Consider the following 72,089-nt stretch of genomic DNA (forward strand, 5'->3'; position numbering starts at 1 on the left):
GCTGCTCGGCGTTGGCGTCAGCTGGTCACGTGATGATCCCCCTGAGTCTCTTCCAACAGGGGGACACTCCAGAGGTGGTTCATTCGTTGCAGAAGCCTGCTGTTTTAACCTATTGGTTTATAAACTGCAGAACTCGCGGCATTCCTCTGTCCCAGATATGCCTCCTACACACAGTCATAATAACCACGAGCACCGTTATAACGCCTCATGTGGACAGCATGCACACACCTCTCATCCCCTGGGCGTGTACGCGCCTCATGAGGAGAGACGGAGTGAAAGGCAGCGTGTGGAAACTCCCTCGCAGCCCTTTTGCCTCACGGGCAGCGGCGGCGATGGCGTGGCTCGTCACCATGAAGACCATTACGGCACTTCACAGAGAAGCCTCTCTCCCCAGCAGTTACATGGGATACAAGAAACACTCCTGTCATCCCAGGAACAGTGTCTTGCGCGGTTTTTACCCCCGCTATTTTTCTAAATCTCCTCTGTCCGGTGCGCGCGCTGTCCTGCTATGTGGCGCGCACGGCGGCCTTGCGCCGTTCTCAGCGCCTGTTCGTGCACTATAGAGAGAGCTCGATCGGGCAACCTCTGTCTGCACAACGGCTGTGTGAGGCTGTGTCACAGGCATATGTCTCCTCTGGGGTGGAGCCCCCGGAGAACATCAAGGCGCACTCCACCAGAGGAATTTCCTCCTCCACGGCTTTGCACGGAGGAATGTCAGTGGAAGATATTTGCACGGCTGCATCTTGGTCTTCCCCCTGTTCATTTATTCATTTTTATTTGAGGGATGTCTCCCATTCCTCTCTGACACACCCTGTACTGGGTGTCCTGTCGGGGTGAGTGACGTCAGGGAGCCAGCTTTGCACCTCTCTCCTGCCTTTTGGCACGCGGAGAGCGGCCCATTTCCCCTCTTATAGTAGGGATGTTCCTTTTTCCTCTAACACACTTTGTACGGAGTGCCTGGTCAGATTGAGTGACGTCAGGGATCCAGCTGTGCGCTCTCCTGCCTGTCTGCACGCAGAGAGCTGCTGTTCCCCCACTACGATCGCAGGACGAGGTGGGACTTTCATCTCTACTTTCTCACAGCCGCCGGTATGTATTGTTCCCAGCCTTCACCCCGTCGGGAAGATAGGCATGTTTTGCTATGTTCCAGGTACGGTGATGAGCCATTACGCATGGCACATCAGGTAGGGGGGTGTTATTGAGCAGGTATGTCTGTGCTTCTAGTGCCGGGCGGACCCAGTGGGGCGCAGACTACATCATGCTTCGCCCTTAACCCAATAGCGATAGCCTTAGAGGGCGAAGCCATATACGAAATAGAACTGAGGTTACCTACTGTAACCCCAGCTTCTATGAGTAAATGGCGCAGCCCTCTAAGTGCGGGGCCCCACTGGCTCTACGAATAGCTGAAGAAAGGTTATGTTGTATGGGAGCAGATTGCCGGGCCACCTTCCTATTTATACCGGAAGGAGGCCCGAGGGTGGGGCCCACCTTGCGGGTGGGCGTGGACTACAAGTGTTTCAGTGCTGCGGGGGGGCGCAGGGGAATTACCCAATAGTGATAGCCTTAGAGGGCTGCGCCATTTACTCATAGAAGCTGGGGTTACAGTAGGTAACCTCAGTTCTTCTTGAAAGCAAGTACCTGCATATCTTTAGTATCTGTATATCTATATCTGACCATTAGAATCTGCATTTTTGAAATTGTCGTTTTTAACACCGTTGTTTTACAAATTATAGAATAATTAATTACCAGTATTTTCCAATTTTACTCTGCAGTTCGTTTCGTTAGCTAAAGCTAGCGCTACTAGTTCGCTACGCAATGGTTTGTTGCTTTGCTCCGGGTTGCAGCCACAGGTCTTCGCATGAAACGTGCTTGTTTTATCGTTTCCCGGCCAATGTTTTCCAAACGGGAGTCTGGATTCGTGTCATGAGGTAAGCTGACGTTACATTTTTGTCCATGTCACGGTGAAATGTAAATGATGGGTAGTGACTGTATCGCCGTTTTAGAGATGGCGCTGCTGAAAAGACCGCAACATAAGTAAAGAAAATGAATACATCCTATTAAAACCTGCGTGGCTTATATGCTAAGTCTAATTAGTACAAGCAGCATAACGTTTCACCATGTAACTAAAGATTGTAGTCAGGGAAATCAGTTTGACATATTGAACTAATAACCAATCACCTCTGGCTGGCAGAGAACTCTCGGCTCCATAGCTTCTCTTGGACGTGAAATCACATGTACATTTTACATTTATATTCAATTTAATATTCCATCCCTCACATACTTTTGTATATATAATAACTTATATTTTGTTTTTCTTGTTATGCTGCTGCAACACAAACATTTCCCAGATTGGGATCAATACAGTAATATCTTATCTTAATTAATTAAGAAATATAACTATTATAATTAGTGTAGCAGCTGACACCTATTTTCAATATGGATTAATCTACCATTTATTTCTTTAGTTCAATTTTCATCTATAAAAATGTCAAAATAGTGAAAATGTTCCCGAGACTTATCGAAGTGCAAGGTTATATCTTTAGATGTTTTGTTTTAGCCTATGTACTGTATGTCTTAATGCTCTTATATGTGACGGTGTGACTTCCATTAAACTATATTTTATATCTTCCAAACAGACGAGCTGACTGGAAACCTAACACTCTAACAACCACAACATTGCAAAGGCGAGTAAATGAAAATTTAAAAAAATTCACATTTTTTTTTTTCTTCTTCTTTCTTGCAGTGAGGTGAAGCTGACCTTGCACTTGGTGCCAGTAAGGATGTTCCTCACGCAGGCTGAATGTTTCTCCTTCCTTACTGACACAGAAGCCCTTGATTTGCAATGCGTCACTAATTGTCATTTCCCTGGCTCCGTTGGGACACTTTACCTCCAGCACAGCGGAAGACCCTACCAGACCATCTGGAGATGCCCCCAACAATCCTGATAGGGAGAGCCACAAATCTGACTCATGGACCTGCATCTGGGTTGCAGTGGTGAATGCCCTGACGCCCTCACATTCATTCATAGTCCCCCACTGTACAGACAAAACACCATCAAGGGCCTGTTGTTGCCCTAGCACCCTGGCAATAAAGGAAGCAGTCACACGCTTTGACCTCAGGACAGCTCCAAAGTTGCTGGCAGTCAACCTTCCTTTCCTGAACAAAGGCCAGTTTGGGTTGGTTCGCTGACCAGTGGTAGCCACCTGAATTGCCCTCTGTTGCTCCTCAGACAATGCCATGCTTGCCACAATTGCCTCAGGTCCCTGATGCCCAACAGATTTGATAATTTCAGGAACAGTAAGTGTTTCCAAGCTGCAGTGTTCCTCTTCTGGCTCTGGGGAGAGAAGCCAAGAAATTCCTGAAAACCTGCCCCCGAGTCTGTCCCTCAGCCAGTCACGATCTTCGGAGGTGGGCTCTCTTGTGAGCGGGTTAAATTAGTTATTGGTTTCAACAGTCACATTAAAACAGTTACTAAATCAGCCTATTATCACCTAAAGAACATATCTAGGATTAAAAGACTAATGTCACAGCAGGATTTGGAAAAACGTGTCCATGCTTTTATCTTCAGTAGACTGGACTACTGCAATGGTGTCTTCACAGGTCTCACTAAAAAATCTATTAGAAAGCTGCAGCTGATTCAGAACGCTGCTGCTCGAGTCCTCACTAACACTAAGAAAGAGGATCACATCACTCCTGTTCTGAAGTCTTTACACTGGCTTCCTGTGTGTCAAAGAATAGATTTCAAAATACTGCTGCTGTTTATAAAGCACTAAATGGTTTAGGCCCAAAATACATTTCTGACCTGCTAAATTATGAACAATCCAGATCTTTCAGGTCTTCAGGGACTGGTCAGCTTTCTGTCCCCAGAGTCAGAACTAAACATGGAGAAGCAGCATTCAGTTATTATGCTCCAAATATCTGGAACAAACTCCCAGAAACCTGCAGGTCCGCTGCAACTCTTACTACTTTTAAATCCAGGCTGAAGACTTTTCTTTTTGTCGCTGCTTTTAATTGAACTATTCATATCTTAGACTGCACTGTAACTTTTATCCATGTATTTTTTCTTTTAATGTTTATTTTATTAGCTTTTCTTTTTAATGACTGATTTGAAATACCATTTTCTTAATGTCTTTCATTTTTTGTAAAGCACTTTGAATTGCCTTGTGTTGAAAAGTGCTATATAAATAAACTTGCCTTGCCTTGCCTTGCCTAATAAAGATTTCATGTGACACATACAATTGATTTGTTGATGGGAATTAATATGAATAAATTAACTCTAGGTTAACGGTACTCTTGCTATCACTACTCACCGACACTATAAACCTTGTCCCTCATGCTAGCCCTGACAACACCGGTAAGCACACCTTCATCTAGGCTGCACTGTTACGTGTCCTGACTTGTAGTGGTTCTCTCCTCTGTCTACACTCTTTCTTGTCATCTTTGTAAAACGATATCTGGGGCCGTATTCACAAAGGATCTTAGGGCTAAAAGTAGCTCCTAACTGGCGAATTTAGGAGAAACTCCTAAACATAATGGGCGTGTCAGTCTTAAATTTAGGACTCCTAATTTTATTCACAAAGAGCAATTCACAAAGTATTTTAGGCCTAAAAGTAGCACCTAAGTTTAGGAGAGCTTAAAAGTCCTCGAGAGGACTCCTAACTCAGTAAGACCTATTCACAAAGAATCTGAAAATGGCTGCGAGACGAAATGTTTTGGAGACAATGGAAGACTATGAATTGATCAAGAGATATAGGCTAAATCGTGAGGGTATCACACTTGTTGTGGAATTAGTGCGGGATGCATTAACATCCCCGACTAACAGGAATAACCCGATTAGTCCGGAAATAAAATGTTTGGCAACACTACGATATTTAGCAACAGGGAAAATGCAACTTTGCAATGCCGCCGATTTAGGAATATCGCAACCATCAGTCAGCCGTGCCATAAACCAAACCATCAACGCGCTCTCTAGACCACATATCATCCAACAGTTTATCCGGTTTCCTTTGGACAATCAACAACTACACAGGATCAAAGCCAACTTCATGGCAATTGCAGGTATGCCCGGTGTGGTCGGTGCTATTGACGGGACGCACATAAAAATAATTGCGCCATCAAAAGATGAGGACGTGTTCGTCAATAGAAAGAAAGTACATTCCATCAACACGCAGATTGTTTTCATTCATCATGATAGGGGGACTTGAACGGCGGTATGGGCTGTTATTGAAAGTGTTTAAGTGCTAGAAATATGCTCATTGGATAATAGTTTGCAGGGTGCTTTTAATTGCCTCCTTGATTTAATGCAATTTACGTATTTTTATTGTTTGCTCTCTCTCTTTAACGTGCATATACAACGTCATTATCGTGGTCTGCACAAACTTGTCATCATGCGTGTATTCTGCTAACTGCACTGTCCATAACTATTTGATAGGAATACATTTCTAGCCTAGGCTATTTCCTTGTTTTTCGGTGATTTAGTGGGCTCGTTTGTGGGATGTTGCGGATGAGTTTCACCGAGACCGCCTGCTCTGAACAACCAATCACCGTACTGACCGCTTCTAAACTCATGCACGAGAATTGACGTAATCCATAGCAACAGCGCGTCACTCTTAGTTCACTCTTAGTGATTTATCCTTAGTATGAGTAGGTCTCAGCGGCTTTGTGAATAACTTTTAAGAAAAAACTCCTACGTAAAATGATTTAGCGCGAGTTAGGAGCACTCCTAGCAGTAAGATAAAATGCTTTGTAAAAACGGCCCCAGACTGGTAATTGTCACAGCCATGACTTCTAGTTAAATTCAGTGTGGCTAAAATGAAAAGCTTTGTTAAAATATGCAAGCATGCGAAAGTCAAATTCAGCTTTATTGTCAACAATTCTACATGTGTTATACATCCAGAAATATCGAAATATCGTTTCCCACAGTGTGACATGTATACATAAAACAAAACAAAAAGGGCCTAGATAAACGTGGTATACATTAAACAAAACCAAAAGGGCCTAGATAACCGGGGTATACAGTTTAAAATGTTAATATATTTAATTTAAAGTGTTCAAAGTGCAGTTTCAGTGCAAGTCAGTTGAAACGATCTTAAGTTGGCGTGACGTTGAAGTCGTGCGACCCTGCTGCTGTACTGGCTTGTAGTTCGTTTATAGCATAACGTTAGCATTTCACTTTTGGCGACTAGATTTATGATTCAGAAATTATAAAAGTAGGGTTGACATGTGGAGATTATCCGGCTGAACAAAACGTGATCCCTCTCTTAAATGTGTGTCAACCACAGACCTTATTTCGAGCTATTTTCAGAAATCCTATGGAGAATTTGCATTGGTTTTTCAAGAAGGAACCGGAAGAAGTTTACTTCCGGGTTTTACGACGCGTCACTGCGGTTCTCTATAGAAGGGTCAAATACATGCATTTCCCAGCCAACACGGGAGCCTTGACATCTACAGTGAAACTTCTTATGCAAGTTTATCCTCAAAAAGGAAGTAGCTGTGTTTTAACTGTGGTAAACTTGGGTTTATCAACGTTAGTTAGTAAGCAGTGCAATCTTGCTAACTAGCTAGAATTTGGATTTGTTAATGATGGTTAGCAAGCACTCTTGCTAGCCAACATTCAGTTTGCTAACTAACTAGCTAGTGTTTGCTAGCTTGCATTGCTAGCTAACTACTAATACATTTTCACATTACAGTAGGCTGTGACATTACTTCTATACTAGTTGACATGAATAGTCTAGTCTTGATACATTTTGTAACATTCATTCTTATATCTACTTTTAGCTATTTTGTGATTTTTCTTTTTTTTCTTAAAAAAGATTATACTAATAAGTAGGAACATTTGGGGTGAGAAATTTTTGAAAAACCATTGATCATGCCTAGACTGATTCTATACATCTATATTGTTAAGCTAAGCTTACTAGTGGGGTCGCTGTACTGAGGAACCACAGGGGAACCAGCCTTATGTTTTCCCTTTTAGGTTCATTAGTTTGATTTCCAAAAGATTTTACAGAGTAAGAGTAGGCATACCTACCTCTTCTACGTTTCATTGACTTTTCCTAAAACCGTGTTATTCACCACATTTAGGGGAGTTTGTTTTGAATTTGGATTCGTTAATGATGGTTAGCAAGCACATGCAGTGCAATCTTGCTAGCCAACATTCAGCTTGCTAACTAACTAGCTAGTGTTGGCTAGCTTGCATTGCGAGCTAACTACCAATACATTTTCACATTAGGCTGTGACATTACTTCTATACTAGTTGACATGAATAGTCTAGTATTGATCAATTTTTTAACATTCATTCTTATATCTACTTTTAGCTATTTTGTGATTTGGTGATACTACTAAATAGGAAAATTTGGGGTGAGACATTTTTTTAAAATCATTGATCATGCCAAGACTGATTCTATACATCTATACTGTTAAGCTAAGCTTACTAGTGGGGTTGCTGTACTGAGGAACCACAGGGGAACCAGCCTTATGTTTTCCCTTTTAGGTTCATTAGTTTGATTTACAAAAGCTTTTACAGAGTAAGAGTAGGCACACTACCCCTTCTACGTAAGACTCATAATCTCAAATGTGTGATGCATTACAGGAGTGAGTGACAATGACACGTGGTAGATTCAAGTCACATTGGAAAGATGACTCTCAATACAAGGACTGGATTGGAGAGATACCAGGAGATGTCCACAAGGCTTATTGCAAGTTTTGCCGCAAGTCATTTGACATCAGCAATATGGGGGTCGCTTCCCTCAAGAGCCATTCAAAAGGACAAACCCACACCAAGTTAGCTGGACAGCTAAATAATGAAAGAAGAATGACAGATTTCTTGACTACAAAAACAGGAGAGGAAAGAAGCGGCCCAACAAGCCAGGATATCGAAAGTGACAGTCAGGTGCCCAGTACCAGCAGTGAACAGCCTACGGAAAAAGGCTCTGGAGCTCAGGGGAAAACATTTTTTTCAAGCCAAGCTGTATTTGAAGCAGAGTTTCGCTGGGTCATGAAGATGGTCAGGTCACACTTCTCGTTCAACTCCAACTCTGACATTTCAAACACTTTTGCTCAGATGTTCCCAAACAGCGAAATTGCCAAACAATTTACATCTGGCTCAACAAAATCGGCTTACCTTATATGTTTTGGCTTGTATCCTCATTTTAAAGAGCAGCTGATCGAAGACGTAAGAAAAGCAAAGTGTCATGTAGTGTCTTTTGACGAATGCCTTAACAAAGTGACACAAACAGAACAGATGGATATCATTCTGCGCTACTGGAGTGAACGCGAAGGGAAAGTAGCTGTGCGTTACTTCACTTCAGAGTTCTTAGGACACACTCAGGCAGAGAAGCTCTTGGAGAGTATCAACATATCCCTGTCACCTCTGGACCCCAAGAAGCTCCTGCAAATATTGATGGACGTCCATACAGTGAATTGGAAGTTCTTAAGAATATTCCAAGAGGACAAGAGCAAAGAGGACCCATATGCACCAAAGCTCATCAACCTGGGAAGTTGTGGTCTGCATGTTGTGCATGGAAGTTTCCAGACCGGAGAGAGGGAAACAGGTTGGAAAATCGGAGATGCGCTGAGAGCGCTTTGGCAGGTGTTCCATGACTCGCCAGCAAGGCGAGAGGATTTCAGTGAGCCGAATAAAACGGCAAGATTTCCTCTGAAGTTCTGTGCCACTCAATGGGTTGAAGACTTGCAAGTTGCTGAGCGGGCAATCGAAGTGTGGCCAGCTGTGATGGCGTACATCCACAGCCACAAGAAACTTCCGAAGAGTAAAGTGCCAACATCTGCGTCCTACTTGACAGTCAAGAAACTTGAGTTTTTCGATTTTGTTGCAAGACAGCTGAAGCCTTTTTTGAGGTATTTCAGACAGATGCCCCAATGGTGCCATTCTTGGCAAAGGAGCTCCAAAGCACCCTGACAGGCCTGCTGTCATGCTTTATCAAGAGAGAAGAGCTGGCAAAGATCAAGACACCTCTCCAGCTCACTAAACTGGACCCCCAAGAGAAGCAAATCCATGTCCCACTCAAACACCTGGACATAGGATTTTCAACCAAGCAGGCTTTGCAGAAGGCATCTGAGAAGCTCCAGGAAAATCCAGTGAAAATCGTGGAGTTCAAAAAAGAATGTGTCTCCTTACTCGCAATGACCTGCAAGAAAATTATGGAGAGAAGTCCTCTCATGTATCCAGATGTGCGGCATATGAGGTCCCTTGACCCTGTGATGATTGGGACGGAAACCGAAAGTACAACAGCAATGTTTGAGAAACTCCTTCAGGTTCTCCTCAATGCTGGATGGTGCCCTGCCACAGAGTGTGACAAAGTCCTTTCTCAGTATAAAGCATTCTCACTCGATGTCAACACAAACCACAAAGCAGAGTTCCAAGAATTTGTTTACAGCTGCAGACTTGAAGAATTCTTCGGAAGATATCTCAGTGGCAAAGAAGAGTATGCAGAACTGTGGAACATCATGCAATGTCTCTTCACGCTGTCTCATGGACAAGCTGCAGTAGAAAGGGGGTACTCTGTTAACAAGGATATGCTTGTTGAAAACCTACAGGAGAAGATGCTAATAGCAATGCGCTTGGTCCACGATGCAATGGCTGGGCACACAGATGCTCTAGACAAAGCCCTGAAAGAGCTGCAAGAGTCTGTCAATAAGTTAAAGCAATGAGGTATGCGCAATAGCCTTTATGGATGTATGAAAGATTGTAATATTTATTGGTCACCCTCCTAAAGACAAATATAACACCATTTTAGCTTATGGAGATGAGCAATTTTAACTCAAAATAACATTCTGTTTCAGATCTTCAGACTGTAGAGAGGAGGAAGAGGAGTGGAGAGGGGGAGGAGCCAGGAGGGCACAGAAGGAAAGAGGGAGGAGGAAGAGAAGAGGGGCGAAGATGAAAGAGGAGAAGAAGAGGGGGATAAGAGAGTAGAGGATGACAGAGGAAAAGGGAGAAGAGTGGAGAGGAGTTGAGAAGAGTAGGAAGAGAAGACAGGAGTGGACACAAGAGGGGAGGTGTGGAGAGAAGAGGACAGGATGAGATAGGAGAGGAGTGGAAGAGAGAACATATATAAATCCCAGTGCTCATGTGTTTCAAAGTTCCAGTTCAATAAATTGTTGTTCATCTACAGCTTGTTGCATTATTTCATGCATTGATATTATCAATAAGACATAATATCTAAGCATTTACAATGTAGACTTGACTGGCACATCTTTTAAATCAAGTAAGTAGTCAGGTGTCCTAGGGGGTTGTGTGTGTGAGGGGAGGGGGGCGCGGATGGGGGCGGAAAGCTTCAGGGGCCTATCGATCATCACTTAATATGGTACCTGGAAAATCAGGAGGTAGCATTGAAAAAAATGTCAAGGCAAGCGTGGGAACCCTGATTATGCACGGTCCCGCGGGGGAGAGGTCTGAGGATTTAAACATCAAACTAAATTATTATTATTTAAATATATGTATTATGCAACACCCGCGACCCGACCCGCATCATCTTTATTTTACCCAGAACCGAACCCGGAAAAAAGTGTTTGAAAAAATACCACCCGCGAATCACCTTTTTTGCGGGTCACCCGTCGGGTACCCAACCCGATGCAGGACTCTGATCCTGCTCCGGCCGTTCAGAATAAGTTATCTAGCCCGCTAAAAAATGAACCAGCTTCGTAGGACTGGAAATCCCAGAAGTTAGCTTGTTAACAAAAATCTTGATTCGTAGTATAGGCCCCAGGCCTCTGCTTTAGTTCAAGCTGCTCTTCCTCTCGACTGGTGCAAAATTCCTCCTGTTCCTCTTTAATCTGTGGAGGCTCTGGGTCCTCTTGGTCCAGACTGGAGTTCCTTTCCTGACTACAGAGCTGCTGGTCAGTGAGAACCTCCTCCTCATTACAGACATCATATGTTGCAAAGAGAGCTCTGGAGGGACAGATTATAAACAAAGTACTGTTAGTGTGGTGTTAGGGAAGCAAATTGCATTCAATGCTTGGCAATGGTGTTAAGATCAATATCAAGACAACAACAAACAAGACTATAGAAATGCATTATGCATAACATTTATAAATAGATTTGATAAAATACAAATAAAAAACATTAGGCAACCAACTTTTTTAAACTATAACATTATTCTAACAATGTGTATTTTAACTGCTGTGCTTTGTGTAGCAAGCTGCCATCTGAGAACCATTTAGTTTTTTATTTGAAATTGTTCAAGATCTTACTTGTGTTTCACATGCAATCTCTTATTAGTATTACCAAAGTTCAATATGAGGCAACTCCGGTGATCAAACTAATCAACATATTTAAATAATATAATAACTTAAGCTCAAGCCCATGTGGCTATCATTTAAAAATCTACTGTTTGTTTCAACTTACATCCACTTACTTATTATGTTAGTCATACCAGCAGCCTGGATGAACAGCGTTTGCTTATATCTTTAGCGTTTAGGGTGAATCTGGTATTCTTACATCATCACCATACAAAGCTTTATTGTTAGATTAGATCACACAGCATTATGTGCACCGATCATTTCTATGAATTAAAGCACAATGGAGATTATTATTTCCAACTTCAGCTTGAGTGTCACCTTGAAACCAAAATTAAAAAATTAAAAAAATGTGATTCCAGTACAAAATACATAAATATACAAAACAAAATGATATGTTGAAAACATAAACAAATCTATTTGCAACTTAATTGCAGTTTTTTTTTAAATCTTCAGCATAGCAACCATTGCTCAGTCCCAGAGGTAGCTGCCTGGTGAACATTCAGTGGTGGCGCCAGAATATTTTTGTTGGGTAATCTATGGTAGGGCTAACCCAGGGGTTGGCGACCCGCGGCCCACGGGCTACATGCGGCCCTTTAAGCCCTCTGCTCTGGCTCCCTTGAGTTTAGACAAAAAATAAAAAGGAAATACAATAAAAGTATTTGTAGGACTATTTATATTTTGTTGCATGGTTGAAAATGTTTCGTATCTTGTATTTTGAGGGGATACTGTGACACATAAATAAAAAACAAAACCGTTTTAATTAGGTCAACTAAAATATGCGTCACATCCTGCTACGGTTCCGCGCGAGCGCCTTTTCCTGCGGGTGAATAACCCGACCCCCGGCTCCATGAGCGAATTATGGATAAATCAAAGAAAAGTACCGGAGTAACACAGGATTTAATTCTGTGTGGACAGAGTTGTCTGCTTTCACAGCAAACGATGCTGGTTTACCGGTATGTTTGATATGTAGAGAGAAGTTGTCAACGGTGCTGCACTCATACTTGTCAACCCTCCCGATTTTCGCGGGAGACTCCCGATTTCATTGCCCTCTCCCGGTTTCCTCCCGGGGTCATATTTCTCCCGCATTTCTCCCGATTTCTGACAAAATCAGATTTACACACAACTGTTTCCACTCGGACTTTAATACAGCTACACCATTGTTTGGTTTCCATGGTAACACGTCTCTTTGGTAGCGCGCGCAACTCAAAGTCTGAGAGGATGGTGAGGCAGATATTCACAGAAAACAGAAAAAGAATCGACAACTACTCTACTCTCTGCTCACTCCTTTCCTGTAAAATACAGGTCCAGCCCACACATATGCTCCATCAAGGACGGTGCTACTACAGGCCACAAGGCAGTGCACTTACAACTACAATAAGCATGTTAATGTTAATCTAACAGCTCCGGCGATCCACTAGCACCCCCCAAAATTCTAGCGCACTCGAGCTGGTTTCTCCATTCTTACCTACCCTAGCTTTAACTATTTTTAGGGTGCAGCTATATGTTTTATTTATTTCAAAGTGGGCCCATTTTAATAATATTTGTTTTCCTTCAAATGTGCAGAGGACTCCCCAAGTGCTGTGTTTCATTTATTTTAAAGTAGGCCTGTGTATTATTTTGAATTCTCCTTATAGGAGTTCTTTGTTTCTTATTAGAGGTTAACAGTTTTATATAAAGTAATAAATATCCTAATAATTACAAAAAGACTGTAGTTTTTGTCTGATATAACAATAAATACAACTTTATTAGCTATCAAGCTATGAAATATGTTTTGCGGCTCCAGACAAAAAAATGTTTGGGAAAAAGGAGCAAAATGGCTCTTTTGGTCAAAAAGGTTGCAGACCCCTGGGCTAACCCATACAATGGTGGGGCTCAAGTCAGTATTTGTAATGTAATTACATACACGCTATATCGCACCCCTTGACAGTGAAACGCCACGCGTGAGGCTTTTATTAGTCTCCTTTTATCAGCTAAATTACATCGAGAGCAACAGGTGTGAGTTAAACAATACAATAGCCTATTCTGCTAATTCCACGTTGTTACAACATGCTACGCAGCGGAAGAAACAAGAAAAGTTGGCATATAGAATTGACACGGAGAGGGAGAGACAGAGAGAGGGAGAGTAGTGATGTGTCGGTCACGAACGAGCCGGCTCAAAGAGTCTATGCTTACGTTTTTATAGGTGTTGCTATCTGCTTTGTGTAGTGTGGTTCTACAAGCAAGTCAGTGCATTCATTGGATGGTGTCAGAGAGTTACAAGGGTCTGTAAATGTAATGAAAACAATTGGTCAAAGCAAATAATTGATATTAAACATGTAATATTTACTTTTGAATACTTCAGTACAAAGGAGGTATTGAATCATTTAAGTGATATACGTATGTGTACACATATAAATGATTAGTCAAAACAGGGCTACATTTGATTGAATTATAAAAGGTATATGTGGTCAACTGAAGAGCCGTTTGGGAGCCGGCTCTTCTTGGTGAGCCGAGCCAAATGATCCGGCTCACCAAGAAGAGCCGGAATTCCCATCACTAAGGGAGAGTGAGGGAGAGAGTGAGGGAGAGAGACAGAGAGAGAGACACAGACACAGATAAACAGAGAGAGACAGACACAGCACACAACAGGTGTCTCTATTGTCATACAAAACACTTTTTCAAATGACCCATTATTACAAAATATATTCAAAACTCAATATTCACTCTTCAGGTGGGTCGTGTGACTCTGGCACCTGTTGGACTTGTACCTCAATGCGAGGGCATTTAAGAACAAATCTATCCATCCGAAATATACAATTAATCCTAGAAGTTCTGCTGTCTGTCTGCAATTTACTCGGCGCGAGTTTGGGGACTTTTCACTGTGAACGTGACGTATCAGTAATGCATGACGCAGCAGACCCAAAGTTTCGTTGCTCTGATTGGCTGTAGGTCTATTCAAATTGCATTCGGAGGCATTTTGATCCGACCGCGGCTGCGCTGATATCATAACGCGAGAGAATTTCCACACCTTTAGTGTATAAAACTCCCCCACTACTTACTATTCCTTGCACCCCTCTGGCATAAGCCCGAATGGTCTCAACCATATTGCGTCAGTAACGTGCACTTGTTGTTACAGCAGGATCAGTTTGTGTGTTGTTGACACGACCGGTAGATTTTCGCAATCCGTGTTCTCAACATGCTTACTTTAACATACTTTTTCATGGTCGGGCTAAGGTAGGGCTAAGCCATTTCTTGGTATGGCTGCAGCCTACCCCAGCCATACCCTGGCTCCGCCACTGTGAACATTCATCCAGATGAAAAGTGCTGCATTTATGTGCCTTGTCACTTGTGTGGGTATAAATGGAAATCTACTTGTTGGTGTAAACCATGTAATACTTTTTCAATTCAAAGTTATGCCTTCTCGGCAGCGTGAATCCTTCTCATGTGGCTCAATAATTCATCTTTACGTCCAAAATTGTTCCCACATGCTTTACAAGTAAACGGTTTCTCACCTGTGTGGACTTTCATATGCCTTTTTAATGTTGACATGTCAATGAAGCTTTTCCCACAGGTCATGCAAACATACGGTTTCTCACCTGTGTGGCATCTCATATGCCTTTTTAATTTTGACATCTCATTGAAGCTTTTCCCGCAGGTCATGCAAACATACGGTTTCTCACCTGTGTGGGCTTTCATATGCCTTTTTAATTTTGACATCTCATCGAATCTTTTCTCGCAGGTCATGCAAACAAAGGGCATCTCGCCCGTGTGGATTCTCATGTGACTCTCAAAGTCAATGTTAAATCTGAATTTTTTTCCACATGTTTTGCAAGTATATTTCTTCTCATCGGTGTGGACTTGCATGTGATACATCAAGGAACGGCTTTCTCTGAAATCTCTTCCACATGTTTGGCAAGAATATGGCTTCTCATCCGGGTGGATGGTCATGTGTCTTCGCAATATTGACATGTACTTAAAATCTTTCCCACAAGTTTCACATTTTAAATATTTTTTCACTGTGCAAGTATTACGTTGCATGTCTGACAAGTTAATGTTGTTTACTTTGTTCATTTTAGTTTTGTGATGTATTTTATCTATTTCTGGATCCGCAGTTCTCGTTAACCCTGAGTCATTAGAATTGTGAGAGATGAGCTGCAGATTACTTTGTGCTTCTGATACCACAACGCTTATAACTGGCATGTTGCCTAGACACTCTTTTGCACAAGTCTGACCGCTATGCACACTTTCCTCATCAGTAAGAGTCACCATGAAGACATCTGTCTCCTGCTTTAGTTCAAGCTGCTCTTCCTCTCGAGTGGTGCAAAGTTCCTCCTGTTCCTCTTTAATCTGTTGAGGCTCTGGGTCCTCTTGGTCCAGACTTGAGTTCCTTTCCTGACTACAGAGCTGCTGGTCAGTGAGAACCTCATCCTCATTACAGACATGTTGCTGGGGGAGCTCTGGAGGGACAGAAAATAAACAAAGTACTGTTAGTGTGGTGTTAGGGAAGCAAATCGCATTCAATGCTGGGCAATGGTGTTAAGATCAATATCACAATATCAAGACAACAACAAACAAGACTATAGAAATGCATTATTCATAACATTTATAAATAGATTTGATAAAATAAAAAAATTAGGCCACCAACTTTTTTAAACTATAACACATTCTAACAATGTGTATTTTAACTGCTGTGCTCTGTGTATTTGTGATCTGTTGTTGGAGATCTCAATGTGAATGAATAAACAGAAAATAGCTAACGAGAGGCTTTAACCATAATCAGGGTATATGCAGAAATCCTGAGGTCACATTTAATACCTTTTAAGACATTTTTTAAGACCCTTTCCATACATTTTAAGACCTCATCGCAACTTTGAGGCTTAGACCCCGGCCCCACGAGGACGCATACGGTAAAACGCATACGCAAACGCAAAAAAGTCTTCCGTTTACACGCATTCGATTCATTAATGTGTCCGTTCACACTAGACCGCTAGAAATGCTGGAAACGCTGTAGTACATATGCCAGGCCTGTAAGTGGCGCTGCTGCCGCCACAAAATACACCAAAAGCAGTGAAGAAGACCCCGGAGCATGGTTGCCCTTCTGTTTATTCTCCGCGGTGGACGGCGTGTTCTCCTGCTGTTTCTCTCAGGTAGTCCACCAGCAGATGAAAAACACCCACCTCTCCGCCTCTTCCAAGAGACGAGGGAAACGTGCGGCAGAGTTTCCGTTAAAATAAAAGTTCCGCCGGTCAACATGTCCTCAACATGTCGGGCTATTTCATCGTTATCAGAAAATGATCATATAGGGCTTACACACGGAGCCGTTGGACCCCCAGAGCGTTGCGTATGTCGGTCTATCCACCTTGGGACCCCCCCCCCCCCCCCCCCGCCCACGGAGCGGAGCAAGGCAACGAAACTTAAAATAAGAAGCAGCATTTTACGGCGCGCTGTGCATGGGGCCGCCTTGAGGGGATTTCCCGACATGTCGTTTCAGTAAATTAAAGGGTGTTTCATGTTGTCGTTGCTGTGGGACTTCTTAATACCTTGGAAAATGCCGTTTAATACTTTTTAATACTTTTTAAGACCCCGCGGACACCCTGATAATGAATCCCATTCAGATTGTTTTATAATTTGTAAGTGTCAGGGAATAATTTTGTATACATGTTTACCTTTTGCCCTCTGACACGGATGCCCAACCTTGGGCAGCCGCTATCTCCCTGTTGTTGTTGTTACTAGTTTATGACCGGGCAACTTCGGTCAGAGATAGTTATTGTTGTGGGACACCTGGAACACATCCTTCTCGGGGTGTAGATGACCCGAGCCATAAGCGACAACAAATGTGATTCAGTGTCCTCAGCTGTTTAGTCTAACTATTAAGAATGTTGATTATTACACTCTGAACTAGTTAAAACGTCGAACTACAAGAGGGTTTGTCAGAATTGATGTGGCATCTCAACCGTGTGGTCAACTCGTGGCCCGTGACATGTCTTGTCAATTCTCTGGCCGAAGCTCCAAATAAACCGTCAGTGTTTGCCATCAATACGCGTATAACGTGTGTGTGGACGCTGGCGTTGCTTGTCTGCCGCTCCACCACCTAAGTCCTATTTATTTTATTGTTTCCAGTCCAGATTTGACAACAATTTTTTGCCTGGCTAAAACAACAGTTAAATGTTAATCAACATTAGTATCTTTTTGTATTCATCGATATACCGAATCGCTACTTTTGTTGCCTGACGTTGCTGTCACTAACCTGCTGGCTCATCGGTTCCTAGCTCGCTAGCTAGCAGACCCTTACGGCCCGTCTACACTACAGGCATCGAAAAATGCTTTCAACGCTTCGCCCATTCACTTGAATGGAGTGACGTAGAAGATTTTTAATCTTCGCCGAACTGCATTGTGGGGAGCATGGCATGGCTCTGCAAGCATCACGAGCATCTATCGGCATCAAAAGTTGAACAATGTTCATTTTTTGAGTCTCAATGCTTGGCATCAGCCAATCAAATCCAGTTTATGCAAATCCCGCTAATGCAAGCGCAGCCAATCAAACCGCGTGCAAGCTGGGAAAGCCAGACCGCAGTTCATTTCCTCATATTCCAAACGAGATATTACGGTAGGAAATCACCCGGTTCTTTGCGACCGGAACTATTTACCGGTATACAAACCGGAGGAACCAGGCATGAAGGGAGGTGGCAGAGACAGTGGGTGAAACTGGTAGGTTTTTCGCCTGTTTGGAGAGTTTATATCCAGTTTACTTCGTTTTAACATTGCTATTGCTTTGTATGTCGGGGGCGGGAGATTCATGTGATTGGTTGTTGCTCGCAAAAAATCGCCAAGTTTGAGACACGCCCAGCTTCAAGATTTTTTGATGCCTGTAGTGTAGACGGGCCGTTAGCCATCCGGTGGCTACAACGATAAACAGAATACTCTCGTCTCTACCTGAACTCAACGGCTTGTCTAACCGGAGTCTCTCTATCCCGGTGTGGTCAGCCTACCTGCTCTCGTCCCCTCCTCGGGCTTCCCCCGCTGACACTTTCCCTCCCAGGAGGTCATCGGACAGTGGCTATCAGGCTAGCTAGCGGGCTAGTCGCCCGGCATCCATTCTCCGCACGGACGTCATTCACTCCTTTCCACATCTCCTCCGCAAACCGCTGACATCGTCCTCCGCTGATGCTGTGGATTATCCTGTGGCTTATACCAGGGCCCACACCACTTCTTCTGCCACGGTCATCCGGCCCCTGGTTTCCGGCAACAGCTGGCTCTGTGCCATCACCACACCCCCCGATCATGCCACCGCTTTTCTCCGCTTCAGACCTCCACTCTCTGAATAACCACCTGCCTCCCGATTGTATGGATATCCTCAAGGAGATGGGTTTACTCCGCAGACGACGGCCTCCACACAGAGGCTCAGGCCGTAATTTTTTCTCCCACTCCATCCCGTCCATCTGGTCGTGCCGCACTTCCGCATTACGTCACTCTGACCAATCTTCGACCACTTCCCCAGTTCAGCTATCCAATCACAGCGCAACGCCCTCTAAAAGCAGCCCTCCTCAACACCCGCTCAATGAACAACAAAAGCCACATTCTAAACGAATTCATAACGGACAATAACCTGGATTTCCTCTTTTTCACTGAGACCTGGCAAAAATCTCTGGACTATTTCTCTTTAAACCAAGTCACTCCATCAGGATTCACCTATTTTGATAAACCACGTCCACAAGGACAGGGTGATGGTATTGCTGCTATTTTTAGGAAGGATGTGAAAGCCACCACCATCTCCATCCCTGATGTTCCCTCATTCGAAAACCTGGTATTCATGCTCTCTGGTCCCACTCCCCTGGTCACAGCCCTCATTTACCGCCCTCCAAAACAAAATCCCACCTTTTTTATCCGACCTCTCTGACCTTCCAACCCAGCTATGCGCAATATCTCCATCTGTGCTCGTCGTAGGGGATTTCAATATCCACATTGAGGACCCAACCAGTAAATAAGCCATCGAATTTCTGGAAACTCTACAATGCTTCAACTTTACACAGCACATCAATTTCCCCACACACAGCCGTGGACACATCCTGGACCTAGTCTGCTCCACTGGTCTCACCGCCCACCACCTTCACATCTCCGACCACCTGGCCATCACCATGGACATTAATATCCCCATCCCCATCCAAAAACACAATCGCACAATAACCTTCAGAAACCTTAAATCCCTGTCTCCCTCAGCACTCTCAGCCTGCATCACCTGCAAGATGTCCGCCTTCCCCCCCCCCGCCTGACAATCCATGTCAACTGGTGGACTACTAAAACACCACCCTCTCCTCCCGTCTCAATGAACTGGCCCCCCAAAAAAACAAAACTGTCTCTTTCACACACTCAGCTCCCTGGTATACCCCCGAACTCCGCCAAATTAAAGCACAAAAACGCCAACTGGAACGCCTTTATAACAAAACCACTCTAACAGTTCATCTCCATGCCTACACCGACTACCTACATCAGTACAATAACGCACTCAAAGCAGCCCGGTCCAACTACTACTCACAACTGATACACTCCGGCACCAGCAACCCCAAGGCTCTGTTCTCCACCATCAGCACACTACTTAAACCCTGTGACAACGCCACCCCATCCTTGACAACCGCACAGTGCAATTCTTTCCTCTCATTCTTTCAATCCAAAATCGACAGCATCTATAGAAACCTGACCTCCTCAACAGCCCTCCCCATCTCCCCTCCTGGCTCCCCCCCCCCTTCACCTCACAGCCCCTATCCCGGTTCTCCCCTGTGATCCCAATGCAACTGTCCACCCTCATGGCTGGAATGGACTCCACCTGCACTCTGGACCCCATACCAACTAAATTTGTCAGGGAATGCCTCCCTCCCATCTCCCAACTCAAAACCACAATCATTAACTCCTCCCTCTACTCTGGATCAGTCCCCCCCTCACTCAAACTGGCTGCTGTTACACCCATACTGAAAAAACCTGGACTCACCCCTGACGTCATGTCCAACTTTCGGCCCATCTCCAATCTCCCCTTCTTATCAAAACTACTCGAACGTGTTGTAGCCTCCCAACTGAAATCCCACCTCAGCTCCAATAACCTGTTTGAACCCTTTCATTCAGGATTCCGCACAAAGCACAGCACAGAAACAACTCTCCTCGGAATCACTAACGGCCTCCTCCTCTCCTCAGACTCCGGCAATCTCAAAATCCTCATCCTCCTCCACCTCACAGCAGTGTTCGACACCATCAACCATACCATCCTGCTGTCCCGCCTGGAATCATCTGTTAAAAGGTCCCACGTCATGCTTTTCCGGTTATTACCCGTCCCCTTGTGTGTTATGAAGGTTTTTATGCATGTAAACGGTCTGCAGAGTCAAAACCCTCAAAGTACACCCTGTAGCGAGTAAAACTCGAACACAGAAAATACCTCCTCAAAACGCCTCGTTGGAGATACGTCACTGTCCATGGATTCTTCCGGGAAACTCATGATGTCATGCGTTAACCGGAACCAAATGGACCAATCCGTGGAGCCGTTACGTTACGTCCGCGGAGCCGTTACGTTAAGTCCCCGCTGATTGGTCCAAATTGACCAATCCACGGACTTCCTCACACACACACACTCAGCGCATGCAGCTCTGCTGATCTCTCCTCCCTGGCTGCAGGCTGATAACAGACAGTTGGGATTGCGGCGAAATTCTCTCTGCAGACCCATTCTCACAGCGTTTATCAACCTTTTTCTTACTCAATATCAAGCCACACTTATTGTTTTTACTTCGGCTGTAACTTTGTGTGTGCTCAGGGTGAGTTTGGCTGTGTTTAGCGGTGTATCGCTAAATAAGGAAACCACACCTCCACGGAGCTCAGCGCGATTCACAACGTTCCTTTTCATCCTCTATATCCTCCCCTTTGGAAAAATCATCCGCCGCCACAACCTCCAGTATCACTGCTACGCGGATGACACCCAACTCTACATTTCCACAAAAACCATCACTGCCACAACTCACTCACCAACTGTCTCTCAGAAATTAAATCCTGGATGCAAACGAACTAGCTTCAACTGAACAGCGACAAATCAGATATTATCCTAATCGGACCCACATCCCGCACCAACACCACCCAGAACTTCAACTTCACCCTTGACAACACCACTCTAATCCCCTCTCCTCACATTCGCAACCTTGGAGTAATCTTTGACAGCCAGCTCAAATTCGACAAACACACAAACCATATCACCAGGACTGCCTTCTTCCATCTGAAAAACATCGCCCGCCTCCGCTCCTCACTCTCCTTCCCGGCTGCTGAAACCCTCATCCATGCATTTATCACCTCAAGACTGGACTACTGCAACAGCATCCTGTATGGTTCATCATCCAAAATTCTAAATAAACTACAACACATCCAGAACTGCGCTGCCCGCTTCCTTACCCACACCCGCTCCAGAGACCACAACACCCCCGTCCTTCAAAACCTGCACTGGCTTTCTGTCCGTCAACTTCAAAATCCTTCTGCTAACACACAAAGTTCTCAATAAACAGGGCCCCCCCCCCTACCTCACCGACCTGATCCACCACTACACTCCCTCCCGCAACCTTCGTTCATCAGAAGCGAACCTCCTTTCTATCCCCACATGAACCAAGCTCCGAACCTTGGGGGACAGAGCCTTCTCCATCACTGCCCCCACCCTCTGGAACTCCCTTCCACAACACATCAGAGACTGCACCGACCCCCCCACTTTCAAAACACTGACCAAAACACACCTCTTCAGACTGGCTTTTAATTTGTGAATTATGCTGTGTTGTTATTTTAATATTTATTTATTTTTTATTTCTATTCTTTATTCTATTTTATCATGTTTTATCAAACCACTGTAAAGCGTCTTTGAGCACCTGGAAAAGCGCTTTGAAATCAAATGTATTATTATTAAAGCTCCAGCTGTCCTCGTGTCTCTTTGAGTCCTGACTCGCCATTGCTACAGAGGTTTCCCCCACAGTAATAACTTGATAGGAAACTAGAAAATTCAGAGAAATGTTGACTGTGTGACTGAAACTTGGGTGCGCATCCCGACGCTAACATTACCCCCGCTGAGTAAGTATTAATAGCATTAGTTGTATTGTTAAGGTACAACAAAGAATATCCATTAATTTTAGCTCACTTTTAGCTGACTATTTTAAATGTTTATCTATTACATTTTTGGATTCTAGTACCACATTCCTGCATCGTTCCTGAACATCTTTAGATTACCACTGGGTTTAGTTGACAACCGACAGGTGAGTTCAAAGATCAGAGCGTTTCCACGGCAACGCCCTGCCAGTGAACAAGAGACAGCCAGTCAGAGAATGTATTGACAATATTGTGCTGCATTATTGCTTCTAAGTAAAAAACTGTAACTCCAATCAGCTAAATATCCTACCCAGAGTATTTAGGATACCAGATGAACACCTGATGGTTCTCGTGTTTGCTATATGTGTCCTTTTGATTAAATGAGCATATCGGTGCTGCCGGGACAAATATCCCTCCATTATGATCACAAAAGTATGAAGAGTGAAAATTGTGGCCAGCCGAGCAATAGTTGGAAAAAAAACTCAGAATATTTTCCAGCTCCTCTCCCCTCTAGCCGTGATGTCACCACTCTAAGTCTTAACGAGCTCTCCCATACACACCCATTATAAAATGTGAAACAGTGTGAAATGTCCACAAAACGTAAGCTGTGACTACATGAGAACCGTACTAGCTATCAAAATATCCAAATAGTCTAATAAAGTCCATACTTAGCCTCAAGAATCGTTTCAACTTGTAATTGTTGTCCTACGTTAAAGTGTGCGGAATCTGTATGGGGTCAAAGGAGTGTTTTTGATCTCTGTTCAAATGGATTTCCCATTCATTGCTATGGAGCAAATGATCTCAGTTTTCTGCGAATTTGCGTGAAAACGGCTAGGCGAATCTCTTTGTAAATGAAGTAACAAAGTTGCCTTAATCAAAAAGAACAACACAATTGGTTTCATAGTTGAATTCAATAAATAAATATTTTATTTCATGTAATATTATAATCGTTAAATATGGCATGATTTAATTATAGTTTGTTTTATATGTTAAACCAATATGCGTAAGTGTTTGTTGTTTCTTGTGCCTAGGAACTAATGTTTGTTCATGTACTGGTACTGCCTGTTTTGTTGATACACTGGACAACTCAACGTGGGTTGACGTCTTTATTCAAAGCTCTGCTGAAGTCTGTGATAAAGTTATAATTTGACAAAGTTATACGGAAAAGGAACTTTAAAGATGAATCTCCTTTCACGAGAAGTGGTCAACGAGGTATTTGTTTTATTTTCTCATGCGTCATATTTTCATTCATATATGTATAGCACAATATGCTAATATGTTTGGCTATGTATACGTGTTATTCGTTGTTGTAGTTCTCACGGCGTAACGGAAGAGGGGAGGCTAGAAGATGAAAACTCCAAGAAATAGACGCCCGTTTTAAAGAACCGACCTGTGTCTGTGTCGTGAAGAGAGCTACACTCTTACAAAAGACATAGCAACCCGATCACGGTTATTCCGAAACGTTTTGATATGTTTTTTGTGTGTTTAGTGTCAACGCTGCCGGACGAGTAGCATGACAACATTTGTGGCGGAAGAAGTAGATTAAGTTGAGATAAGTATGTTGAACACTATACTGTGTGTGGCTTCGCCAGTCACAAAGAATGAGAAAGTATTTTATTGTTTGTTACACACCTGTTCTGTGGAGCTGTATCTGAGGCTTGCCTACAGACTCTTTTGCACAAGTCTGACCGCTGTGCACACTTTCCTCATCAGTAAGAGTCACCATGAAGACATCAGTCTCCTGCTTTAGTTCAAGCTGCTCTTCCTCCTGACTTGTGCAAAGTTCCTCCTGTTCCTCTTTAATCTGTGGAGGCTCTGGGTCCTCTTGGTCCAGACTAGTGTTCCTTTCCTGACTACAGAGCTGCTGGTCAGTGAGAACCTCCTCCTCATTACAGACATGTTGCTGAGGGGGCTCTGGAAGGACAGAAAATAATCAAAGTGCTGTTAGTGTGGTGTTAGGGAAGCAAATTGCATTCAATGCTGGGCAATGGTGTTAAGATCAATAGCACAATATCAAGACAAAAACAAACAAGACTACAGAAATGTATTATAAATAACATTTATAAATAGATTTGATAAATTACAAATAAAAAACATTACGCCACCAACTTTTTTAAACTATGACATATTCTAACAATGTGTATTTTAACTGCTGTGCTTTGCGTATTTGTCATCTGTTGTTGGAGATCTGAATGTGAATTAATAAACAGAAAATAGCTAACAAGATACTTTAAACATAATGAATCTCATTCAGATTGTTTTATAATTTGTAAGAACTTGATAGGAAATAATAAAGTATTTTATTGTTTGTTACACACCTGTTTTGTGCAGCTTTATCTGAGGCTTCAAGACGGTATCCAATAATCTGCGCTGACGACAAATCTCCTCCTCGTATGCTGATAAAGCTTGAGCAAAAACTCCAAATATTTCATCGGCAGCTGCAGCTAGTCGCTCGTTGATAACACTTCTCAGTTTCTCAACTGCAGCCATTTCTACTGTGTGAAATATATGGATGTATGAAGACAACATAAGCCGAACCAACTTTTATTTTTGTCGTTGGGATGAACTACACAACTTCCGGTGGAATGTTCTTCTTCGTTGGTTTAGGGAGTGGTTCTGCACTGATGAAGTTACATTACCGCCACCTACTGGATTGACATTCTAAATACATTGTCGAACAAGGGAAACAATAACATAAACAACATGTTCCCCAACTCTTGTTCAGTGAGTTGCATGAATCACTTTTGTTTGACTTTTGGGTGAACCTTTTCTCACAAGTGTCACATTTGTAGTTATTCCTACAATAAACAGTATTATATTTTATTTGACTGTATATCTAATTTAATATTAAGTTCTTGTATCTTATTCTATTTACATGTATAGACTCCTAAATGTACTTAGTCACTAACAACACTCTGCATTATTTAGTTTATTGTATTTATTTATAATTCTGACATGTATATATAGTTTACTTGATCGGCATTACTTGCACATTGGTCTTGCAACATAAACTTCTTCTTTTCTACTGTTTCTTCTTGCACTATTTTTATTTTGTATTTGTACTTTTTGTATCTGTTTTATTGTGTTATGTCCTATATAACTATTACAATGTAGGGGGAGCTTGGGATTTCAGATTTCCATTGCCATTTTCTACATTCCAGCTAATGTGCATATGAATATAAAGCCTTTCAATTTTGAATCTTTGAATTTGAAATGCTTTTCCCCGGCAGAGGTGTAAAGTATATTTACTCAAGTACTGTAACATTTCTAGATACTTGTTCTTTACTTGAGCATTTCCATTATTTGCTAGTTTTTACTTCTACTCCACTACAATTCAGAGACTAATCGTATACTTTTACTCCACTGCATTTATTTTATACCTTTAGTTATTTTACAGACTTGGAATAATGAGGTGAAATATAATCAATACTTAAATGAGACTTTAGTTACACCTGGAGTAAATTCACAATCTACCCTGCACTAACAAAGGGATTCAAACTAGCTGCACCTTTACCAGCTTTGACTAACACTTTATGCATCAATAACTATTATACAAATATATAATATATATTATTCTGTAAGGGGAAATCTGCACAACAAGTGCTTTTACTTTTGTACTTTTACTTGAGTAACCTTTGAATGCAGGACTTTAACTTGTAACAGAATATTCCTACACGCTTGTACTTCTACTTTTACTGAAGTACAAGATGAGTACTCCTCCCACTCTGTAAACCGATGTGGGACCTTGTGTAGATTTTTTTACTTTAAGATATCATGAAACTCCCCATTTTAAACATTTGTTCTCTGGTTTCTGATCAGTACTGGTCTTCTTGTGAACTGCTCTTGCATGGCTTTCGACTCTGTGAGAGTTGTGACAAAGGTAGTGCACACTTTGGTTGGGACGAATCTGGACCCTTTCTGTCAGATTTTAATATTATAACTGAGATGTTGGTTAGTGGCAGTGAATCTGTGCAAATGTAACATGTGATTTTTATTGAGGCCATTGTAACCTTGCTGTGCTATTTCAACATTCATTATAATAAAGGAAATGAGCCGGCTCTATTTAATAGCTATCATTAACATGATTCATATTTTTTAAGCCATTGCAAATACAATGTTTTAAATAAAAAAAAAACACAGTACAAGGGTGGAAGGACTTTACATAGTAATGTGTGAACACTTTTTTATGGAAAACCTTAATCAGAAACATAGATAGATGTTCATTTAATTGATAACCGTCAAATGAATGTACCGGCTTGGAAAGTATTCTCCTGTAAAATGTAAAGTAGAACTTTATGTTGCATGAAAGGAAAGCAATAAGATGCCATCTTCGAACCATTTCGTTTTTTATTTGAAATTGTTCAAGATCTTACTTTTGATTCAAATGCAATCTCTTATTACTGTTACCAAAGTTCAATATGAGGCAACTCCGGTGATCAAACTAATCAACATATTTAAATAATATAATAACTTAAGCTCAAGCCCATGTGGCTATCATTTAAACATCTACTGTTTGTAACAACTTCCATCCACTTACTTATGTCAGTCATACCAGCAGCCTGGATGAACAGCATTTGCTTATATCTTTAGTCTCTAGGGTGAATCTGGTATTCTTACATCATCACCATCCAAAGATTTACTGTTAGATACACACATTAGATCACACAGCATTAAGTGCACCAATCATTTCTATTCATTAAAGCACAAAATAGATTATTATTATTATTACTTCAGCTTGAGTGTCAACTTGAAACCAAAATAACAAACAATTTGATTCCACTACAAAATACATAAATATACAAAACAAAATGACATGTTGAAAACATAAAAAAATCTATTTGCAACTTAATTGCGGTTATTTAAATCTTCAGCAGGTTGCATTGCTCAGTCCCAGAGGTAGCTGCCTGGTGAACATTCATCCAGATGAAAAGTGCTGCATTTATGTGCCTTGTCACTTGTGTGGGTACATATGGAAATCTACTTGTTGGTGTAAACCATGTAATACCTTTTAAATTCAAATGTATGCCTTCTCTGCAGCGTGAATCCTTCTCATGTGGCTCAATAATTCATCTTTACGTCCGAAATTGTTCCCACATGCTTTACAAGTAAACGGTTTCTCACCTGTGTGGACTTTCATATGCCTTTTTAATTTTGACATCTCAGCGAAGCTTTTCCCGCAGGTCATACAAACATACGGTTTCTCACCTGTGTGCACTCTCATGTGTCTCTTAAAGTTACAGTTCAATTTGAATTTTTTTTCACATGTTTTGCAAGTATATTTCTTCTCACCGGTGTGGACTTGCATGTGTTGCTTCAAGGAACTACTTTCTCTGAAATTTCTTCCACATGTTTTGCAAGAATATGGCTTCTCATCCGTGTGGGTGGTCATGTGTCTTCGCAATAATGACATGTACTTAAAATCTTTCCCACAAGTTTTACATTTGAAATTATTTTTCACTGTGCAAGTATTACGTTGCATGTCTAACAAGTTTGCGTTGTTTACTTCGTTCATTTTGGTTTTGTGATGTATTTTGTCTATTTCTGGATCCGCAGTTCTTGTTAACCCAGCGTCATTAGAATTGTGAGAGATGAGCTGCAGATTACTTTGTGCTTCTGATACCACAACGCTTAAAACTGGCATGTTGCCTACAGACTCTTTTGCACAAGTCTGACCGCTGTGCACACTTTCCTCATCAGTAAGAGTCACCATGAAGACATCAGTCTCCTGCTTTAGTTCAAGCTGCTCTTCCTCTTGACTGGTGCAAAGTTCCTCCTGTTCCTCTTTAATCTGTGGAGGCTCTGGGTCCTCTTGGTCCAGACTGGAGTTCCTTTCCTGACTACAGAGCTGCTGGTCAGTGAGAACCTCATCCTCAATACAGGCATGTTGAAAAGGGAGCTCTGGAGGGACAACAAATAAACAAAGTGCTGTTAGTGTGGGGTTAGGGAAGCAAATTGCATTCAATGCTGGGCAATGGTGTTAAGATCAATATCACAATATCAAGACAACAACAAACAAGACTATAGAAATGCATTATGCATAACATTTATAAATAGATTTGATAAAAATAAAAAACATTACGCCACCAACTTTTTAAACTATAACATATTCTAACAATGTGTGCTTTTTGTATTTGTGATCTGTTGTTGAAGATCTAAAAAGAAATAGAAATAACAAAAGTATTACATGGTTTGTTTCACACCTGTTCTGTGCAGCTTTATCTGAGGCTTCAAGACGGTATCCAATAATCTGCGTTGACGATAAATCTCCTCCTCGTATGCTGATAAAGCTTGAGCAAAAACTCCGAATATTTCATCGGCAGCTGCGGCTAGTCGCTCGTTGATAACACTTCTCAGTTTCTCAACTGCAGCCATTTATACTGTGTGAAGTATATAGATGTATGAAGAGACAAAATAAGCCAAACTTACTTTTATTTTTCTCGGTGGCATGAACAAAACAACTTCCGGTGGAAGGTTGTTCTTCGTTGGTTTAGGGAGTAGTTCTGCACTGATAAAGTTACATTACTGCCACCTACTGGATTGACATTCAACAATACATTGTCCAAATCTCCCACAATAACTAACAAGGGAAACAATAACATGTTCCCCAACACTTGTTCAATGAGTTGCATGAATCACTATTGTTTGACTTTTAGGTGAAACTTTTCTCGCAAGTGTCAAATTTGTAGTTATTCCTACAATAAACAGTATTTCATTTTACTTTTTAGACGCTTTTATCCAAACCGACTTTCATACTCAATACTGAGGAAAATCCCCATATTAACAATTTGGGGTGAAGTGTCTTGCCCAGGGAAACAACGACATGCTGTAGGGTTTGAACCAGTGACTCCCTGATCCCAACACCGAGGCTCTATCCACTGCGCCACACGCCTTTGACTACATAGTTCAATCAACATTCTGTTCTTGTATCTCATTATATTTACATGTATCTAGACTCCTGCGTTTACTTAGTCAATTCTCTGCATTATTTAGTTTATTGTATTTATTTATTGTTCTGACATGTATAGATTACTTAATCGGCATTACTTGCACATTGGTCTTGCAACATAACCTTATTCTACTTTTTTCTACTGTTTGCTCTTGCACTATTTGTATTTGTATTTTTTGTATCTTTTTTATTGTGTTATATAGTTGCTATGTTACAATGTTGGGGGAGCTTGGGACTTCAGATTTTCAATGCCATTTTCTACACTGTAGCTACTGTGCATATGAAAATAAAGCCTTTCAATGTTGAATCTTTGAATTTGAAATGCTTTTACCAGGCAGAGGTGTAAAGTATATTTACTCATGTACTGTAAAATGTTTAGATACTTGTTCTTTACTTGAGTATTTCCATTATTTGCTAGTTTGTAATTCTCCACTACAATTCAGAGAATAATCGTATACTTTTACTCCACTGCATTTATTTGATCTATTAGTTATTTTACAGACTTGGAATAATGATGTGAAATATAATCAATACTTAAATAAGACCTTAGTTACACCTGGAGTAAATTCACAATCTACCCTGCACTAGCAAAGTGATTCAAACTAGCTGCACCTTTACCAGCTTTGACTAACACTTTAATGCATCAATAAATATTATTAAAATATATAATATATATTATTCTGTATGGGGAAATCTGCACAATAAGTGCTTTTACTTTTGTACTTTTACTTGAGTAACCTTTGAATGCAGGACTTTAACTTGTAACAGAATATTCCTACACTCTTGTACTTCTACTTTTACTGAAGTACACAATGAGTACTCCTCCCACCTCTGTAAACCGGTGTGGGACCTTGTGTAGATTTTTTTACTTTAAGATATCATGAAACTCCCCATTTAAAAAAGAATTCTCTGGTTCCTGATCAGTACATGGTCTTCTTGTGAATTGCTCTTGCATAGCTCTCGACTCTGTGAGAGTTGTGAGAAAGGTAGTGGACACTTTGGTTGGGATGGATCTGGAACATTTCTGTCAGATTCAGATTTTAATATTATAACTGAGATGTTGGTTAGTGGCATTGAATCTGTTCAAATTTAACATGTGATTTTTGTTGAGCCCATTGCAACCTTGCTGTGCTATTTAAACATTCATTATAATAAAGGAAATTAGTCAGCTCTATTTAATAGCTATCATTAACATGATTCATATTTTTTAAGCCATTGCAAATACAATGTTTTAAATCAAATAAAAAACACAGTACAAGGGTTGAAGGAATTTACATGGTAATGTGTGAACAGTTTGTTATGGAAAACCTTAATCAGAAACATAGATAGATGTTTTTCATTTAATTGATAGCCGTCAAATGAATGTACCGACTTGGAAAGTATTCTCCTGTAAAATGTAAAGTCGAACTTTATGTTGCATGAAAGGAAAGCAATAAGATGCCATTTGAGAACCATTTCGTTTTTTATTTGAAATTGTTCAAGATCTTACTTGTGATTCAAGTGCAATCTCTTATTACTGTTACCAAAGTTCAATATGAGGCAACTCCGGTGATCAAACTAGACAACGTTTTTAAATAATATAATAACTTAAGTTCAAGCCCATGTGGCTATCATTTAAACATCTACTGTTTGTAACAACTTACATCCACTTACTTATTATGTCAGTCATACCAGCAGCCTGGATGAACAGCATTTGCTTATATCTTTAGCATTTAGGGTGAATCTGGTATTCTTACATCATCACCATACAAAGCTTTATTGTTAGATAGATTAGATCACACAGCATTAAGTGTACCGATCATTTCTATCATTAAAGCACAATGTAGATTATTATTTCCAACTTCAGCTTCAGTGTCACCTTGAAACCAAAATAACAAACAATTTGATTCCACTACAAAATACATAAATATACAAAACAAAATGACATGTTGAAAACATAAAAAAATCTATTAGCAACTTAATTGGTTTTTTTTTAAATGTTCAGCATAGTTTGCATTGCTCAGTCCCAGAGGTAGCTGCCTGGTGAACATTCATCAAGATGAAAAGTGCTGCATTTATATGCCTTGTCACTTGAGTGGGTATATATGGAAATCTACTTGTTGGTGTAAACCAGTGTTGTAGTCAAGTCACCAATTCACGAGTCCAAGTCACTCTCGAGTCACCACTCTTCGAGTCCGAGTCACCAAGGGACAGTCGTTGTCGAGTCCAAGTCCAAGTCACCCAAGGAGTGTCCGAGTCGAGTCCGAGTCATCATTACCTGTTCGAGTCCGAGTCCAAGTCCGAGTCACCTAAGAAGAGTCCAAGTCCACAAGTCTTCATGTATTAATCTTCGTGGATATATGTGTTGAAATGTAGCTGCCCCTCTACATTGCTTTTATCCTGTCATGTTATACTAATCTGTCTATTGAACTGCTGTGAAGCGAGTTTGGCTACAATTCTTGTAATAGGTGCTATACAAATATAAAGCTTATTACTAATATTAATATTATTATTATATATGAATAAACTATATTTAAAATGAGTTACCTTTTAGAGAAGTGATTATATTTGTATTACAATATTTTCCTATGGTAAAGTTTTCGTTTTGCACTTTTATTTTGATAGTAATAAGATCGGGACTCTTATTTTGAAGGAACTTTTACCGGTTAAATCGGTTTACTGATAAAGGTTTAAGGCTGCAGTCGAATAGTCCATTTAGTTTAGGAACCTTCCTAACCGAGTGAAATGACCCGGAAGTCCCTCAGTGGCAGCCATGATAAGTGGTTATGGCTAGAAAGGATCCGTCTAGTGTAATACTCTCGCGATAGTTTGCAAGTCACGTGGCTGAATGTTTACGTTTGGCAGGCAGCCTTTCAGTTACGATCGTTAACATCAGTGGGCGACAGCAAATGATGGTGAGAAGCTAAACCATCTATTAATTATGTCAATGACAGGGAGTGTGATTGTTGAAATAGGGTGTTAGCGGTCTTGCTGTTCAAAGAAGAATGACAACACTGTAGATCACCAACACTATGGTTTATTTTTTATTCACAGGCAAGTCAACGTTGTCGCAGTAAAAGTCCCAAGATAGCTCCTGGTGCAATACAATGTTCCCTTTCAGTGTTTTACTATTATGTCTGATGTTTCTCTATTAATATTACTGCTGCATTAATGTGTATGTTGCATGTTACTGCTGTAGGTGTGTTTCCGAGCCGCTCCAACGAGAGTTACAACGAGAACGTGACGTCATATTTACACAAGACGGATCCTTTCTAGCCATAACCATGATAAGTGCCGTTCAAATTCTCTAGATTCTAGAATGATAGGAAAAGAGGTTTCAAACTTCCTTTATAGAGTGGCGAAGTCCCTCCCCTTCCGGTGGACCTCCATGGGACCTTATTTCGGAGAAATTATGTATTGAAGTCAATGGAGAGAGAAAGATTATCTTTCGATCCCGTTTGAATTGTGCCACGAATTACACATATGATGTTTGTCAATTTAAAAGATAATTTTGCAATTCAAAAAAAAATTATGTGTCGTAAAACTGTGAAGTAACACATTTGTTTGTGTGAAACGCTGAATGAACTACATCTCCGGTCTAGCAGAACAACACACGTCACCAAGATGGCCGTCACTACTGTCTTTTCAACAAAAGGATTTACTACCCTCACTATCACCACAATGAAACACGTCCAGAAGAATGTCATGCAAAGCTGCCTGCCTGCCTTCCTTCCTTTGATTCTCTCTGAACTGCCTTGTCGTTTTAATGTTTAATGTCAACCATTTGTGCAGATAGCATGAAGTACAAAAGATCGCAGATGCTAATGTGGCGTTAGCATTTCTCCCCCGGGCTTAAATGGTGTATTATAGAATGATCACACACCGGTGTGACAGTACTCTTCAAAGGGTTCACGAAATATGACTACTACTCTTACTGTTTAACATGTTGGGTTACTTAATGTTACTTCATGTTAAGGCTAATAAAATGACAACGCTGTAATGCTAACTAAAGTGCTAGCTACTAGCTAGGTAGCTAACTTGATTCAGCCACTCCTGGTCCTTTCATCAGAAGGGAAGCGAAAGAACGAGCAAGACCCATTGCTGGTATGATAACAACCTGGTACTAAGCACACAGGCATCTTGTTAAAGTTATCTTATCTTAGCCAGCGCCATATAGATAGATTCTATCTATATGGCGCTGATCTTAGCTATCTCTTAGTGGAGGAAAACAGTTATGACATCACTTACGCGACTCTGGGATTTGTAGTCTTTCTAGTTGCGTATTTTTCATAGTCTTATATTTCAACAGTTTTACGACAAACTGTGACTTTTTTGACATGGAAATTATTTTTTAAGATTGACAAACATGATATGTGTAATTCATGGCACAATTCAAACGGGATCAAAAGATACGTTTTCTCTCTCCATTGACTTCAATGTGTTATTTTTCCGAAATAAGGTCCCATGATGCGGAAGTAAGTGGGCGTGACTTCGCCACTCTATAACCTCCTTTAGCTTAGGAACCACTGGACCTCCCTAACCGAAAGGAGAGGAGAAAATGCTGCCCCACAATGCCTTGCAGCCGCAGCATTTGACGTCACACAACAGTTGGCCGTTCACGGACACAAACGATTATGTGCTTTTTTTAACATTCATCAGTATTATAATCAAAAAGAGAAATATGAACGTTAGTTTTTACTGAAATGATCAAATAAAGTCAACATTTCACTGAGCTGTGTGGGGTTTGTTCAACTTTTAAAAGATGTTTGAATGGTGATATAGGTGTTAAAGACTAACGTTTATAATAAATACATTTGTATTGATTTTAAGATCTTTTCATATTTCATACCATCATACATATTGGGATCATTTCTATTAATGTGGACTGGAGGGAGAGGGTGATGAGCATAAGTTTCACTTTTTTATTTCAATTCCAACTTTGGTCATGAAGAATATGTTTCTCTGTTGTTCATAAAGCAACAGCATCAGAGCACGGTGCAGTCTCTAGATGAGTCCATCGTTCTTATCATACATCCATGTTGTAGTCCGTTGTATAGAAAACTGTAGTTTCCATAGTTTCCCCACAGCAGAAGACGCACAAAATGACGTCCGCTGGCGCATCATAAACACGTTGGATAGTGAAAGTGCATTCGGATTCTCTAAATTACCGCAGTCTCTTCTCCTAAATCCTTTTGAATTCTCCTATCCACTATCCCTTAACCCCGTGACGTTTCACTCAGAGGTCAAGGGATAGACGATAGGGTTAGAACTTAGGAGCTGGTTTTTAAACTATCCGAACGCAACCTTAGCCCCAGAAAGAAGATGGCAGTAGTAATATTCATCCCGCTTTCGTCTCATTAGTATGCATAAAAAGTGACAGGTGCTGTGACAGGTCACACCTCTCTCTACTTATGCTAATGAGCTAAGTCCCGCCTCCCCTTTGATCGAGGTGTGAGATCTCAAGTAGGTGTGATATCCCAAGTAGGTGTGAGATCCGTCGATAGGAGGGGGGTGATGTGTATTCACAGGTGTGAAAAGCCCCCACTGTTGCGCCTTATGGTGTATAATAAAAAATGTTTCAATCACATTAGTATGCATAAAAAGTGACAGGTGGGCCCGCCCCCAAGTGTGTGTGTGTGTGTGTGTGTGTGTGTGTGTGTATGTGTGTGGGTGTGGGGACCTTCACCAATGTCCTCCCAAGGAGGTGTGTTCTGTGTGTGTGTGTGTGTGTGTGTGTGTGTGTGTGTGTGTGTGTGTGTGTGTGTGTGTGTGTGTGTGTGTGTGTGTGTGTGTGTGTGTGTGTGTGTGTGTGTGTGTGTGTGTGTGTGTGTGTGTGGGGGGGGGGGGGGGTGCCTGTCTTAACACCCCATAGCCCTGCAGTCGGCCAGAGGCTGTAAAAGTCCTGGAAAGCAGGCAGGCACCTCGTTTGAGAGATGACTGTGTGTGTATTAGAGAGCCTGAGGAGACACATTTTTACCGCCCATGCTTGACTGTTTATCTGTGCACTTTCAACTGTATACAATACAACACAAAAATGCCCAGTGCTGCTAAGAAATAAGTTCAGAAAGCTCTGAAAGCTCTAACAAAAGTAACTCTCCAGGTATTTCAGACAGAGTATGCGGATTCGGTCTGATCAGAACAAAGAAAGCACCTTTTGCCTTCCTACTGTCACACTTTCCTCTTACTATGGCCAGTGTCTGTAAAGGTGGGGGAGACTGTCTCCCCCCTTCCTGCCATCTCTCTCTGTTTCTGCTGATGTGTAAAATATGCAAAATAACGTTTTATATACTTACTCTCTTGTTAAAAGGCGATGAAGTTTGCAGCGTAAGCCAGCCATCAGTGTTCTAGTTTTAAGGCTTTGCATACCTCAAAGTGTGTCTAAAGTATCTTGGCAAGAGAAAAAAAAGCCAAAATTCGCCTAGGCCATTAAAAAGAAACCGAATTGCTGCTAAGAAATAAGTTCAGAAAGCTATGACTCCAGTGGAACACTGTTAGAGTCAAAAGTAACTCTCAATGTATTCAGACAGAGTATGCAGATTGGGGCTGATCAGAACAAAGAAAGCACCTTTTGCCTTCCTAGTCAAACGTGTTGATTAAGTTAGTCTGCACACACCCCCTTACTGTCACCCTTACCTCTTCCTATGGCTGTCAGGCCTTTTGGTGTGTGTGTGTGTGTGTGTGTGTGTGTGTGTGTGTGTGTGTGTGTGTGTGTGTGTGTGTGTGTGTGTGTGTGTGTGTGTGAGCCTGGCCCTGCCCCCTACTCCCCCCTTCCTGCCATCTTATCACTAGACAGAGGGGGGAGGGGTTCTCTCTAAAACACAGTGCCTGTAAAGGTGGGGGAGACTGTCCCCCCCCCCCTTCCTGCCATCTCTCTCTGTTTCTGCTGATGTGTAAAATATACAAAATAACGTTTTATATACTTACTCTCTTGTTAAAAGGAGATGAAGTTTGCAGCGTAAGCCAGCCATCAGTGTTCTAGTTTTAAGGTTTTGCATACCTCAAAGTGTGTCTAAAAGTATCTTGGCAAGGGAAAAAAGCCAAAATCCGCCTAGGCCATTAAAAAGAAACCGAATTCCATGTTTTACAAATGAATAGACACAAATGCAGACTTGACTACTTGGCAGTTGATTAAAGCAGATTTGTCCTTTTTCATCTCTCAAAGGTTTGGGTCGTGTTACACGCGTAATTGTTTCTGAAGAAAAAATCGGGCATGTCATTCAGACAATCGTGTTTGCCTCTGGCCGGGGTGACTGACTCGGCATCCGTTGCATATTTCTCTGAATGACCATAGACTGTATGTGACAAGCTTACAGTTAGTGACGTAACAACACCATAAAAGCTGGTGGGTTGAAAGCAATACGGGAGGTAAAAATAACTACAATAATTGTGACTTATTTATTGTGGCTTTTATGTTTTTAGGTATAACATTTTATGTAATTCAGGCTTATAGTTCAACCTTCTCTAAAAGCCTTCAACAATGACAATATTCATTGTAATTTAATAAATCCTTCCAACACACATTGTAAAAAATAGCCTACTGTAAGTTAAGACATCATTTCAATATGTACATCTTCTGATGTAACAACAATAACATTATAAATAGTAACATAGCTGAACATGGTATTGCACATTTAGCTTTGAGTGTTACTGACCTGAGATGTTTTTATTACATGAATTAAGGTGACTGAGGCTTTTTAACATACAGGGATGCAAACTCATCAGGTATGAAAAAGGTGACAAGGATCCGAGCCCCCGGCTCCCCCACCCCACGGAATGACAGAGGATTTTAGCAGTCAGAACAACTAAAGCAGCAGTGTTAATAATAACAGAAACGCCAAAGAGTCACATCTAATAGAAATATATAAAAGCATTTATTTTAAATTGTGGAGCAGTCAGTTTATAATTTTGGCAGCACTGTTGAGCATTTTGAAAATGTATTTTCATGCCTCTGTGCAAGGCTTACGTCTTTTTATCTTTATAGCCACATGTTGTAAAGTAACTAAGTTCATAAACTCAACAAGTACTATACTTGGGCACAATTTTGAGATACTTGTACTTTATTTAAGTATTTCAATGTTTTGCTACTTTGTTCTTCTACTCCAGTACAGTTCAGAGGTACATGGTGTACTTTGACTCCACTACATGTATTTAATACCTTTAGTTACTTCACAGATCTGGATTAATTAAGTGAAATATAATCAAGTGTTAAATCAGACTTTAGTTCCACCTGGAGTAAATCCACAAGCTACCCTGCAGTATACAAAGTCATTCAAACTAGCTGCACCTTTAGCAGCTTTGAGAACACTTTCATGATCAATCCTTATAAAACATATCATATCTATTATTCTGAAATGGACCAATCTGCACAATGACTACTTTTACTGTCGCTACTTTCACTATATTTTGATGATAATACTTTTCTACTTTTACTTGAGGAACATTTTGAATGCAGGACTTTTACTGTAACAGAGTATTCCTACACTCTGGGACTATTACTTTTAGTCAAGTACAAGATCTGAGTACTTCTACTTTTACTCAAGTACAAGACCTGAGTACTTCTACTTTTACTCTAGTCCAAGATCTGTGTGCTTCTACTTTTACTCAAGTACAAGACCTGAGTGCTTCTACTTTTACTCAAGTACAAGATTTGAGTACTTCTACTTTTACTCTAGTACAAGATCTGTGTGCTTCTACTTTTACTCAAGTACAAGATTTGAGTACTTCTACTTTTACTCTAGTACAAGATCTGTGTGCTTCTACTTTTACTCAAGTACAAGATCTGAGTACTTCTACTTTTACTCAAGTACAAGACCTGAGTACTTCTACTTTTACTCAAGTACAAGATCTGAGTACTTCTACTTTTACTCAAGTACAATATATATACTTATACCACCTCTGTTTATAGCCTATGAAAAAAACTATTAGAAATAGAAGGCTAAAGCTAACGTTAGCAGATAGTGACAATGTATGCTAGCTAGCTCAACGATTCCTTAAATAATATTGCCACAGAAAAACTTTTCAGTTCACATCACGCTCTGCCGCTCCGACAGGGAGCTCTGCTCTGAACACCTGAACAGCCCGTTCTAACAGCTGTTCACCAGTGGTCCAGTCTGTGCCACAGTGACTCCGGACGCACAGTTAATATTAACGAACGCACCCGTAAGTAATGTAGCTGCTGAAGCTAGACCATCATCTCGGAGCAGCAGAGCCTTATTATACATCCATGAGCAGACCCGACAGGCAGGAAGACTCGAGCACACAGCTCGTACTTCATTATAATATATAAAAAAAGAACACCATGCGTGTCATGATGGCACATAACAGCTCACGGCCGCAGATTACTCCGGGTCCCAGCCCCCCCCCATACCCCAAAAATATTTGTATTGCAGATCTACATGAATCACACAAACGACTTATTTTGGATTCAAAACGGCGAATTTCGCCGAAAGGTGACAAGTTTGCATCACTGAACATAGACAGAGCACAACTGAAACATAACATCTGAAACGATGTAACAACATAATACACTTGTGGGGATGCTTGGGATGGGAGGAGTGAGGGACACGGCTTAGAACGGGCGTGTCGCCTGGCAGGACAGGAGAGTGTGTGCACCAGTCTGCCTTGATCTATGAATTCATGTCCGTGACACTCACTGCTGTTTGTAGATGTAGGTGCATTAATAAACAAGGCAAATCAGGCTGTGTCTCAACGCCGTGTATTCACATTAAGCAGGTAATCATACAACTGGGGTAGAGTCACGTGAGGCAGATATATATATAACACAGGCACAATACGTCCACAGGGTGGAGCTGCAACCTAGCCTAAACCATTCTGTAACATCTCCCTTCCTTTTGTTAAGTAACAACACAGGATCAATACTGCCATTAAACTGTTGACCTTTAAACAGAACATTAATCAAATGATTTCAACAACAAATAGTGCACATAGCAAAGACACTTCAATAATAGCTGGATCAGAACACATCAGCAATAAACTCAGAACAATCAATCACATTTGTTTTAAAATCTCTCCACTTCCTTTTTTTTTCTTTTTTTTAAAAATCTTTATCGTCCATGTGTGTTTGAGTGCGCACAGTCCAAGTGTGTGTGTGTGAGTGCGTGTGTGTGTCCTAGAGGTCAAGTCTGTCAGGAGGTCTAATCAGCCGTCCGCTCCGGGAGAAGGCCCGGCCCTGTAACTCACGGCATGGTGTACCCCCAGTCTGCGGGGAAGACCGCGACGACCTCGGGGGTGATGGCCTTGGAGACTCCTCTGGGACGCAGACGACCTCTCTGGCGCTCCCCCCACTCGCAGGCTGCTCCGGGGCCGATTCTGGGAGAACTGACGGCTGGAGAAGGGCCGCCTCTGCTGGTCGAAGATCAACCCTGTTGCGCCGATACGTGGTCCCCTCCACACCGACCAGATAGGACCGGAGTCCCAACTGCTGAAGGCACACACCTCTCCTCCATCGGCCCGTCCTGTCTCCTGGGAGCGGCTTCATCCGTATGGGCTGGCCGACGTTCAGCTCCGGCAGATCCTTGGCAGATCTGTCATATGTCAGCTTTGCTGCTTGATGTTTCACTTTCAGCTTGTCAGGAACACCCGTGACGACCTGAGGCACCAGTAGCTGGTCGGCCACAGGGAGAAGGGTTCTCAGTCTCCGCGACATAAGCCGCTGTGCTGGGCTGCAATGCATACCCTCAGTGGGCGTATTTCTCCAATGCAATATGGCCCTCCAGGGGTCCTCTTTGGCACGGTCTGCCCTTCTGCACAGGCTCTTTACAATTTTCACTGCTGACTCCGCTTTGCCATTAGCCTTTGGGTGCCTCGGTGAGGACATGACATGCTCAAAACCCCACTCTCTCGCAAACGCCCGGAACTCCCCACCGGCAAACTGGCCTCCACCATCAGAAATGGCCCTGTCTGGGACACCTTAGCGTGCAAACTGTGCCTTGCATCTACGGATCGTGGTGTCCGCTGATAGGTCAGGGAGCAGGTCGATCTCCCAAAAGTCAGAATAATGGTCCACCACGAGCAAGAAGTTCTGTGCTGCGTAGCTGTACAGATCCATGCTTACTAGCTGCCAGGGACGTGTGGGGAGCGGGTGTGACATCATAGTCTCTTTCTGTTGTTCGTGTGCATACTCATTGCACACAGAGCACTTTTGCACATAATCCTTGACTTCCCCTTGCATACCGGGCCAGTAAAGTGTATCACGGGCCTGCCTGTAGCACGCCTCGCCCCCCACGTGGTTGTAGTGGATCCGTCTCAGCATTTCCGGGCGCATAGCTTTTGGAATGATGACGCGCTGACTCCTGAAGAGCACGCCATCCTGTGCACTTATCTCATCTCTGACGGCCCAGTAGTCCCTGACGGCTACAGGGGTCTCCTCTTTGTGTCCTGGCCATCCCTCCAGCACGACAGACTTAAGTGTTTGAAGACACACATCCTCCTCAGTGTGTGTCCGAATCTGTGCCAGGCGTTGGCTGCTGACATTTAAATAGTCTGCCTGCTGAATGGCCGCCGTGTCACACTGCTCCTGCTGCATGCTGCAGACCATTTCACGTTGGTACAGTGTGTCTGTTCTCTGTGGCGGGGTGGTGGCTCTGCTGAGCGTGTCACTTATGTACATCTCAGGGCCTGGCTTGTATACCACCGCAAGGCAGTAATTCTGAAGTGTGAGGAGCATGCTCTGAAGGCGCTTTGGCGCACTGAGGAGGGGCTTGGTGAAGATGGACACCAGCGGGCGGTGGTCGGTCTCTGCAGTCACATCACCCCTCCCATATAGATAGTAGTGGAAGCGTTGGCAGGCGAATACGATGCTCAGGCACTCCTTTTCAATCTGTGCATAATTTTGCTCTGTTTGGGTCAATGCCCGGGAGGCGAATGCGACAGGCTGTCCCCCTTGAAGCAAGCAGCAGCCCAGACCCGCCTGACTGGAGTCGCTCTGTACGGTGACTGGCTTGCGGACGTCATAGTACCTTAGGACTGGCACCGCCGTGACCAGTGCCTTGATTTCCTTCATGGCGGCATCATGTTTGGGCAGCCAGTGCCACATCACATCCTTGTCCAGCAGTCTCCTCAGCGGCTCACATACCGCTGACAAGCGTGGCATGAATCTGGACAGATAGTTCACAAATCCGACACACCGCTGGACCCCTTTTGCGTCTGTGGGGTTTGGCATGTCCAGCACCGCCCTGACTTTGTCAGGGTCAGCCTTGAGGCCCTCCGCGGACAGTATGTGGCCGTGGAAGCGGACCTCCTTCACTCGGAACTGCAGCTTTTTCAGGCCCAGTCTCAGCTTTACTTCCCTGCATCTGTCCATCAGAGCGATGAGGTTTGTGTCATGGTCGCGATTGGCCTCATCCTCTGTGTCCCCACAGCCGACTACAAGGATGTCATCAGCTATGGGCTCAATCCCTGTCAAGCCAGCCAGCAGCTCATGCTGCTTCCTTTGATACAGCTCCGGGGCAACTGACACACCGAAAGGAAGTTTCAGCCAGCGTTTCCTACCCCACGGTGTCCAGAATGTTGTCATCAGGCTGCTTTCTTCATCCAAGCGGCACTGCAAGAATGCATCACGTGCATCCACCAGGGTGAATATACGTGCCTTTGGCAGCTTATACAACACGTCATCTAAAGTGGGCATAAGGTAGTGGGACCGTTTCAGAGCACGGTTGAGATGCTTCGGGTCAATGCATAGTCTCAATTTGTCTGGCTTTTTTACTATGACTAGATTGCTAATCCAGTCCGTGGGTTGAGTGACTGTGGTCAAGTGTCCCTCCTCTTCATATCGATCAAGCTTAGCCTTAACAGCTGCCTTGAGGGCCACTGGAACGTTCCTGGGAGCACACTGCACCGGTGTCACAGTGCTGTCCAGCTCAAAGTGAATATCACCAGGCAGAGACTCAACAGGGCTGGTGAACACGTCGTGGTAGGTGCTGACAAGACACTCCTTGGTCAGGTCTCCCTTCCTGCAGTGCTCCACCTTATTCAGCTCCTCAGGAATGGTGAAGCGTATCAGACCAAGTCTCTCACATGTCTCACCCGAAAGCAAGGGCCTCTGGCCAGTATGCACGATCTCAAAGTCCAGTCTGTGCGTCTTACCCCTAATGACGCATTGTGTGCTGTACACACCTAATGAGCTCATCCACTCACTGTTGTATAGTTTTAATCTGGTGAGACTCTTCAGAAGAGGCGTTCTAGACGCCAGTCTCGTCTTGTCCTTGATGCTCATCACATTGCAAGTGGCTCCAGAGTCGAGCTGGCACCTCTGAACCCCACTTTGCAGTGGCAGGTTGACAAACCACTTTTTACCTTGAGTGTTCACAGCCCCCACGCTCTCCGCTGTGTACACGTCTCTCTCATCGCTGTCCTCCAGTTCCCCTGGCAACGGGTCATCCACAGCATTCAACTGGCGTGCCTGCTGGCCTCTTTTCATGCATACTTTTGCAAAATGGTTAGCAGTGCCACACGAGCGGCACGATTTACCAAAAGCAGGGCACAGGTCCCGCCCACGCTTGTGCCGTGTGCCACAGTACTTGCATTCGCCAGCGTCTCTCATGCTCTGTGGTTGTGCAGATGTGTTGGTGGACTCGGATGGCCTGCTGGCAGACCTCCGTCCATATCGCTGTCCTTGTGTGGCATTAACGCTGTCTCCAGGTCCAGAGCTGCCCAGTGACATGGTTTTTAACTTGCTGTCCATGACCTCGGCTGCACGGCAAATTTTAATGGCCTCGTCCAATTTAAGGTCCTTTTCCCTTAGTAAACGACGTCTAGCACCCTCGTCAGTTATCCCGAGAACAAGCCTGTCCCTTATGAGTTCATCTTTTAAAGCTCCATATTCACAAGAGGCAGCCTTTTCCCTCAGCCTGGTAGCAAACGCATCCAAGAGCTCTCCATCCTCTTGTTTAAGGTTGCCAAAAACGTACCTCTCAAAGATTACGTTCTTTGCGGGCGTGAAGTATTGCTCCAGTGCCACCAGTATATCACCCGCATCCTTTTGTTGGTCCGCGGTGAGTCCCAGGTTGTGTTTGTAAACATGGCGGCAGTCGTTCCCCATTAGCCTCCTTAGCGCAGCTGCTTGTACCGGCTTTTCTTTCTCGCTGAGCCCGGTCGCAAGCAGATAATCCTCAAATTCTGCTCGAAAGCTCACCCAGTTGCCGTGGATGTCCCCCGCCATCTTCATAGGCTCCGGAGGTGGGATGCTGGATGCCATTGTTCCAACGTGACGCTAATGCTAACAGGCTAACTGAAACTGCTAAACCTCACCAAAACAAATAAATGCACGCCGTCTCAGCGACGAACAGTAGCATGCAATCCACAGCTGGGTCCTATTTGAGCTTCTGACACCATGTTTGTAGATGTAGGTGCATTAATAAACAAGGCAAATCAGGCTGTGTCTCAACGCCGTGTATTCACATTAAGCAGGTAATCATACAACTGGGGTAGAGTCACGTGAGGCAGATATATATATAACACAGGCACAATACGTCCACAGGGTGGAGCTGCAACCTAGCCTAAACCATTCTGTAACAACTGCTGCCCACAGCTGTTTTATAGAAGGAAATTCCTTCACTTCATGAAAGTGTTTTAACCACACACACCTCTACACACACATGACGGGTGTTATTTTCCCCATAAGGAACAAGTCGCTGCAAATTATCCCGCTTATTACACGGCCAAATTCTCAACAAAGTAACGACATGACTCCCAATATTAATTGAAATGCTTTTATGGATTTAGAAAATGTCTTTTATTGATTTAACAAATAGTTGTATTTATTGATTTAAAAAATAGTTGTATGTATTGATTTAACTTGACATGCATCCGCAAAGAAAAATAGTCCGTTGTTACAGTTTTTTAAACAGTCTGAATGAAACGGCAGCTCTCAGCTGTGTATTTACACAACTAATGGCCCATCAACCACAGCTCTCTCCCCCTCTCCCCCCTTGATATTTCTTCTCCAGCAGCTAAATTAACGGTAGGTTACTCTGAGTGACAAGCTTACAGTTAGACACCACACTGTCATTGCAAGTGACCCTCAGTTAGTTGACTTTTATGTTCAACTGCTAAATTCGTTACTGATAAAAAAGGGCTTCTACTGTACCTAATTACCTTAACACTAGAACCGCCAGAGGTTTTTGTATAGGCCTACCTAAACCTGTCAAATCCCGCTATTAGAATGCAATTTTTAACAACATAGGGTGCTACATAACACACTTTCAGGAAAAGTCAGGGACTGGGAGACTTTAATATTTTATTGAAAAAAAGTTACATTGCACACACACAACACACATCACACAAATTGACCCGATTGGCGGTTCTAGTATTAAATAAACTCACTAATTAATGAAACCAGTTCAATACGCATTATTCTTATTCTTATCATTCTTTATGAGCGCAGAAATAGTCTTAAAATCAGATCTGTTTTTTAAATGAAATCTGACGGCAGGCAGTTAGCTCTGATCACCTATGACAAATGCGCCGCACCTAATCGCTGGCCATTCAGCCACAGACACTGTTCGAAATGGGGGGGAGCTATGAGGAGCTTGGCTCCCCCGAAGAGGGAGGGAGCTCCCCTGAAGGCTGACTTTGGGATAAATAGGGGGAGCCCAAAACAATCGTGCATATTTGTGTCACACAGATTAGAAATGTTGAGTTTCTGTAAATAACAGTTCTTGAAATAAATAATAGTTATTGTTCATTACAGTTTCTGAATATTTGTTTTATATTTGTGAATATGTCTGGGTGTTGCCATCTGTATGTGGCGGCGCTGCATTCTTACTTACGTTGCTATGATTATGGCGGTGATGCCGGCGCGGTATTTGAAATGTTCATATTGATATTTTTTTAACTCTGGCTGTGTAATAAAAAAATATGGCAAAACGAAAACAGCCAAGCGTCACAGCTTTTGGATTCACAAGCAAAGAAGCGAAGGAGTCTAAAAATGACAACGTGAACAGCAAACAACTTTTAGTTGGCCGGCTGTAAGCGGCGTTAGGGTCGAGCTTGACAGCTCCACACCGAGGGAGAGGCCTGCCGATGCGGAGCCTGAAGAGGCTTCAACAACGGCCACATCCGCCGGCATAGTGACACCGTCTGTATTAGTAGAAGAGTGTTTTTATAGCAATTGATCGCATCCGCGCTGCTGCGCCAGTCAACAGAGCGTGCGTGTGACATATTTAGTAGCAGGATGTGCTCTGAAAAATAGGGCTCCCCAAAAGCAAATGGGTAATTCGAAAACTGAAAGAGCTCCCTCTATACAAATCAAACTGTGTGAAAACACACACCAGTATGCAATTAGTCCCATTAACATCAGTCACAACCATTAGCCAATGACCGTTTGTATCACTCCTGTGGTCAATTATATTTCCAGGTAACCTGTTAAGTAAAATCATCACTCCAGCCGAATGTGATGTTCCATGGCTGAAAAAAATGTTGTCTCCCCATTGTACTTTCCAGAACTAATGGCGCATTTCCACTGCAGTGTGTATCCCCGTTTAAGCGTCCTTAATCATCCTCAAGCGGCCAGGCCAGTTTTTGGTGGCCTTTCCATATAGCGTAGCACCGGCTAGCGGGTACTTTTTCCCTCTTTTTCCGGCCCCATAAAATTGTGGTTCTATCAGGCCAGGGCCAGGGCTGAAGGAGTGACGTCAAGACTCTCGACAGCTGATTGGTCAGAGAGAATCGTCACAAGATCGCGCGCGAGATCATCCCTAGCGTCGCATATATATCTAGAAGCAAGCTTGCAGCATTTTTAGACGTTCCTACATCTCATTGGGGATGATAAAATCCAGCGGGAGCTCGACGGTACAACACGAAATGTGAAAGTGTTCCAGGATGTCTCTGCAAAGATGCCCCGCCTACACTGCGTTGCTACCCCAGGTCCTAAACTGTAATGGAAATGCGCCACAGCCTCGGACGGCCAGCGAGGCAGCCCGAGGCCTGAACGAGGACGCTTAGGGATGCTTAAATGGGGCTACCCCGCTGCAGTGGAATTGTGCCATTAGTGTCTGCCTCTGCAGAATGAGTTTCTTGCAAAAAAGCACAATTTGCCTTTTGTTCCTTACAAAAAAGAAAAATTGCCTTGCATTTCACATTGTTTTTTAGCCCCCTAGCATTTAAGGATATGAACGATAACATTGAAAGAGCAAAGATAGAATCCTTAAGAAAATGCGCAAAGGAATGCTATATCGATGCGCAGGAGTGAGTAACGTAGCCCTTAACAAACATATTTAGTGGAATAGCTCTCAACATTTTGAATATAACCTGAGAAAAGTCCAATCCTAAAAACACTCAAACTGAGAACTTCAGCATGAGGACCGAAAACCTGCTCCCTGTCCCTCCAGTTAATTACTGCGGTGTTTTTCACGTTATTCCGGGTCCACTCTTTTATTGTCAATCAGCGCGAAGCCTTCCTTCAGAAAAGCTCTTTTCCCCTTTCTCCTGGCTTCTTGAACCATGTGGCCAAAGCTTGGAGCGAGCCTCCCGGTCCTCCTTGGAGAAATCCTCTTTGAAACGAATGTGCATCTCGCTGCAGACTCTCGAATTGAATGATGATTGACCACAGTGTGTTGTTGGAAGTAGCTGCATTACCCTTCATATCCAGCCGATGGACAGTGTCTACTGAGACATGCAGCTTTTCCACAGACAGCGGAACAACTCTTGTGAGTTTCCCGATCACAACTTCTCTTGTGTTTTCTCCTTCTTTTTCAGGCAGACCATTCATCCTCAGATTCCACCTCCATTTGTAGCGGGCTTGCTCCTCGCCAGACTTACGTAGTAAAGTGTTATCTTTCAGAAGATCATCAGGCCGAGGCGGGGGCCTTGCCATAATAAACAGGGACGGCTTCTCTACACGTTCAGTGAGCTGCGGAACTTTCTCCACTTTTGAGGTCTCAGTCTCCAAAGTTGGTCGCGCCAACCCTTTCTACTGCATTTTGATCTATCGCCCTCCGGGCAGAAACGCAAATTTTATTACGGATTTCGGACATTTTTTAGCTTCCATCATCCGCTTTGATAGAGTTTTGATGGTTGGGGATTTTAACGTTCACGTCAACGATAGCTCGGACTCCTTTGCTGTAAACTTTTTGAATGTCACAGAATCATTTAACTTTACGCAACATGTTTCTGGTCCCACCCATGCAAAAGGTAATACGCTTGATCTTGTATTTACTACTGGTTTAAAGATTAATTCGATTTGCACTGAAGAGTTGACTGTCTCTGATCATTATTGTGTCCTGTTTAACACACTGTTTGATAATGACGTTGTTCTGGGGAAGCGAGTTAAATGCTCGCGCGTTATCAACAGCCTGACAGCGAATAAATTTGCCTCTAAATTTGACAGCAACATAGTAAACCCCTCCCATGTCGACATAGATCTCATGGTTAACTCCTTTAACACCCACTGCTCTAGTATTCTAGACGAGGTCGCCCCCATGGTTACTAGAAAGCTGTTAGCAGTTAACCACTCCCCCTGGTTAAATGAAAACATCTACAATTTTAGATGAAAATGCCGTAAAGTAGAGCGTCTCTGGAAATCTACCCATCTCCAGGTGCACCGCCTTTACCTAAAGGACCTTATGTCTGAATACAACAACATGGTTAGAGATGCCAGGGCAGCCTACTTCTCTGATATCATTACATCCAGTAAGCACAATCCTAGCATCCTGTTTAAGACCATCAACAACATTGTTAGTTCTCCTCTCCCCCCCATCCCTGTTTTCTCAAATGAGGATTGTAATGACTTTCTCTTGTTCTTTGTAAACAAGGTTGCGGATGTGAGAGCCAGCATTTCCCCCTCCCTCTCCCCCCTCCCCACCTGCCCAGCCAGGCATTCAACTTTGAACTGTTTTGCCCCTATTTCCCTTCAAGATCTCATTGACATAGTTAATTCCATGAAACGCTCTTCCAGTCTACTAGATGTCATCCCCACCTCCATCCTGAAAGAAGCAATCAACTCTGTTGGCCCCGGTTTGGTTTCCATCATTAACTTTTCTCTTGAATCTGGCTCTGTCCCTTCATATTTTAAGCAGGCGGTTGTCGAGCCCCTCCTTAAGAAACCTAACCTGGACCCCTCTCTCCCAAAAAACTATAGACCTATTTCTAAGCTGCCTTTCACCTCCAAAGTGCTTGAAAAGGTTGTTGCGAACCAGCTCAACGCTTTTCTGGCCAACACTAACACCCTAGATAAATTTCAATCTGGTTTCCGCACGAAGCATTCCACTGAGACTGCACTCCTCAGGGTCTCTAACGACATCCTGATGGCTGCAGACTCGGGTGAATGCGCTGTGCTGATCATGTTAGACCTCAGCGCAGCATTTGATACTGTGGACCACAGCATCATGCTGGATAGGCTTAGAGAGTGGGTGGGCATTTCAGGGAGAGCCCTAGATTGGTTTTCCTCATATCTCGGAGGAAGGTCATTCTCAGTGGCCGTTGGTCCGTTTACTTCTGACCCTGCTCCCCTACCCTGTGGGGTACCACAGGGTTCCATCTTGGCCCCGCTCCTCTGGGCCTTATATTTGCTCCCCCTTGGCTCTATCATCAGCAGCTTTAAGGGTGTGTCCTACCACTGCTACGCTGATGATATCCAGCTGTATGTGTCCTTCACTCCGCAAAACATGCAGAAAATTAACATCCTACTGGACTGTCTAGCTGCCATTGAGGGCTGGATGGGGAGAAATTTCCTCCAGCTAAATGCGGCGAAGACAGAGGTACTTATAATTGCCTCAGACTCTCTAGCAGCCAAGGTAAAAAACCTAATGGGGCCCCTCACCACCAACGTTCACCCCCACATCAGAAATCTTGGGGTGTTCTTCGACCAGGCTATGAACATGGACAAACATGTTTCCTCACTGACCCGCAACTGTTTTTTCCACATCCGCAACATCGCTAAACTCAGGTCCATTGTGTCTCATGCAGAGCTTGAAATGGCTGTCCACGCATTCATATCATCCCGGTTAGACTACTGTAATTCACTTTTCACCTGTCTCAGCAAAGCCTCTGTTCACCGTCTGCAGCTGGTTCAAAACGCTGCCGCCCGCTTAATCACCAGGTCTAAAAAATCCTGCCATATCACCCCCATTCTAGCCTCCCTGCACTGGCTACCAGTTCATTTCAGGATCCAGTACAAGATCCTGATTATCTCATACAAAGCTCTAAACGGCCAAGCCCCAGCCTACATCAGCGAGCTCATTCCACCACACCAAAACACTCGTTCGCTGAGGTCCTCTGACCAGGGGCTTCTGGCAGTGCCCAGGACCCGACTAAAGACCAGGGGGGACCGGGCGTTTGGGGCGGCCGCCCCTAGACTCTGGAACGCACTTACCCCGGTCCTGAGATCGGCTCCCTCCCTCAACCTGTTCAAGGGACACCTAAAGACGCACTTATTTAAGCAGGCGTTTGAGCAGTCTTAGGCCGTTCATCACGTCACTGTCGATCACTGGTCCTCTTGCACTTGGTTTCATGTTTGTATATTGTTTTTAAGTTTTTATTCTATTTTCCTGTCATGTTATGCTTTGTTATTATTATGCCTTAGTGCCATATTGGCCTAATTGTTTTGACTGCTATATTTTGTACAGCACTCTGTGCATTCGTGCTGGGAGGGGTGCTTTAGAAATAAACTTTTACTTACTTATTTACACACACACACACACACACACACACACACCCACCCCACCCCCCCCCCCCCCCCCCCTCTGGTCGCTACAATGAGGGAAATAAATTACGGGCCAAAAGTTTTATTTACAAGTATTAAAAGTAAGCAGAGGACACCAAATCAACTGAGACCTGTCTGTCCGCCGCATCTACGCACTGTACCACACGCACCTACAGCTCCTAAAACAGGCTACAGCTGTAGTGTATTTTATTATGTGAAGCACTACATGGTTTGTCACGGCTTGGCTCTCAGCCATAACAAACGCAGCGATGAGACGATGGCGTGAGTATGGAAAAAAGAGGAGTTTATTCACACTCCCCAGAACAACCGACCACCAAACAGGGTTAACAAGCACTATGCAGGAGGATAGCTGTTCCGGGTTGCTCTTCCCCCTACGTTCCCCGGCCAGAGAGAGAGCCACTGCAGCCTACATAGATCCTTTATGGAGGCGCTGATCAGATTGGGAGCACCTGGAGAGAGGCTGCACCTGGATACAATCAGGGAGAGAGAAGCACACACACCCACAGACAAAGGCACACCCACACCAGCATAGGCAGTGAAGCAGGGGTCGTCACAGGTTTTAGAAAAATATCGACTCTTTGTTTGTAGATATCTACTAAACTAAAGCAAATAAAGAGAGTAGGCCTGTTATACTGAGTGTTATATATTTTACACACTGCTCTGCTTTCTGCACGGACCTCACAGCTGTTCTCACTGGAAACATCGCGTTGCGATGACAGCAGTTAATATCGGGTCACTACCGGAGGACCGAGGAGTCGAGGAGGGGGATTTGATGAAATGAGAAAGGGCCATGGATGAATAATACAGCTTCCGGTGGAATATTCTTCTTCGTTGGTTTAGGGACTCGTTCTGCACTGATAAAGTTACATTACTGCCACCTACTGGATTGACATTCAAAAATACATTTTCCAAATCTCCCACAATAACTAACAAGGGAAACAATAACATAAACAACATGTTCCCCAACACTTGTTCAGTGAGTTGCATGAATCACTTTTGTTTGACTTTTAGATGAACCTTTTCTCACAAGTGTCACATTTGTAGTTATTCCTACAATAAACAGTATTTCATTTTACTTTTTAGACGCTTTTATCCAAACCGACTTTCATACTCAATACTGAGGACAATCCCCATAGGAACAATTTGGGGTGAAGTGTCGTGCCCAGGGAAACAACGACATGCTCTAGGGTTTGAACCAGTGACTCCCTGATCCCAACACCGAGGCTCTATCCACTGAGCCACATGTCTTTTACTGCATAGTTTATTCAACATTCTGTTCTTGTACCTCATTCTATTTACATGTATCTAGACTCCTGCGTTTACTTAGTCAATTACGCATTATTTAGTTTATTGTAATTATTTATTGTTCTGACATGTATAGATTACTTGATCGGCATTACTTGCACATTGGTCTTGCAACATAACCTTATTCTACTTTTTTCTACTGTTTCCTCTTGCACTATTTGTATTTTGTATTTGTATTTTTTGTATCTGTTTTATTGTGTTATATAGTTGCTATGTTACAATGTTGGGGGAGCTTGGGACTTCAGATTGTCAATGCCATTTTCTACACTCCAGCTACTGTGCATATGAAAATAAAGCCTTTCAATTTTGAATCTTTGAATTTGAAATGCTTTTCCCCGGCAGAGGTGTAAAGTATATTTACTCAAGTACTGTAACATTTTTAGATACTTGTTCTTTACTTGAGTATTTCCATTATTTGCTAGTTTGTACTTCTCCACTAGAATTCAGAGACTAATCGTATACTTTTACTCCACTGCATTTATTTTATACCTTTAGTTATTTTACAGACTTGGAATAATGATGTGAAATATAATCAATACTTACATAAGACCTTAGTTAAACCTGGAGTAAATTCACAATCTACCCTGCACTAGCAAAGTGATTCAAACTAGCTGCACCTTTACCAGCTTTGACTAACACTTTAATGCAGCAATAACTATTATTAAACTATATATATTATTCTGTAAGGGGAAATCTGCATAATAAGTGCTTTTACTTTTGTACTTTTACTTGAGTAACCTTTGAATGCAGGACTTTAACTTGTAACAGAATATTCCTACACTCTTGTACTTCTACTTTTACTGAAGTACACAATGAGTACTTCTCCCACCTCTGTAAACCTTGGGACCTTGTGTAGATTATTTTACTTTAAGATATCATGAAACTCCCAATTTTAAACATTTGTTCTCTGGTTCCTGATCAGTGCTGGTCTTCTTTTGAATTGCTCTTGCATGGCTTTCGACGCTGTGACAAAGGTAGTGGACACTTTGGTTGGGATGAATTTGGGCCCTTTCTGTCAGATTCAGATTTTAATATTATAACTGAGATGTTGGTTAGTGGCAGTGAATCTGTGCAAATGTAACATGTGATTGTTACTGAGGCCATTGTAACCTTGCTATGCTATTTCAACATTCATTATAATAAAGGAATTGAGCCGGCTCTATTTAATAGCTATCATTAACATGATTCATATTTTTTAAGCCATTGCAAATACAATGTTTTAAACAAAATAAAAAAACAGTACAAGGGTGGAAGTTCTTTAAATAGTAATGTGTGAACACTTTTTTATGGAAAACCTTAATCAGAAACATAGATAGATGTTCTTCATTTAATTGATAGCCGTCAAATGAATGTACCGGCTTGGAAAGTATTCTCCTGTAAAATGAAAACTAGAACTTTATGTTGCATGAAAGGAAAGCAATAAGATACCATCTGAGAACCATTTCGTTTTTAATTTAAATTGTTCAAGGTCTTACTTGTGATTCAAATGCAATCTCTTATTAGTATTACCAAAATTCAATATGAGGCATCTCCGGTGATCAAACTAATCAATGTTTTTAAATAATATAATAACTTAAGCTCAAGCCCATGTGGCTATCATTGAAATATCTACTGTTTGTAACAACTTACATCCACTTACTTATTATGTCAGTCATACCAGCAGCCTGGATGAAGAGCGCTTGCTTATATCTTTGGCGTTTAGGGCGAATCTGGTATTCTTACATCATCATCATACAAAGCTTTATTGTTAGATACATACATTAGATCAGGGGTTCCCGAACTTTGCCATGCCAAGGACCCCCATATAGCATTATCCTCTGGCAGGGACCCCCCTGTTGCAAACATTTTTTTAAATGATGTGTACAAGTGCCTCGCGATGGAGCAATGCAGTGCGTTGCCACTATACATTTGGGGCCTTCTGCCTGATCAAAGCTGTCACTCCGCTTTTTGTTGCCTGTCATAGCCCCACTGCCCCATTTGAACACACACCCACACAACGAGACCAGTCAAGTCCATTTGAGATGATGTACTCATCTAAAACTTGGAAAATGTCTCTTCATGTGGTCCAACTTTTTTTTCTAAATGTAACTTATTAAAAAAAAAAAGAAATTTCCCCCTTCCCTCAAACTTTGCCTGACCCCCATGGCGCCCCCTGGCAGCCCCCCAGGGGGTCGGGGCCCCCACTTTGAAAAACACTGCATTAGATCACACAGCATTAAGTGCACCGATCATTTCTATTCATTAAAGCACAATGTAGATTATTATTTACAACTTCAGCTTGAGTGTCACCTTGAAACCAAAATAATAAACAATTTGATTCCACTACAAAATACATAAATATACAAAACAAAATGACATGTTGAAAACATAAAAAAATCTATTTGCAACTTAATTGCAGTTTTTTAAACCTTCAGCATAGGTTGCATTGCTCAGTCCCAGAGGTCATTTCATTCTCTCTACCCCTTTCCAAACATAACAAACTAATTTCTTCTAATTCTGCACCTGTCCGCCGCAACCTCCGTTCCCTCTCCCCCTCTACCTTTGCATCATCAGTGCTCTCAGCCCTCCCTTCCTCTCACTCGTTCCAACTCCTGCCTCCAAACTCTGCTGCAGAAACTCTCCTCTCTACTCTCTCGTCCTCTCTGGACTCTCTCTGTCCTCTCACATCTCGGCAGGCTCGTCAGTCCCCTCCTGCTCCCTGGCTAAATGACGCACTGCGTGCTAAAAGAACCATCCTTCGGGCAGCAGAGCGGAAATGGTGGAAATCCAAACACCATGACGACCTCCTAACCTATCAGGCTCTCCTCTCCTCTTTCTCTGCTTCGATCTCTCAGGCAAAAAGCACTTTCTTTCAAGATAAGATCCAATCTTCCTATTCCAATCCCATAAAACTATTTTCCATCTTCTCCACCCTCTTGGACCAAAGCCCCTTCCCCCTCCTCCCTTCTGTCAAGCGACTTTGTTAACCACTTTAAAAAAAAGGTTGATGATATTCTTTCTTCTTTTTCTGACTCACCTTTACTCACCGCTGGGTCACCAGACCCACATTTCACCCACACACTGACCTCCTTTTCCCCTCTCTCTCCAAGTGAGGTTCTTACCCTCATTACCTCTGCCCGTCCTACCACCTGTCCTCTGGACCCTATCCCATTAAACCTCCTTCAAACTATCGCTCCTGATATTCTACCGTTTCTCACCCATTTCATCAACACTTCTCTAACTTCTGGTCACTTTCCAAACAGTCTCATGGAGGCAAGAGTAAACCCTCTCCTAAAGAAACCCACTCTCAACCCATCTGATGATAAACTACAGGCCTGTCTCTCTCCTCCCGTTCCTGTCTAAAACACTTGAACGCGCTGTCTTTAAACAACTCTCCTGTTATCTCCATCAGAACAACCTTCTGGATCCGCACCAGTCTGGTTTCAAGGCAGGTCACTCAACAGAAACTGCCCTCCTTGCTGTCACTGAGGAACTGCACACTGCTAAAGCAGCATCCCTCTCCTCTGTCATCATCCTTTTGGACCTGTCTGCTGCATTCAATACGGTGAATCATCAGATCCTCCTTCGCACTCTCCAAGATCTTGGAGTTTCAGGCTCTGCACTTTCCCTCCTCACCTCATACCTCAAAGACCGCACCTACAGGGTAACTTGGAGAGGGTCCGAGTCCGACCCTTGTCAATTAACTACAGGGGTCCCTCAGGGCTCTGTTCTTGGTCCCCTCCTCTTCTCCTTGTACACAAACTCGCTCGGATCAGTCATTAGCCCGCATGGTTTTTCCTACCACTGCTATGCTGACGACACCAAATTAATTCTGTCCTTTCCCCGCTCAGAGACCCAGGTCGTCGCACGCATCTCTGCTTGTCTAGCTGACATCTCTCAGTGGATGTCTGCTCACCACCTCAAGCTCAACCTTGACAAGACTGAACTGCTTTTCCTTCCAGGAAAAGATTGTCCCACTCTTGACCTAACAATCAACATCGGCACCTCTATTGTTTCCCCGACTCAGACTGCAAGGAATCTGGGTGTGAGCCTAGATAACAAACTGTCCTTCACTGCAAACATTGATGCTACAACCCGCTGCTGCAGATACACCCTTTTACAACATCAGGAGGATACGTCCCCAGCTGACCCAGAAAGCGACGCAGGTCCAGGCTTTTGTCATCTCACGCCTGGACTACTGCAACTCCCTCCTGGCTGGTCTACCTGCATGTGCTATCCGACCTCTGCAGCTCATCCAGAATGCAGCGGCTCGTTTGGTCTTCAACCTTCCTAAATTCTCCCACACCACGCCGCTCCTCCGCTCCCTTCACTGGCTTCCGGTAACTGCTAGAATCCACTTCAAGACAATGGTACTTGCGTACCATTCTGCGAATGGATCTGGCTCTTCCTACATCCAGGACATGGTTAAACCGTACACCCCAGCACGTGCACTCCGCTCTGCATCAGCCAAACAGCTCGCTGCACCCGCACTGCAAGGGGGACCCAAGTTCCCATCAGCAAAAACACGTGGGTTTGCTATCCTGGCTCCAAAATGATGGAATGAGCTCCCCATTGACATCAGGACAGAAAGCTTACACATCTTCCGGAGCAGACTGAAAACTCATCTCTTTCGACTCCACTTCGAGCGATAGAACTATTAACAAAGCACTTGTATACTAATAAAGGACTGGCTTATCTAAAGCCAGTTGAGTATGAAATTGAAATGTTTTAGCTCTATGAAACCTGATGTACTTATATGATTCTGTTTTCTTCAAGTTTGTACTTTGTTGGTCGAACGCACTTATTGTAAGTCGCTTTGGATAAAAGCATCAGCTAAATGTAATGTAATGTAATGTAACGTAAGGTAGCTGCCTGGTGAACATTCATTCAGATGAAAAGTGCTGCATTTACTGTATGTGCCTTGTCACTTGTGGGTACATGTGGAAATCTACTTGTTGGTGTAAACCAGTGTTGTAGTCAAGTCACCAATTCACGAGTCCAAGTCACACTCGAGTCACCACTCTTTGAGTCCGAGTCCAAGTCCGAGTCACCAAGGGAGAGTCGTAGTCGAGTCCGAGTCCAAGTCACCCAAGGAGTGTCCGAGTCTAGTCCGAGTCATCATTACCTGTGTTCGAGTCCGAGTCCAAGTCACCCAAGAAGAGTCCAAGTCAAGTCCGAGTCACAAGTCTTCATGTATTAATCTTCGGGGATATACTGTATGTGTTGAAATGTAGCTGCTCCTCTACATTGCTTTTATCCTGTCATGTTATACTAATCTGTCTATTGAACTGCCTGAAGCGAGTTTGGCTACAATTATTGTAATAGGTATTACATTACATTACATTGCATTTAGCTGACGCTTTTATACGGTTTAACCATGTCCTGGATGTAGGAAGGGCCAGATCCATTCGCAGCATGGTACGCAAGTACCATTGTCTTGAAGTGGATTCTAGCAGTTACCGGAAGCCAGTGAAGGGAGCGGAGGAGCGGCGTGTTGTGGGAGAATTTAGGAAGGTTGAAGACCAAACGAGCCGCTGCATTCTGGATGAGCTGCAGAGGTCGGATGGCACATGCAGGCAGACCAGCCAGAAGGGAGTTTCAGTAGTCTAGGCGTGAGATGACGAGAGCCTGGACCAGAACCTGCGTCACTTTCTGGGTCAGCTGGGGACGTATCCTCCTGATGTTGTAAAGCGTGTATCTGCAGCAGCGGGTTGTAGCAGCGATGTTTGCAGTGAAGGACAGTTTGTTATCTAGGCTCACACCTAGATTCCTTGCAGTCTGAGTCGGGGAAACAACAGAGGGGCCAATGTTGATTGTTAGGTCAAGAGTGGGACAATCTTTTCCCGGAAGGAAAAGCAGTTCAGTCTTGAAAAGGTTGAGCTTGAGGTGATGAGCAGACATCCACCGAGATATGTCTGCTAGGCAAGCAGAGATGCGTGCGACGACTTGGGTCTCTGAGCGGGGAAAGGACAGAATTAGTTGGGTGTCCTCAGCGTAGCAGTGGTATGAAAAACCATGCGGGCTAATGACAGATCCGAGCGAGTTTGTGTACAAAGAGAAGAGGAGGGGACCAAGAACAGAGCCCTGAGGGACCCCTGTAGTTAATTGACAAGGGTCACCCTCTCCAAGTTACCCTGTAGGTGCGGTCTTTGAGGTATGAGGTGAGGAGGGAAAGTGCAGAGCCTGAAACTCCAAGTTCTTGGAGAGTGCGAAGGAGGATCTGATGATTCACCGTATCGAATGCAGCAGACAGGTCCAAAAGGATGATGACAGAGGAGAGGGATGCTGCTTTAGCAGTGTGCAGTTCCTCAGTGACAGCAAGGAGGGCTGTTTCTGTTGAGTGACCTGCCTTGAAACCAGACTGGTGCAGATCCAGAAGGTTGTTCTGATGGAGATAACAGGAGAGTTGTTTAAAGACAGCGCGTTCAAGTGTTTTAGACAGGAACGGGAGGAGAGAGACAGGCCTTTAGTTTATAACATCAGATGGGTTGAGAGTGGGTTTCTTTAGGAGAGGGTTTACTCTTGCCTCCATGAGACTGTTTGGAAAGTGACCAGAAGTTAGAGAAGTGTTGATGAAATGGGTGAGAAACGGTACAATATCAGGAGCGATAGTTTGAAGGAGGTTTCAAGGGATAGGGTCCAGAGGACAGGTGGTAGAACGGGCAGAGGTAATGAGGGTAAGAACCTCACTTGGAGAGAGAGGGAAGAAGGAGGTCAGTGTGTGGGTGAAAGGTGGGTCTGGTGACCCAGCGGTGAGTAAAGGTGAGTCAGAAAAAGAAGAACGAATGTGGTTAACAAAGTCGCTTGACAGAAGACAGGAGGGGGAAGGGGCTTTGGGGGGGTCCAAGAGGGTGGAGAAGATGGAAAATAGTTTTTTGAGATTGGAATAAGAAGATTGGATCTTATTTTGAAAGAAAGTGCTTTTTGCCTGAGAGATCGAAGCAGAGAAAGAGGAGAGGAGAGGAGAGCCTGATAGGTTAGGAGGTCGTCATGGTGTTTGGATTTCCACCATTTCCGCTCTGCTGTCCGAAGGATGGTTCTTTTAGTGATAATTGCGGGAAGACACATGAACAGGAATGGAGAAAATACACATGATTATAGCATGAGGGGCTAAAAAAACCAAATAAAATACTAGAGATACTTAGCTCAATCAAAGTAGGATTTGCCTCCCTCGTGACTCTAATGTCTTTGTCAGTCTTACTCCAACAGGACTCTAATGTCTGACGCTCCAGGAAAGTGCTGCCTAAAATGGACACCTGATTGCTGAGTTCTCACAGCTGTGGGGCCACGCCCCTTTAATTAGTTAACTCTCTGCAGCTGGTGGCCCTCAAAAGGAAATCGAGACTGGCTCCCTCCTGAGTTGTTATTGTATTTTCAGTGTCACAATGGTTTTCCAATTACATTAAATCCTAAATTATAAAGTTATGAGTTTAACCCTTATTACAGTTACACCTACTCAATAAAGCTCTTAGTATTCTACAAATGTTTAAATCAAAGTTTAACCCTAGCAGTCAGTTAGTTCAGTTTTAAGGTTTCAGTCAAATTACTTGTCCCAAGTTTCTGCCTGACAGATACTGTAGCGGGGGGTTTTGAGATTTAAAATCACAATTTCCATCAGATCAACTACAGAGCATTTATACAGAGTACACACACTGAAACAGAGAAGTCTAAAAACAGAATGTTACTCACACAATTCTAGAAGTCACCAGTTGTTATTCTGTCAAAATCGAGTTGCACACTGGCAGGTCAGTGACCAGGATGAGACTTAAATAAAGTTTCTGGGGGGGAAGTGGCCGCAGATCAGAGTTGATGGGCCTCAATCGAGACTGGCTCCCTCCTGAGTTGTTATTGTATTTTCAGTGTCACAGTGGTTTTCCAATTACATTAAACCCTAAGTTATAAAGTTATGAGTTTAACCCTTAATACAGTTACACCTACTCAATAAAGCTCTTAGTATTCTACAAATGTTTAAATCAAAGTTTAACCCTAGCAGTCAGTTAGTTCAGTTCTAAGGTTTCAGTCAAATTACTTGTCCCAAGTTTCTGCCTGACAGATACTGTAGCGGTTTTGAGATTTAAAATCACAATTTCAGTCAGCTCAACTACAGAGCATTTATACAGAGTACAGAGACTGAAACAGAGAAGTCTAAAAACAGAATGTTACTCACACAATTCTAGAAGTCACCAGTTTTTATTCTGTCAAAATCGAGTTGCACACTGTACAAATATAAAGCTTATTACTAATATTAATATTATTATTATATATAAATACACTATATTTAAAATGAGTTACCTTTTAGAAAAATGATTATATTTGTATGCCAATATTTTCTTATGGTAAGATTTTCGTTTTGCACTTTTATTTTGATAGTAATAAGATCGGTACTCTTATTTTGAAGGAACTTTTAACGGTTAAATCGGTTTATTGATAAAGATTTAGTCCCAGAAAGCAGATGGCTACTTAGCATGCAAAATGACGTCATTCTGCATGTTAAGTAGCATGTTAATGTGCTTTCGTGTTATCGGCTGAATCTTTATTTATTGATTAGATCACGTTACTCTGATGATAGTTTTCAAGACAGCATATGGCCGTTTCTCAACCTCGAGGAAACTGGCCTCCAAGCCAATATTTCAAGGATACTACGTCATCGAGTACCGCCGAACTGTTCCAATCTCCAGCATACTTGGAATTCCACCGAGGCTGCGTCCTTGGTTTGGGGGTAATTTCGAGGCTGCACCAGTCTATGGGCTGCACATGGGTGGTCCTTAAAATCCCCACAATGCTTTGCGCACGGACCAATTTCCCCAAATCTCGAGAAGGGTCCAGCTGCGGCCGCGGCCAGTGGCAACACACTCTGGCCGTTTCTCGATCGCGAGGATACTGGCTTGGTAGTCGCATACTTCCAAGTCACTTCCTTCAGAAACGAAGCAAGTATACTTCCAAGCCACGGCTTCGGAAAACAAAGAAGAATGGAACAGGCTAACAAGTGTGCCACTCTCTCTAACGGTTTCAACATAAACTGTACCTAAAATAAATACCTCACGATGTCTATCTAATTATGAACTTGCTTTACTTTCACGGAACACATTTTTGGTGATAAAAAATGCAACAAAGTAACATATTTACCAACACATGTTCTATGCCACTACATACTTAGATTTAAATATGTGCTGTGCCGCGTCGGTTCAGCCATTCTCCGCAAGGGTTTTTGAAATTGGTCCGTGCGCAAAGCATTGTGGGGATTTGAAGGACGCAAAGTCTACCCATGTGCAGCCTCGAAATTACCCCCAAACCAAGGACGTGGCCTCGGTGGAATTCCAAGTATGCTGGAGATTGGAACAGTCCTTCGGCGGCACTCGATGACGTAGTATCCTTGAAATATTGGCTTGGAAGCCAGTTTCCTCGCGATTGAGAAACGGCCTCTCACTCCATAATCGTCCAGGAGCGACGTTTGGTCAGGGTCCCGTGGCGTGCAGTTGTGACGCTCCTAGGCTCCTTCAGCTTCATAAAGGGACGCAAATAGCTTTCAACTGATTGCAATGTATTCCCATCTGCGGCGGGATTTGACGCTCGTGGAAGCACGGCATTCGTTTGTGTCGGCTGCCCTTAAAGGCAATGTGAGCGTCCATTCCCATTGGATAACGGAGAATTGTACACCCGGAAGTAAGTATTCCCCTTACTGTCTATTTATTTTACAGTGATATCTGCACTACTCATCGACTAAAAAACACCAGATTATCCTTGATAATAACACAACATTGATTGGTTTAAATTGTGTGCAATGCTTTTGTATTTTTCCCCTTCGATTTGGAGAAACAAATATTTTTTCGGAGTAAAGGATGGAAGAAGACACTACACTACCCAGAACCACTAGCTATCGTTTAGGACTACACCATGTGCTCTGTTTGACAAACCCCGTGATTAGTTCTCAAGCTCTGTGATTGGTTGACCTCCAACTGCATTCCATATGAAAAAAAACGTTTCGTAAAAGATAAAATCATACTTTATTCAGCAGTGCTTGCTTTACCCTTTGAAAGTCATCACATGAATGCATTGTAATAAATTGTTCGGCTGCATTAAATATATTACACATCTGTCGTATTTCTTTATTTTTTCAAATTTCATAATTCATAATTTCAACAAAAAAAAAATCAATTATACATCCATGATGGGAATACATTGCAATCAGTTGAAAGCTATTTGCGTCCCTTTGTGAAGCTGAAGGAGCCTAGGAGCGTCACAACTGCACGCCACGGGACCCTGACCAAACTTCGCAGCTGGACGATTATGGAGTGAGAGTGTGTTGCCAGTGGAGGTTGAACCTGTAGGAAGTTGTAGGAAGTTGTAGGAAGTTGTACTTCCAAATATGGTCAGAAGAGAGCACGCCCAACACGTGAGACGCTGACGCAAGGATATTTAAGGAGACATGAGAGGTTTCTCAATACTCTAATTTCCCCTCCTCGACTCCTATCCTCGATACTTAGTCCCGCCCACAGGAGATGCGAGCGGAGGACTGAGGAGGGGAACCGAGGAGAGAGGAGGGGAAAGAGCAGGCGGTTAGAGAAATGAGAACTCCTCTCCTCTGAGCGGTCATTTTAAATAGACGTCCATTAATGATGACAGGAGGCACAGCAGCCCTCTGTCTGATGGACAGATCACAGATGTGTTCATGACGACTTATATATTTACTTTTAATTAACTGACAGTGCGGTATAATGAGACAATAACAGGCTACAGATGCGGACATATACAAACATTTATAGAAATATATACAATTTCAGAATCAAACACGTTATTATGAGAGTGCTCTCATACTTAACACAATCAGACTATATATATATAAACCCCCCCCCTCCTCTCTCTGGTCGCTGAAATGGGGAATTGAAATTACGGGCCAAAAGTTGTATTTACAAGTATTAAAAGTAAGCATAGGACACCAAACCAAACTAATTGAGACCCGTCTGTCCGCCGCATCTACGCATTGTACAACACTGTGTGTTATACACAGTGGTCAAGTTGTAAAAAAAAGCCAGGGGGGATGGTGGATCTGCATGCCCCCCCCCCCCGGAGATTAAAAACAAAAACTAACCTGCAATTCAGGGTAGTTGAGTAGACTGGATATATGTTTGGTGCTGACTGCCTTAAGGGCCCTTAATTTGATCTGATGACAGCGCATTTGGTGGGAGACCAACGTTGTACCCTTTTGATTAGTGTTTAAGCACAAAGATAATTATTATATTCTATTACTGTAAAACAACTTGCATGCAATGGATATATTACGTGTCAGATACTCCTGTCATTGATCTTGACCAAGGCACCTCAGAATTAGAGTTGGTCCCATGGCTACCACTGCTCCTACATAGTTAGGGTAAATGCAGAGGACACATTTTCCCACTGGGTGCAAGTGCAACTTCAACTTCAACTTCACAATCACAATACCTATAAATCTACTGGGAATTCATCCATTAAATGTTGAAACAAAACCTCACAAAACATTGAACATGAATCCTCTCTAGTCAAGTCCATTTTAATTCAAGTGCAAGAACATGGATTAAACAAATGTACTATTTACAAAATCTGAAAATAATACATATAATATGATATACAAATACAAATAAACAGTTTTATTCAATGGCTACCAACCCAATTCTCCCCTATACTGTAGTATCTCATAGGATCTTCCAAAGAGTTTCATAATCATGTTTTTTAATGACAACTTTCCGGGCTCTTGCTCTCAGATCATTAGCCAAGCTATGACTTTGAAGACAAGACTTGACATAAACTTCTGGTTTGAACATTTGTAGTGGAGGGCCAACACACTTGATGAAAAGCAAGGCTGACATACTTTTTACCTCTAGCGTGCTTCTAGTTGTGGTTAAAATGTTCATCTGACTGAACCCACGCTCACACTCAGCTGTGGAGATGACCAGTGTGTTCACTGCTTGAAGGAGGGGTTTTAGCTCTTCTGGTGCTTGTGGTGTCATTTCATCAACAGTTTTGAGTTTTACCATATCAACATATTCCCTCATTCCTCTCTGAATTTGTCTGGCATCATCAAGCTTGAAAAAGGAGCAGAGTTCCTGTATTTCCTTTTCGGCATAACGAACACCACACACATCTGGCCAGTTTGATGGCTGCAGCACTTTGACATTGTCAAGAAAGCTCTGGTACTCTTCTTTGCTTCTCTGTTTTCCAGGCAGTGATCCCATTCTTGTCTCAATTTTAGCAGCCAAAGCATGGAAAAAATGTTGGTGGTTTATTTCTCTGCTGTGTCTTAAATTATTTGTTAGTGGCACCCCTTTGAATAGCTTCAAACCGATTGCAGTCTGAGCCACTTCTGCCGCTGGTCCAGGCTGCTCTGCCATGGACTTCAACACACGGACCTGCCGACTGAGTATTGCTACAGCCTTGGGGAGCGTCATGTTTCTGTCTTGAAGAGAGAGAGAGAGAATTCAGACAACTCTTCTAAAGCATCATACATGATTCCAAGATTGTGCACAAAGGTGACATTAGAAAGGCGATCTATTAAACCACTGAACATGCATTTCTCTGTTGAACTTCTTTTAGGATCAACTGAGGCATTGGAAAAGTGCTTGTGGATTGCAGGGTACTGCTGCCATACAGCTTTAATGGTCCTGTAACTGGATGCCACCCATCTAGTGCTGAGAATTCTCCCTATGTTCAGACACTGTAAAGCAGGGGTTCTCAACGTTTTTTGGGCCAGCGCCCCCCTGTCCATTATCCAGGTCTCTTACCGCCCCCCATCAAAAAAAGTAGACTTATTTTCTTCTCTGAATATTAATGTTGACTAATATTCTGTGTTATATCATTTAAAAAGCATGTCACTGAATGCCAAATAATAGATTTGATTTAACTGGGCAGTTGGAATATCATTATCATTAGTTTACCAGAGAGCAGAAAAGCCATGTGAATGTGAATTAAAATGATATTTATGAGTGTTAAACAAACTCAGACAAGAGCAGAGAATACAAACAGACTGCTACGGAACAGCAGCAATTTCACACATGTCCAGTGCAGAACAAACAGTAGGCTACAAAACTGTACATTAGGCCTTCAGAACTAACAGGTCGGAAAGGTGTTGCATTTCGCCAAATTGCAGGGGGGGAAGGTTAGTGTGAGCCCTGCACTTGGTGGTTCTCCGCCAGTTTCTTCACTGCGGGTTGCAGAGAACTTAGTTTCAGTCGCAGTGCACCTGAGGCCGTCAAGTTCAAGCGATTGCGGTACTTGGACTGCATGTGGAGGACCTGGCTGAATCCCTGCTCCACGAGGTATGTGGTTTGTGGTTGGGAAAGCCAGAAGAAGCAGCCTAGCTTTCTCCCAGAGAGCCGGGTAACGCTGAGAGTATTTGACCCACATGTTGCCCCAGCCAGAGGTGCGGAAAATAGCCTGGGCCTCATCGTCACTCTGGATGTCGATGAGATGCTCCTGTATTGCTGGCTCGCATTCCGCCACGTCCGCCTGAAAGGGCTGCAGGTGGGAACATCGAGGTCCAAAAGATCTCTGAAGCGGATCTTCAAGTCGGCATTCACCATCCTCAGGTGGTCTGTGTTTACTAATTGATGTTTCTTTATTCTCATAATACATTCAGAACATAAGTTATTTATACTAACCAGGAACACAAATATAGTGTTGCATAGAGTAGCCTCCATTTATGACATGTATTATTTATTATTATCATTATTTAGTAGCCTAGGCTAGATCACCTTGGTCAACAGCGGGAAATGAGCAAACTGCCTCCTGCCTATGCTCTGCCGGTATAGATCCAGCCTGGAGGTGAGACTGTGGATGACCGCCTTGCTCTGGATCAGAGTAACTCCTTTTCCTTGGAGCTTCAGCGTGACTTCATTCATTTTGCCAAAGAAGTCTGCGAGGTACATGATGTCGCAGCGGCTGGATGACACCTGTTCTCCGAGAGCTGCATCCACCTCCTCCAGGAACTCCACGATGTTGTCAAACAGCTCACAAAAACGAGCAAGGCAGTTTCCTTTTGAGAACCAGCGGACATCAGTGTGGAGAAGAAGACGCTCAAAGGTCTCATCATTTTCCTGACACAGCTGTCGGAACAATCTGTTATTCAGGGCGTGGGCTTTTATTTTGTTTATTGCCTTTACTGCAACATTGAGAGACTCGTGGAGAGGTGGACTTTTAGATTTGGCCACAAGGTTGTGGCGGTACAAGACACAGTGGACTGTGAGGACATGCGGGACCTGCTCCTTCAGCAGAGTGGTGAAGCCACGGTACCTGCCAACCATGGAAGGGGCACCGTCAGTAGCACATGCGAGGATGTTGTTGATCGGGATTGACTTATCCAGTGCATTAAAAATGGTCTGGCCCTTGGTGTCTGTGACCAGATATTGAGAGACAGCAAGCGCATTTCGTGGCATCTGCGGGCAGTGGCAAGTACTTCCGGCATCTGCCAAGGAGGCCGCTACTCCGTGGTATCTGTGGCAAGTATATGCCACAGATGTGGTATCTGTGGCAAGTATATGCCACAGATGCCACAACTTGCCGTGGTTCAAGTATATTCCACAACCATGCCACAACTTGCCGTGGCAAGTATATGCCACAACTTATATATGCCACAACTTGCCGTGGCAAGTAAATGCCACAAGTTAAGAGTTAAGAGAAGGTTTACGGTAGCTGCCACTCGCCTTCAGTGGCAAATGCTGATATTTAAACCCGTATTTATCGCGTAAAATGTCGCTGTTTTGGCATGACTTTATCGGACTGATCTGTACACAAGACTGATGATCTGTTACTGATGGTCCGATCATATTTTTCAAAAAGATTAAACATTATATGTTCTATAGATTTTACTTGGAGAACGTGGTTTGTTAAAATAAATAAACGTGCTATTTTTATGATAATACTCAAGATATATTATTAGTAAGTTGACATAAAGATCTAACATTGTTGACCAGAGGTGGGAAATAGGCCAACTTGTATACTCAAGCACTGTACTTGTGATTTAGAAATAGCCTACTTGTACTTTAGTTGAGTATGTATATGGTATATTACGTAGTAGGTTACTTACCCCACTACAATTCAGAGGTAAATTGTGTAATTGTAGCCTACTCCCCTACATTTATTTAATACGCTACCTTTAGTTACTTACTACAGATTCTGATTAATGATGATACATATAATATAGTCTTAAATCAGACTTTATAGTTTCTCCTGGAGTAAATTCACAAGATACCCTACTACAGTATACAAAGTCATTAAAACTAGCTGCACCTTTACCAGCTTTGAGAACACTTTCATGATCAATCATTATAATGAAAACATGTAATATGCACTTTAAGTATATTGTTATGCTAATCATTTTGCGCTTTTACTTGAGTAACATTTTAATGCATGACTTTTACTTGTAACAGAGTATTCCAACATTTAGGTTGGCTACTTCTACTTTTACTTCACACTAGAACTGCCAGGGGTCGCTGTATAGCCTACCTAAAACCACCAACGTATCAAATGAACGAATGCATTGGTTTTCAAGGTACAATGTTATTTTATTTATCATACTAGAACACTACTCGCCGTGGCATGTGCCTTGGCATTTGTGGCATTTCCCACAGAGGCCACTACTCTGTGGCGTCTGTGGCAAGTATATGCCGTGGCAAGTATATGCCACAACTTGCCGTGGCAAGTAAATGCCACAGATGCCACAACTTGCCGTGGCAAGCATATGCCACAACTTGCCGTGGCAAGTATATGCCACAACTTGCCGTGGCATTTGCGCATGCTGAATGGGAGTTGCCACAAGATGCCAGAGTTAAGAGAAGTTTTACGGTAGCTGCCACTCGCCTTCCGTGGCAAATGATGATATTTAAACTCGTATTTATCGTGTCAAATGTCGCTGGACTATCACAGGACTGATGTGCGATCTCTATTTTTCAAAAAGATAATAAATTATCATTTATATTCAATTTTACTTGGAATAGCCTACTTGGTTTGCTAAAATAAACAAACGTGCTATATCTATGATAGTAGGCTAAACATAGGCCTATATTGTAATAAAAAAAGAAATATTGTCAAGTGAGCGTTGCAACGCAAGCCCTTGGAAATTGTCGCTTCCTGAGGGGAGTTTCCACTGCTTGCTACGATAACCAGGTGTATTGTTACTAGTAAAGACAAATAATTAAAAAATAAATATCTGTATTGACACAGCAACGTGTACAATGGTGTTATTAGACTTGGCTACAGACTTAGGGCAGCTGTAACTGATTGCAGTTGCCACTGCTAGTGAGATGCTAAGATTTATATTTTATAAATGAGGCAAAGGACAGTTATATTTGATTGTACACATGTATAAATGTGTTATTTTAAATCCAGGCATATGTACTTAATTTGTATCATTTTCGTTGTTAATAAACAGATTCATGTCATTGTATCTGTTTTGTTGTTTAATATTTTAATTCTGGTTGAACATTTTTGTTTAAATGCTTCAGATTATTCTTATTAGATATTGATATCAGTGAATCTAAACAAACCATGTTATTCCGTTAAGACAATCATGACAGTATATTAAAAATCGAGACACAATGCATGCTTTTTTATCCACCCTTTTATTGCGTTTTGAAACTGGTGAACAATTTATATTGTTCGAGTTCTTGACAGAACGCTGAGTCATGCTCATCCGTCTCCCCTTGCCAGTTTTTCAGTGCTTGTAGGCTTTGCGCTTGGTTGTCCTTATCCTTATAGCACAAGTAGGCTATTTCTAAATCACAAGTACAGTAGGCTACTTGAGTATACAAGTTAGCCTATTTCCCACCTCTGGTCAACAATGTTAGATCTTTATGTCAACTTACTAATAATATATCTTGAGTATTATCATAAAAATAGCACGTTTATTTATTTTAACAAACCACGTTCTCCAAGTAAAATCTATACAACATATAATGTTTAATCTTTTTGAAAAATAGAGATCGGACCATCAGTAACAGATCATCAGTCTTGTGTACAGATCAGTCCGATAAAGTCATGCCAAAACAGCGACATTTTACGCGATAAATACGGGTTTAAATATCAGCATTTGCCACAGAAGGCGAGTGGCAGCTACCATAAACCTTCTCTTAACTTGTGGCATTTACATGCCACGGCAAGTTGTGGCATATACTTGCCACGGCAAGTTGTGCCACAGATACCACATATGTGGCATATACTTGCCACAGATACCACGGAGTAGCGGCCTCCTTGGCAGATGCCGGAAGTACTTGCCACTGCCTGCAGATGCCACAAAATGAGCCAGGCCCTACTGGAGATATTTGGAAAATAAAAATTCCTCAGCAATCTCCTGACTGTTGGAGGTGCTATAGCGGAGATAGGCCATCAACAGAACATTGTTGTCAGAAGTGGTTGTCTCATCCAGCTGAAGGCTGAATGGAGTTTCCCGCAGGATGGCACACAGCTGCTCCTCTGTATCAGCGCCCATTTCATCAATCCTGCGTGCTACGGTGTCATTACTGAGTGGGATGGATTTCAGCACCTGTGTGGGATCACGCTCCATCACAGTAGATATGACCTCTTTGATGGCAGGGAGTACCAACTTCTCTCCGATTGTGAACGGCTGCCCACATTTGGCTATCAGCAAGGAGATGTTATATGACGCTATTAGCCCGCTGTCAGTCTGGGTGGTCTTCCTAGAGAAGAGACTGCTGATGGTGCTCCTACCATGTTTCTCTTTGAGGGCCTGGAAGAACGGACGCTCCTTATCTGCCTTATCCGGGTGGATCTTGGTAAGGTGCTCCTTTAAACGTGAGGGTTTCATTCCCTCATTGGAAAATACATGTTCGCAAAGTAAACACATTGGGAGTTGTGCATTGGTAGGAGACGGTATGAAGCCATAGCTAAGATATTCAATAGAGTACTGTCTGCATTTTATCTTTTTCGCGGCCATTTTGCTGATGTGATATGATTTTTGTTGTTTTATGATGCTAATATTTAGGGGGGGGGGGGGGTAGTGTCACGATATGGCGGCAAACGCTAGAGGGCTAGCTGGTGACATGACAAGACATCGTGCCGGGAGCGGACCGGAAGTCGTTGTAATTTTGAACAAACAGAGCTCTGTGTGGAGCGGCCTGGCTAGCCAGCTCTTCCATGTCGTAGCAGACATAGAAACGGGTATTATTTTCACTTAGTTCGAATCTGTTAGTGGAATTTGTCATATCAAAACATATCAAAATGTAACAAAGTGAAACAGATTATTAACAGTCGCGATCCCAAAATTACAACGACTTCCGGTCCGCTCCCGGCTGCTTTTTGTAGGGTACGTTCGTAAATCCGCTCAGAGCGCTCCGAGCGTCCCCGTTCCACAGTCCAGAGCGCTGCGCTCTGAGCGCTCACAGCTGGGTGCTCTGGCGGAACAGACGGGTTGTCCGAGCGGACTGACCGTTCGTGCACTTACGAACGTACGCGTAATAACACTGCTGACAGCTGACTAATCGCAAGCAGAGTTGTGGTTTCCTATAGCAACAAAAGATGCTGACAGCTGCTTTTTGTACAGGAAAAGACGCTGTGGCCAGCGTTTTTCATGACAAAAAGACATTATGCGTGAACGCCCCCCAAGAACACCTCAACGCCCCCCTTTCAAAAATATTGCTTCCAGCGCCCCCAGATGTTCTCTGAACGCCCCCTGGGGGGCGGTACCGCCCCCGTTGAGAACCAGTGCTGTAAAGCAAGTTCCTCACAACATTCAGTGAGCTCACGGCGGTTTTTGGCCGATGCATGATAGAGACTGTACACTTTGTCAAAGAAAAACTGGAAGTAATTCATCCCTACAGTTTCTTCAACAGCATCTCCAACACTCAGCTCAAGACGGTGGTTCATGCAGTGCCACACCATTACGTTTGGAAACTTTTCTACGATTTTGGTTGCAACACCTGCTTTACTTCCAAGCATTACAGAAGCTCCATCTGATGCAAAGCAAACAAAGCGTTCACTCAGAATAGCTTCAGAGAAGCCATGATGTGACAGATTTTTCATTAGAGCTTGATAGATTTCACCTGCATTGGTAGCAGAAAGCTCAACTAGATCCAAGAAGAATGTTAGGGGCTCTTCACTCATCCCTAAGCTCGCTCTAATATAAATGATCAATACTGATTTTTTACTGTCAGTTGTAGCTTCATCTATCATAACAGAAAGTTTTGTTCCACTTTGAAGGACCTTTCCAACTACTTTCTTTCGCATTTCATTTGCTATGTGTTGGCTGATTGTTGCACAGGAATAGTCTGAATGTAAAGTTCTTCCCATGTCTAGTCCATTCAAGACTTGCAGATCAATATCGGACGGTAGATCTGTGAAAGGCCTTCCAGATTTCACAATCTTGTAAACTGTACGAAATACCCTATCAGTAGTTAAGAAGTGATCCCTTTGCATTTCAGAAGTCAATGTTTCCAATGTCTTTTCTTTTGCTTTTTCCATGGTTTTCTCAGCTGCTTGGTGATACTCTGACATTTTATGCTTGTGTATTTTCTTACGAAGAGACTGCAGCTGTGCTGCTCGGTTTGTACCATAGGCTGTAACCTTAACGTTGGACCGCTCCTCAGCAATATGCAACTGGCTGCTCCCACCTGTACTTGGCCCAACCACTTTCATTTTCTGGCAGGTTAGGCAGCCAAGTTTTTTGCTTTGACATATTAGCCATGGATAATACTTTTTTTTCTCCCTGAACTTGGTAGATGTCCAGCATTCAGGGATATCTTGCTCATTATCTCCCTGGTTATTTTGGTCAGAATCATCGACACTATCTCGCCCTGCTTCTGCCTCCTCCTCTCTTCTTTTTTCTACCACAAAAACATAAAATCTATGTTAAAACCCCCCCTTGGTAGGATTAGCTACATTTCCCCCTCTTCGAAAAAGAAAAGTGTCTATTTAGAAATATCAAACCTGTTCCTTCTCCAGCTCTAGTCTCCTCTGCTCTAGTCTCCTCTGCTCTAGTCTCCTCTGCTCTAGTCTCCTCAGCTCTCCTTCCTGCTTCCTCGCCATGATTATCCTCTATATGAAGAAAACAAAGGCATTATGGTTTTGTTAGAATGAGCAGACAGTGAAGTAGGCCTACTGTCAAGTTGTGTTTTTTTTTCATATAAAATAAGAGCGATGACATTCAACCACCAGAAGCCGCTATCACACGATTCGGAGGCATGCATCACATTTAAAGCTTTTTAGGTAATACATTTTGGTCGCTCACAGTGACTAAAGGTGCAATTTTCACACTTAATTTATATTATATGATCTCACTAAAATGAATGGAAAGCTTATCAAACAAAGTGCTTAAATCACTAGTGGATACATGATCATCGAATTGATACACAAAATCAGCCTAAAGATCCTCCAGGAACCTTAATTCAAATGGGTTCTTTCGGAACCAGTTTTCATACTGAAGAATCCCAAACTTGGACTATCTACCATCCTTAACTGAACTTCACCGGCTGTTTCAGGAACCGTCAACGACACCTGTTCTTCTCTGTGTTCTTCTGCCCCTGTCGTCTCTGCTTGTACACTAGCTTGCTCTGCCTCATCCTAAATTACATTTAATTTTTTTCCCCGACTGAACATGTCTAGGCTAGTTAAGTGTGTTGCTTAGCGGTCGCCTAAGCAGTAAAGAGCTGTGGGAAACCCTGCGAGATATTCCATGTGAAAAAGAAATCAAATCTGACATTAACTTTGTGAATATAAGAAAGGTCTAACCTGACGTTGGTTACTATAGCAGCTAGTACTAGCTGCCTGGCGTTAGGCTAGTTAACAAGAAAAAAAACGTAAGCTCCCAAACTATAACTCTGTTGTTATCGCCTCTGTCCAGAGATTACACATTTGGTGACATATCAAAAGTATTCTTGACTTACCTTCAGT

At 42.9% G+C, this 72,089-nt stretch overlaps 3 protein-coding genes across 4 annotated transcripts in view; all 3 read right to left on the bottom strand.

Moving 5' to 3' along the window:
• Window positions 1–5,843: 5,843 nt before the first annotated feature.
• Window positions 5,844–25,025, bottom strand: LOC307043377 (uncharacterized protein). Of its 2 annotated transcripts, XR_013809360.1 has the most exons (4): window positions 24,648–25,025; window positions 23,962–24,243; window positions 5,998–15,692; window positions 5,844–5,957 (listed from the first exon to the last, which is right to left on the bottom strand). XR_013809360.1 is itself a non-coding variant. In XM_079687764.1 (3 exons), exons 1-3 carry the CDS (start codon window positions 24,856–24,858, stop codon window positions 14,647–14,649), a joined length of 1,539 nt encoding a protein of 512 aa, XP_079543890.1. In that variant the 5' UTR covers window positions 24,859–25,025; the 3' UTR covers window positions 5,844–14,646. The 2 variants fall into 2 exon arrangements, 1 of the variants encoding a protein (XP_079543890.1); XM_079687764.1 differs by having other exon boundaries at window positions 5,844–15,692.
• Window positions 25,026–26,477: 1,452 nt separating this feature from the next.
• LOC307043378 (uncharacterized protein) lies at window positions 26,478–28,816 on the bottom strand. Its single transcript, XM_079687765.1, has 2 exons — window positions 28,530–28,816; window positions 26,478–28,227 (listed from the first exon to the last, which is right to left on the bottom strand). The coding sequence occupies exons 1-2, from the start codon at window positions 28,699–28,701 to the stop codon at window positions 27,344–27,346; spliced, it is 1,056 nt and encodes a 351-aa protein (XP_079543891.1). The 5' UTR covers window positions 28,702–28,816; the 3' UTR covers window positions 26,478–27,343.
• Window positions 28,817–62,155: 33,339 nt separating this feature from the next.
• LOC307042140 (E3 SUMO-protein ligase KIAA1586-like) overlaps window positions 62,156–72,089 on the bottom strand; it is a 10,306-nt gene continuing 372 nt past the window's right edge. The window contains exons 1-3 of the mRNA XM_079685869.1: window positions 72,083–72,089; window positions 71,127–71,234; window positions 62,156–63,648 (exon numbers count right to left, since the gene is read on the bottom strand). The exon at window positions 72,083–72,089 is cut by the window's right edge and continues 372 nt beyond it. Coding sequence (XP_079541995.1) covers window positions 62,888–63,648; window positions 71,127–71,234; window positions 72,083–72,089 — 876 coding nt within the window. The 3' untranslated portion in view covers window positions 62,156–62,887. The remainder of the gene's footprint in view (window positions 63,649–71,126; window positions 71,235–72,082) is intronic.

Source organism: Notothenia rossii, assembly GCF_949606895.1.
Source record: "Notothenia rossii genome assembly, chromosome: 6".
Classification (NCBI taxonomy): Eukaryota; Metazoa; Chordata; class Actinopteri; order Perciformes; family Nototheniidae; genus Notothenia; species Notothenia rossii.

Coding starts and splice junctions, on each gene's coding strand:
- LOC307043377 (XM_079687764.1), bottom strand. CDS start 24,858: ATGTTGTCTTCATACATCCATATATTTCACACAGTAGAAATGGCTGCA. Junction 24,244..24,647: donor GATAAAGCTGCACAAAACAG/GTGTGTAACAAA, acceptor CTGTCCTTCCAG/AGCCCCCTCAGCAACATGTC. Junction 15,693..23,961: donor GATACAGCTCCACAGAACAG/GTGTGTAACAAA, acceptor CTGTCCCTCCAG/AGCTCCCCCAGCAACATGTC.
- LOC307043378 (XM_079687765.1), bottom strand. CDS start 28,701: ATGGCTGCAGTTGAGAAACTGAGAAGTGTTATCAACGAGCGACTAGCC. Junction 28,228..28,529: donor GATAAAGCTGCACAGAACAG/GTGTGAAACAAA, acceptor TTGTCCCTCCAG/AGCTCCCTTTTCAACATGCC.